The following is a 72,089-nucleotide window of genomic DNA, read 5'->3' as shown; positions in this document are numbered from 1 at the left end:
AAATTCTGACATTGGCTGGGAATCCTGTAATTAGTGAATGAGCAGTACGCTGTTGCATGCAACAGTTTCGAGGAAGTTATTACACCACCCTGTTCAACTTGATAGCGAGCGAACTGTGTGTTTCCACATTTACAAACACGGAAAATAACTAACCTTTTCTCCAGCAACACATTAGGTAAGTTAAGAATAATAATCTTTTTCAGAGGCTAGGGGCACAGAATTGTGCTTTGGTCCAAATCTTAGAAAAATGTAAATCTGGTCCTGACAATTACACACGACACAAGGAAAAAAATCCGCTTTTCATCAGATTAAACTGACGAACGTAATTTTGGCAAATACAGCCATGTAAATAAATATTGCTAAACGCGCGAAGAATATTGAAGATAGTTTGTACCAATTGCATAGTGTTTTCCTGTAAAGCATTTTTATAGCACATCTTAAGTTTTTAGGCATCTTCAGTCTGTACAATTAATTGCAGGGTAGGAACAGAGAAAAGCAGCTGCTGCTTAGTGAACTTTCGCCTATTATATTCTTGAAAAAAGAAATAAAATTAAATTAAATTAAAATGAAATCTTTTAGCTTTAGTTTCGCAGTTATGTCTGCTATGCTGAAGGTGACGGTGATGATGAGAAATGAATGAAATGGCGAAATGAAGAAAGTGGGAGGAAACGTGAAAATCCCGAGAAAACCCACACACAAGGTGTTTGTCCGCCACAAAGCTCACTTGGCGCGAGCTGTGATCGAACTAGGAATCCCGCGTACTAGAGGTGAACGCTCTACAACTGAACCACCACGGCTTATTATACTTTTGTTCATAACCAGACTACAGTTCATTGCATTGTGTTGGAAAGTTGAGGAGGGGCGGTGCGGTCTGAGGTTGTTTCGTATTCTCATGGAGAAAATATGTCAGGTTTATTTACGCTGGAAGATGTTAATTTCATATAAGACATTTTAAAACATTTATTTATTTCATACAACGAATTGTATCTTTGTTTTAAATTAATAGACCCCTTTTGGTATTCATATTTAACGAACGTCAGTCAGGCTTCTGGATGACTTGATCTACATTTGTTCGTTTGTCTGCCGAGCTCCTTCATGGCTATGCGGTTAGTGTATGCGTCTTCAGCGTGGGACCCGGGTTTGCTTCCCGGAGGGAGCTCATGTGGTTCGGATTCCACGTTAATCAGTAGGTCCCGTCTCATATAGCCTCGCTGCTGAAAGGGGCGTTAAACACAAAATCAACTTAACTCGTTTGTCTGCATCTACCACACACACTACAGGGTACAATTTTCGGCCTTTTAAGTTAAAATTGTCAGAGTACACACACGAGACACTCTAAATTTTCTGTATAGATTTTAGCGGCAATCCAACGTAAAATATCAAAATGGCGGTCATTTTTCAAACCAGCGAATATCCACGCTACGAAGGGCAATTTTTAGTCTTTTAAGTTGAATTTTTGACGGTGGAAGCACGAGATATGCTAAACTTGCGGTATAGATTTTCTCGTCGATCGAATGTAAAATTTCAAAATGGCGGCCATTTTTTTCGAAACAGCAGTAAGTAGAAAATTGTTGCAAGTTGTGACAATGACAATCTTGAAATATAAATCACATTTTAACACTTTTACCCCAAAGACATTGAAATATTTCGAAAAAAACGATTAAACCCGAAAATACCCGAAAAAACTTATATGGGCCCAGGTGGGTTGGGCTTTTTCAAAAAAGCCCGGATTTTTTCAAACCCTGGAAATTACACAGTTGTATTTTCAAATTTGCAATTTCAAGTTTATTATTTAATTGACTAATAATATCCCTTTCTTTTCCTTTATTTTTTTAAATCTATATATGTATACAGTATATAGAATTTGCCATTAATAATTGGCGTATGCGTTTCCTATAGATAAGGAAATATCTATTAAAGTTTTAAATGAAAATATTTTCTCTTGCCGGATGTCACTCTTGGCGGATTATTTAAAGTTGAGGGCCATAGTGGCAAAGTGGTAGAGCGTTCACCTCGTGCAAGGTTTTCTCCGGGTTCTCCCGTTTCCTCCCACTTTTTTCATTTCATCCATTTCTCGTCATTACAGTCTCCTTTAGCCTAGCCAGCTTAACGTGGAACCTAAAATTTAAAAGATTTCATTTCATTTATTTTATTTAAAGTTGAAAATACATTGTTATTTCAACGTTTCTTTACGTAATTTTAATACTTTTCTATGGTTAGAAAATCATACTCCATCTACTCTATCTAGAATCATGTCTCATCTATTCGACTATGAATTGCTTTAACGAGAGTTAATAAAGCGTAACATCTTTGAAACCAAATATATATTAAGTGCTTTCTTTCCCTTGTACTGCTACCATTAGCAATACAAAAAGTAATAATGTTAAAGGTCGTATCAAGAAATAAATAGGGTGTTTCAAATTTAAAATCCTTTTTTCTTACCACTACCAAAAGGGCAACCCAAACTTCGTTAGTACAGTTGTTACTGCATGTTACAACATCCCAGGCTTTCTGAACTTATTTCATATCTTGACCCGCTTTTGCCAGTGACCCTATAAGCAATTTACAGCTTTTTGATTGTTGCTGCTTATCGCTTACAATTGTATATATGTGAGGTCTTTATATGGAAATAGGAATAACAGTTTGACAATAAGTATGAGAATAAAAATGTCTTTTAAAATGAGAGATTCAAAATAATCTTTAAAATATGCCATTTTCGTTACTTGGTCCTAATTACATCTAACATTTTCACCTCCCTTCGCAATCCCCAGGCTGAGAAACCGTGTCATATCTTAATCAAAAGTAGGTGGAAATCAAAACGAGTGAAAGATATAAATAAGTTTAGCAGAGAAGAAGGTCTTTAACAATAGAAGGACTTCTGTTTTTCTGATATTTAAATTGTATGGAAATTGACATAGAACAGTGTGGATGGTCGAGTGTTCCTGGAATTAAGAACTTCTTGCTCCAGGTTTCTACTAATGTGGAAAGCCTTGGAAATCTGGAATGTATTTTTGTTCCTGGAAAACCTGAAATTTAGCCAGAAACCTGAATTTTTCACAAAGTTACTATTTTACGTAACTACTTCTGGTAAATTTAAAAGAAATTGCGCAAGAAGAAAATTAATTTTAAGTCAGTAAGAAATATAGAAAATGTTGTAACCTGGATAACTAGGATTGCTTCTTTTAGTTCAATGACTTCTGAATATTTTCAGAGGAACTTTTGTCGCTGACTGTACAGAGTATTTCAGCTCAGAACATTAAACAAGTCTGACATACGAGTTGTGGGCCTATGTCGAGGGATCTTGGCAGAGCCCTTCACCAGTTAAATGGAACAATATCAAAAGTAAAACTGTCGGCGACAGAATATCGTCAAGAAAATATGGAATTACTCTCGATTTCAGTGATATCTTCGTTTACAAACGGTAATATTACAGACAGCTGCGTAACATAAGCAATATTATGAATAATGGGGCTAGTATTTGGTTTCTAACTTTTTTCTTGCTATGAGTATTGTAAATTCGTTTTGAATATTTCTTCTGAGATGACTGAGATTCTAGACTGAGAATCTTGAATTCCTACGTTACTTGCAACTCAGTCTCACTACAGTTCTTAATGGCAATGCGCTTTAACGATTGACGGACCTATCACTGAAATTTTTCTTCCGACCACTGTTCCTCTTCGACGATGTAGTTTGCCATAAGTTTTGTAGGTCGTCATCACTTTGGACATTGTTCTTTGTGACACACATAACAGACTTGCCACTTTTCTCACGCTCGCACCACATAACCGAACGCCAACAATTTGCCTTCTTTGGAAAGCATATCTCATCATCTCATGATATTCAATATTACCATGTACTAAGTTCACTGCATACTGGCATTCTGTTACTTCTCACGTAGTACGGAGTTCCTAATACTACACGTCCAACAGGCCCTCGATGCGGTCGCCGCCTGGCCACTGCCAACCCAAACATTTGAAGTGTTTCCAACTCCAGACATGTAAATTTAATTGATAAGTATCTAGTACCTCTCCTACAAAAATAGACGTAAAGTCACGCTCCGTATGGGACAGACACGAGTGCATATAATAAGCACAATAATGAGAAGTACAGTAGAATCATGGTGTGCCATACAACAGCACGAAATGGACTTCTCTAACTTACAGTACTTTTCCTGGTCCTGTGTTACCATTTCAAATTTTTGATTTGGCAACTTCCAATATTTAAGAGGTGATCCTGTGCACCCCTTCCGAAATTTAAGGGGGATGGGCGAACGTACCTCTACCAAATTTTAGAATGGGCGCTCCTAAATAACGTCATACTATGTGATCAGGACATGTGATGTCCCATAACTAATTACAGCCTAATGCGATGAAGACAGAGGTTACTAGACTATGCTTATACACAATAACACACTGAGCAAGGCTATGTGATAATATGTAAAAAATAGTATCACGTAACAGTTTCAACACAATAACTGTTACGTGATACTATTTTTTACATATTATCACATAGCCTTGCTCAGTGTGTTTTTGTGTATTAGTACAAAATGGAAACAAGGCCTGATAGAATAGTTATAGACTATGCTTCTCTAGCTCAATATTTTTTTAAATTCAACATTCCACGACTATGCTCCAAGGATAAGGAAGGCAGTGATGATGAAATGTATGACAATGGTGGAATGAGAAAAATGGACAGACTTCGAGAAGACTCATGCACACGATGTTTGTCCACCACAAACTCCGCTTCTCGCAAGCTGGCATCAAGTGAGGGACCCCAGGCAGATTAAGAAGTGAAACGTCAGTAATAGAAAAGTTTTTTTTTTTTTTTTTTTTTTTTGTGAATAGTCACTTCGCCTTTCGTGACAATGACGCAAATCTGCTTATATTGGGGCTAAATTTAAATTAAGCTAATTAGGTACTAAATACATTGGCTACAAAATCCTACTATCGATATCGAAGTTTTTTTTTTAAAAAAAAACTTATGTCTATATATAGATATAGATACACAGTTTGAGGAGTACCCCTGTGCACAGTGGAAAAAAGTGTGAAATGAAATACTGTATATTCAAGTGGTGCAGAGAGCATTCTACCAATCTTTTTTTTTTCTTTGTTTCATATTCTAATACTAATATTAAATAATATCTAAACAAAAATGGTTGGTTCATACCTGTTCCCGAGGTCCTGGAATTGGCGAGTACACTGATTTTTAGATGTACCATATCATGTTTTTCTTTTCCAGCTGAAGTTGTATGAAGGATTTTTCCCGTGTTTTCCGTATGTATGGTTACTTCCTAACGGGGCACAGGAAGTAAAATTTTGAATTCACGAGTATGGACACATGAGCTATATAGTAAGGGAGATACTTTTTAAAAAAGATAGAAATTGTGCACCACTTAGTTATCATTGGCAGTAGAGTATACTTTTATTATTTTTTTTTAATATTATTTTATGTGACCATTAACGCTACTCTCTTGCTTCTGATGAACTCATATCAGCTTTATAGCTCCTGCTTTCTATTTTTATCTAATACTCAAATATCAATACTCAGCCCTGTACACAGTAAATAAAATATAAACACTGTATTATATAATTGAGTTCATGTAGTGGCGGCTCTGCAGTATATCCCACTAACAAAATAAAGTAGTAGCCTAGGTGCATGGGTCTACTTAAGTGAATCCTCTTTAGGGGCTCGTCACATACATTTTTGGTCGCAGTAGACGAAGGGTCATTCATACCAGGTGACAGGTTTAGAATTGAAAAACTCACGACAGGCAGCATGCACATCATCATATGAATTCAATTGCCGACCACACAAGAAATGTGAAAGAGCGCGAAACAAACCATAAGCTGAGGGTGCAACATCTGGACTATAGGCAGGATGAAGTAAAAACTTAAACCTGTCAAGTTTAGCCACGGTATTGGTCACACATTTCAAGACCGGTCACTCGGAGCATTATCAGTTTGTAGCAATAACCTCTTCCTCCCCGCTAATGCCGGATATTTCTCATTCAGAATGGTATACACTCGGCATAATTTTTCAGAATACAGTTTACCTGTTATACGACCTTCTGGAACAAACTCAATACGAATTATCACGTCAATATTGCATCAAACACACAGCATGAGCTTTTTCCCAAATCTGTCCTGTTTCACAAGGCTTCCTGTCCTTTTTTCACCCACTATTTACGTGTGTCAGGGTTTTTCAAAAACACCCATTCTCATCTCCTGTCACAATTCGCGGACTCCAGAAACAAGGATCAGCGTTTAAAAAAAAAAAAGGATGGTAAATTGCCACTCTGCGCTGGGCCAGCTACTCTGTTAGCTCATGGGGACTTTGTCGGGGCTGTTTATTGACGTAACCCATGTCATGTAATCGACGTGGATGCCCCAACCACTCTTTTTAACACACGGGTACTTGATTGTGGTTCAACACTCACAGCATCTTGCAGAGGGCCGTTAATGTCCAACGGAAGTGTACCCTTGCGGGGCTTAAATCGCCCGAAGTTTTTTTTTTTTTTTTTTGAGCCGACGGGAAGCTGTCCAACGATCCAGTACTGCTTTGTTCTCTACACGACAAATTCCCTCCGCTGCAGCTTTTGCAGTTAGTACTTCTTTCATAAAAATCGTAGCACAGCTCGAATTGCAATTTGGTCCTCATTCATGTTGCCCTTTTTGACTTTACGGAACATTCGCTACACACGCAATACTTGCTTTCAGTTGATCCCACGAACCTGTCCTCTATGCCTACCAATAGTTTTCAAGGGGACTTGGCAGAAGTCCTAAAAGGCACAAGACCTAAACGGCATTAGACCTAAAATGCACAAGTCCTAAAAATTATTTCGCAGCAGAAGTCCTAAAAGGCACAAGTCCTAAAAATCATATCGCGGCAGAAGTCCTAAAAATCATTTCGCGGCATAAGTCCTAAACGGCAGAAGTCCTAAAAATCTCTTGTGGCGCTACCATCGCGTCCGTAAGAAGAATACTGTCAATCTGTTAGTCAAAGTTTTAGATATACTGTTTCTTATTACAGAACCTTAGTTCTTACAAGTTATTTGTATAAATACATTCTATCGTTCTGAAATAATAAATAAATAAATAAATGAAGCCAATTGTCCTTTCTTGCTCTTTCCATGATACATTTCTATCAGGGACGTCATTTAGGGAGGGGGCAATTGCCCCCCCCCCAAGAGTTTGAGGAGTACATATGCTTTAGTAGATTGTCTACTAATACACTAATACGAAACGTGAGATTCTTATGTCAGTGGTGCTCTTGCCCCTCCCAAGCAAAGTCTGAAATGACGCCCCTGATTTCTATGTTGACAAAATTTTAACTTCCTACCAAATGTGATTCCCAGATCTTTCATAATGTGTGTTTTACTCTATTTCCACACCATTGACCTCATATTAGTAATATAATTTTGTGTTTTAGTTATGTACGTCATAAATTTTGCTTTCCTTGTGTTGTTTTAAGTAAATTATTTTTACACATATATTTCTTGTACAGAAGTCTTTCTGTAGCAAATATTTGTCATACTCGTAATTAACTACTCCTTACTCGTTATCATTGTTAATAATAATTTTAGTGTTCTAACATAGTTGTTACCGTTGGAATTAAATACGTTCATATTGGTATTGTGACAACTACTTACTACTGAAATACTTTATCGAATATTTAAGTCTGTAGTTTGTAGCAGGGTGGCCATAGAAGTTAATGGCTTATAGCCCATAGTGCGTCACTGAAATTTTAGAGGATCTTTGAAAAGCAAATTAATTGAAATTAATGAGAAAGATATATTTAAAATAAACTGATTTAATACAAGAACATTACGTTTAATCAATTCCGCAACCATGGTTGAGGAAGGGATGTATTAAAGTACGAACCATTGAAATAGTGCAGAAGCAATAGCTGAGTTTTTTATAAATAAATATATAAATGAAAGTATACTAGAATGTAACTAACTAGACTAGAAATGAAAGAATGTAACTATATATATATATATATATATATATATATATATATATATATATATATATATATATATATATATATATATAAATGAAAATAACTATATTTGTAACTTAACAATACTTGAACCACCAGACTGATCTCGACAAAAACTTTCAACATAGGTGAGGTTCGGGCCTGAGATGGTTTTATCATTTCACTTTGAAGGTGCAACTTGGAAGAAGGAAGTGCGGATATATATTAAACATTATCGATCTTAGTGTCGAACCCATAGTATTCGGGGTTGCTGAGATGAATACTGACATTTCCGATGAAGCTTAAATTCTAATTCATCTCCGCAACTTAGAGGCGGAGAGATATATAAATGATCGAAAATGACCGATATTAGTGTCGAATCCATAGTTTTTAGAGTCGCTGAAATGAAGAGTAACACTTCCGATGCAGTTTAAATCCAAATACATCCCCGCAACTTGCCTATAATTAGTGATGATGTGGGAGGGAGAAGATGTGGGTAGTGCCTATAATTAGTGTGCAATTAAAACAGTTATCGTGGGATATGAAAAGAACACTAGAAGCTGACTTCCAATACGAGGCCGAAACGTGTAAGTAGCCAGTAATGAAATTTAATGCATAAATGATAGATTCACTCTTAAAACAGTTCTAAGCGATATTGCCCAAGGCTTATCTTATGCCTGGCGTGTTATTTCAAATCATTTTTCTAATATGATAATCTTTGTAAGTCAAACAAAATATATATTATTTTAAACTCTGTTAAACTAACTTTTGTGACACACAGAGTTTGACCCTGGTTTAGCAGATACGCAGTAGTGACCAACAGATTCCCTTTTGTTATATGTATACCTTATGTAAATAAACAATTATCATCATTATATATTTTCTCTCTTATTCCATTTTGCAATTGTTAAATAAGATTAACAAAAGGTTGTAAGAACTAATAGCGTCATATTAACAAAGGTTTACCAAGTAGTTTATAAAATAATTTCGTCCTTATTTGTAATGGAATTGCAGGGGCTTATCGCCCAGCATTGTTAGGAAGAAGATACAGTTTACTGCATTGCAGATAGCATAGCCTACAGGGAAATTAAATTATAGGTCACAGTCTATCACTGTACTACCACACCAAACTAGTAATATTCCAAGACAAGAATCATTGTCTTGTTCTACAAATAACACTAGACTAGTAAGGGTTAACACAATACGTGTACAGAAACCAATACATAGTCATTCAGGGAGTAGCCAGCAAGTTATTCTAGAGGGCCTTGATTTTTACAAACTAAAATCAAATCAAAAGTTTCTTTCAAGATTATGAAAGAATAACACATAGATACATACGTATTTCAGAAGTACATATTACAGTAAACCCTCGTTAACACGAATTCCAAGGGACTGAAAAATCAGGAGTTCGTGTTAAAAGAATTCGTGTTAACCGGGGACCCAGATTTTATTAGTCGAATACATTTTCTCCATACATACGCACTACAGTATACAGACTATACATACCACTACAGTATATTATGTATGTCATAGAAAACACTAGAGATGGTATCGAGACGAGACTGAGTAGTCTCGGTCTCGTCTCGGTTCCAAATTCGAGACGAGACCAAGACTATTCTCTGTCTTGATACCATCCACAGAATTGTATCGAGATGAGACTGAGTGTTTCGGTCTCGTCTCGATTTCGAAAAGCACTCCTCGGTCTCAAATTCGAGTTAAGATCGAGATCGAGACTAGTTTCGGTCTCGGTACCATCCTTTGAAAAGTGAAAACACTACAGTAAGTTTATTATCCTATCTTCGAAGATTAAAAAAAGTTTCCACGCAGAAAATCCAGGTCAAGTTATAAAATTGATAACTCCGCTAACAGGGTGAGTACCGCTAGTAACGGAAAGGTATTTATGATTGCTGTCACCCGTTTGGAGTTACAGGGGAGAGAAGATATTTTGTCTCGAGCTGTCGCCAGCTCGTCTGCCAAGCACCTGCATGTTCGGCGCTTGACGGAGGACAGAATCAACACCTCATAAGAGGAAAGATACCTGTTTCTGGTTTTTCTCTTATTTACAAGGCAATTTTCGTCTGTATAAATACTGTATGACAAAAACTGATCTGGAGTGAAATCTGAAATAAGAAAAATGATCTAAAAAAAACCCTCAAAGGATTGAAAGTTCGTGTTAAATCAAAACATTTACTGACCCAAGGGACTAAAAATTAGTTCGTAATTCGTGCTAACCGAAATTCGTGTTAACCGATAAAACTTCCTATAAGATAGCGTACAGCGATGCCGGGACCGAAATTTTGTTCGTCCTAACCGAGTGTTCGGCTTAAGCGAGTTCGTGTTAACGGGGTTATACTGTATTATTATTATTATTATTATTATTATTATTATTATTATTATTATTATTATTATTATTATTATTATTGTTGTAGTAGTAGTAGTAGTAGTAGTAGTAGTAGAAGTACGTTAATATTTCATATATGCTACATTTCTGAAACCTGAGTCTTGATAGTACGTGAAGTTAAAATCAAAGGTCATGTTACGGACGGCAAATGATGGCTTAACAACAAAAACACATTCCTGGCCGGGACCGGGGATTAGTCAGTTTTATAACGTGTTTAATAATTATAGCAAATGAAGGATGTTTATAATAGAATGTGAAAGAATACAGTTTTAAAAGAATTAAACTACATCAACATGTTAAAATAATTAAAAGAACCTAATTAATCAGCCACTTTGTACTCTCGTTTGCTTAACTGGATGAACCGAGGCCTAAAGGAAAAGAGTTTTCTGCCCATATCTCATAAGCAGTGGGATATTTTAATATTGTAGAAATTGACCCTCCTTCCCCTTAGAAGTGTAATTTTCAAGACGCTGAAACATATAGTATTTTATTACTTTTAGTTAAAAGTTCAAATACCGAGATTCACGCATCTAGCTTAAACAAATCCTTCCTTAATTTATTTACATATTTTCTGAGTTAGTAATGGGGAATTTGAACATTAAAAAAGTGCTCCCTTTGTTCTTTCCCTTTTATGTGTTCAATTTTCAGTTTCTTTTAACAGGAAAGTTTATATGCCAAGTTTCATTTTACTAGCTTCAGAAACTTGCGAGATACACTACCCTTTAAAAAAATCTAGCCCCACCCTTTTTATGATACTTATTTCCAAAAATTATTTCTTATGTCCTGCTTTCATAAGATAATTATATTTTATAATTAAAATTTAATGATTCTACTTGTAGTAGTATGCCCCCAAAAAATCACTCATCTTTACTCTTTTATATAAGAGTACAGAAGATAAATACATTCAAACAAATGGACTTCCATGAACAGTTTCCGATTTCTTATAACTAACTTATTCATACATTTCCCACAAGCTGTGGTTTTAAATTTACGCTCTATCAAGGTCCAGGTTTCAAAAAGGAACTAACTGGAAATATAATAATATTATGTATTTATGTACAGCGGGGGACACTTCTAAATGGTACAGCCATATGGAGATTTACGGCTAAGGTGTACCATTTAGAAGTGTCCCCCGCTGTACATGTGTAATATGTATAAATTTATTGTTATTGAAGCTTTCGTAATCTGGAAATAAACTTTTGATTTGCTTTTAATATATAAAAAGCCTGATACCCTAGAAAAATTTGCAGGCTACACCCCTAAATGACTATGTAGTAATTTCTGCAAAAATGGCACAGGACCTAAACTTTAGGTCTAGTGCCTATATTTTTAGGACTTCTGCCGTTTAGGACTTATGAATATTACCCACTGTATTGCATAATAAATGTTGTTTGTTCAATTTTAAATTTACTGCGTTCTTTATGTATACAGCTGGTATTTAATGTTCACTCGTGAAATGTCTAGTGATCTTTTGTCCTAACTAAGTAAACTTTGGTGAATTTTTGTCCTACTCTTAATAAAATACGCTCCGCACAGTATATATTGCAATTCTGAATGTTTGATTGGTTTCAGAAGTCTGGTAAAATATGCTTTTTAAACATTTTTATTTATTTATTTATTTATTTTTGTTTTAGAAATTTGTCTTGGGATTCTCGTATCTCCATTCGAAAGAAATGAATTTCTTAACTAATTATGTAATTAATTCTTAGAATGAAATAGGTTGTATTATGTAATTCGTGTATAAGTGCAGAACAGGTAGTGATAATAATAATCTTAGTAGTACAAATATAGCTGTTACTGTTGGAATTAGCTACGTTCGTAACATTATTACCAACTAGTTGCTGCATCGTCCCAATTTCGTGTGGTAGTGGCGAATTTCAGAACTAAAGCAAGTGAGTGAAAAAGGCACAAGACCTAAACGGCACAAGTCCTAAACGCCAGAATTCCTAAAAGTAATATCGCGGCACAAATCCTAAACGGCAGAAGTCCTAAAATTTAGGTCTAGTGCCTATATTTTTAGGACTTCTGCCGTTTAGGACATCTGGATGTCACCCGTTTTCAATTTTGGTTCAACCTATTCTCCCAAAGTTTTACCTCATGCAGGTCAGTGTACTGAAGGTGCAGGACTTCTGTTACAACCTGGTACATTCCAGCATTACACCACGTTCCCAACAGCACTACAGGCTTCTCTGTGTATAGTACAGAAGCTAACTTGAGTTCACCTTACATTTGTATATACACATACCAACAAAGATCTGAAAGTTTCAGGGGGGCAGAAGGTGGTTGCAGGGAGAGCTAAGCTGTCGTACCTACTGGCCTGTTGCTAGCAGCAGGGTGAATGTAGCTGTTTCACTACTAGAGGGGGTAATACAATATGGAAGTTTTGAGTACATCTTGGAATTGACGATCTTATCTGTGCATTAGCGTCATGTGTGAGATAAAGAAATAAATGTGCCAAATGTTTTGTGGATAGTAAGTAATCATGTTAAAATTGCAACATTTAAAATATTGTATGTCAGTAACAAGCTCAGATCGATATTTGTTACGTACGATGTTTTTTATATTGCAGATATAAGTTTTACTGTATACTATTTACAAACTAATTTGTAGATAATAATTACAAGGGATTTGTAGATAATAATACCCAAGTGTCCGGCTCCGATTTCATTGAAATTTTGTTTTCTGATAGAGGGCATGTATGCATTGTTTGTGATGACAGAAATTTTTCCCATGGTGCATATTTTCTATTTTTTTAAATAATTTTTAAGAGTTGTGATGTGGTTATTAGAGATTACTGCAGAAGTTCCGTACTACCCTTTGTAAACGGAGTGTTAATGAAAAAAGCGAAGAACAACCATGTGGATACATATATGGCCTAGGGGAAAGTCGTATGGTAGTTACGACCTTGACGGCAGCCATCTTGAATTAAGGTCAAGTTTTTTTTTTTTTTTTTTTTTTACATGGGAATAAGATAATATGATACATAATTTCGGGCTTGAATTTAATCAGGAAAACAACGGTGAAGTTAGTTTTGAGATACGCACATTTGGGGAAAAAATACAGCCGTATTAATTGTTTATACTACCTATGTGCGTAAGTCCCTTACCTCCACTTCTAACCCACGTATTAATGATAATAACCCACGTATTAATGATAATAAGTGGATAAAAACTTCGGTAATACATATTAGGCCTAGAGGGAAGTGGTGCGGTAAGGGTAACCTTGACGATAGCCATCTTGAAATCCATCATTTTGAATTAAAGTGAAGTTTTGAAAAATGAAAACCATAGAATCCTCATTTTAATAGCAAATTTTCCCAAGAAGTCAATGTATACTTATTTTTGTTTATTGAGTGTGGAGTTTACATTGGAATTTACGTGAGGCACTTGATCTATTAATTGCTGGCGTTAATTATTATTATTATTATTATTAATAATAATAATAATAATAATAATAATAATAACAATAATTTTTCGTTTGCGCAACATTGTCCGATATATTATTAATAATTTTGTGTTCATGTCACGAAAATCAATTACATATTCATTTTTTGTTTGTTCATGTGTCTCAAGCCTTCTCATGTTATGTCTCATAAGACTTCTCATGTATTCTAGTTTGAAATAAATAATTACATTGCAAGTCTTCAAAGTTCAGAAAGATTGCTGGATGCTTATCCCAACAATATTCATGAACTGACAAATCGCAATTCTTAAAAAATATAATAAATTTACAAAACATGAGCCATGGCAACAATTGCAAAGTGCCAGTTGGAATCTTAAAATATGCGGCGAAAATTATGAGTGTTGCCAATTTGAAAGATCAAATAATGGACGTTTGGTGCGCATTAGAAGCAGTCTTAAATTCATACTGGTTAACTATAGAACAGAAATAAGCACACCATTGGCTTTTTTAGAAAATTGGCTATTAAAATGAGCTCCTCCGTGGCTAAGCGGTTAGCGTACGCGCCTTTGGCGTGGGAGACCCGGGTTCGATTACCGGCGGGAGCTCATGTGGTTCGGATTCCACGTTAATCAGTAGGTCCACGTCTCATATAGCCTCGCTGCTGAACGGGACGTTAAACTCAAAATCAACTCAACTCAATTGCTATTAAAATAAGTTGGTACATGCTATGCTCTAAAGATTTTATCCTTTTAATTAAGGCGAAAGAAAAAGCGTATAAAAATATATAAAAACTAAATCTGGTGATGATTATATTATTTTTGCACATTATAGAAGAGAAGTCTAATTTAAACTTCGTATGGATAAGAAAATGTATATTTCGGACATTGAATATTCCTTAACGAAAAACCCTTAAAAATTCTGGGGTTTTGTAAGTATAATAATCGCTCTAAATTTTCCTCAGGTATTATGATCGATAATGAATATGCAGATGACTCCAATAAACTTGTCAATGCATGGGCTAAGCTATTTGAGTCTATATATCAAAAACGTTCGTCTTATGACGAAACTGAATTATTATGTAATTCTGGAAATAGTAAATTTTTTCCTAGGTTTACAGTTGATTAGGTTATTAGTATTATTAAAGGACTGAAAGTCAAATCCTCTTGTGGAATTGATGGTATACCAACTTTTATTATTAAAGGTATTGTGTATATTATAACTCCTATTCTTACGTCATTATTTAATTGGAGTATACAAACCTCTACTTATCCTGAAAGTTGGAAAACTGTTCTTGTGTCTCCTATCCCTAAGGTTAATGGGAAAGATTATACGGATTATAGAGCAATTTCTATTATGGGAATATTACTTAAAAATTTTTGATAAGCTTGTGTATAATTATCTTTATAACCATGTTTCTTCAGAAATTATGGATCAACAGTATGGATTTATGAAAAATAGATTTACTTTGTCCAATCTAACATGCTTTGTGTATGGTATTGTTCCTCCTGTAAAAACTCAAGGACAAGTAGATGTAATATATTTTGTTTTACCAAGGCCTTCGATAAACTTCCTCATGGTATATTAATCAAAAAACTTAACTCATGTGACCTATCACCAACCTTCATTAGATGGTTTATTTCATATTTAACTTGTAGATTTGGTGTAAAAAATAAAGGTCATATTTCTGATGTATATATTTTTTCTGGTGTTCCTCAGGGATCTAACTTAGGTCCACTTTCGTTTCTTTTGTTTGTCAGTGACCTTAAAGAAAATATCGATTGTCAGTTTCTCATGTATGCCGATGACTTGAGAATTTACCGTAGTATAAATGATGCTAATGATTGAGCTAAATTACAAGATAACATTAATATCATTGTTAATTGGTCAAAGACTAACGCTTTACCTTCGAAGTTCAACCAAACGTGCATGGTGTCCTTTACCTTAAAAACAAATCCTGTTTATTATAACTATGTGGTCGAAAATGTCTTGGTTAAAAAACCTGTTTCTGTAGAAGATCTGGGTGTTACTTTTGATGCTAAATTGTTATTCAACAAACATTTGGAGAATATAGTTTCCAGAGTGAGAAGGAATCTGGGAATCACAAAACGGATCTCTAGAGACTTCTCTTTAAAAAACATGTTTAATTTTATATTATGCAAATGTTAGAAGTCAACTAGAATATTGCACCAGTGTTTGAAACAAAGGAACTCAGTATTTTCAAAGGGATATAGAAGTAGTACAAAATTGTTTCTTTCATGGCTAAAATGGAAATTTAAATTTCTATCAGGAAAAACTTATGATGAAATTAGGTATCATCTTGGCCTATTAAAATTATCTGAAAGAAGAACTTTATTTGATTTTAAATTGTTTCATAATATTTTATTTGGTAAGTTGCCACTGATTGAAGCCGTTAGTCTTGGTATTCCTAATATGGATAGGAGAAACTTTAAAATTTTCAAGTATAATCCGAAGTTTAGTAATGCGCCTATATATAAATGCCTGTTAAATGCAAACAACTATTCGCATGTCATTGATTTTTTATGCCTGATTTTCTTTCTATCAAAAGAAAGTTTACGACTTATCATTTATCATAATCACAATTTCATTACTGTCTGTGCATGTTGTAACAAAAGCCGCACTGAATCCTGGATTTGGAAGAGAATCATCAGGACGACTTTTATTACAAAAATAGAAGCAAATAAAAATAACTTATACTGTATAACATTGAAAAAGAAAAGAAAAATGTAACTTTTTTTTATTTTTTTGAAAAAATAGTAAAGTTTAAACTTTGACGATTAAAAAGAATTGTAAGAAAAAAGGGGAAAATGTTAATAGTATTTCCAGACGGCAACAGTGTTTTCTTCTTTCCTTGGAGCGAAGCGGACTCCCAGCCGGTGAGTTACGTTCGGCATTGCCACGGTGTGTGGATGTCTGCTTGAGGCTTGTGTGACCATGAGGAAGCGTGGATTCGATGCACGACCACGAGTTTGTTCTTTCGGTGTGTTAGGTACTTCGTTTGACTTTTGCTTAGTGCATTTAAATGAGACCAAGTTTTATAATTATCAGTAACGAATATATCTGGAAAAATTATAAAAAAGTTTGAATCGATATATTCTCTTGAATGTAGGGAAGTGGGGCAGGAAAGTGGAGTCATTAAATATCAAGGGATTTAGTTTAATCCCAGTACGAATATTGGATTCTGGTAAAGAAAATGAAACTATAGAGAGTGAACGATTTTTTGTTTACCACGCCAATTACCAGATCGTTTGTTTGTAGAAAGATCGATGAAAAATCGATCACTCCACTTTGTTTCGTCTTTTCTGGCTACGTTATTATTTCTTTTGAGAGGATATCGTCTTCTGTCTTTCCTATTGTTATTTGTGGTTAATGGAGTGGTTTGAGTAGGAGTTAAATCGAAGGTCAATGTTCCGCCCAAAGGAGGACGACGACGAGATACCGTTTGGTAAGGAAAGGTATTTTACTACCATTGCAAAGTAAGAACCAGTTTAATTTTTGTACTTCCCTGTGACCCTTGTTAATGTTAGGGAAATGTTTTTCTCAGTTGTGTTGATTGTCTCTTAGAGTGCTTTCTTTGATCAGGATATATTTCCGTCGTTCGTTAAATACGAAGTTATCTAGACCGTTTTTAGATTACTCAGTCGTTTTTGACTTAAATCTCAGCTCGATCCTTAAGAACGAAATTTTTGCAGCAGTCGAAGGAAGAGGAGATCATTTTGTTGCCTGGAAATACTATATTATTTATTAGCATGAAAATATTTGAAAATTGAATTTAATGTTGAGACTTTGATGGGATCAATCCTAGTGTTACATCGGTATAAGTACGTGGCGTGATCACTTGTAACTTTTGGTTTATAATTGATACAAATCTAATCTAGTTTAAATTTTTGTAAAAGAGAAAAATTAAAAAGAATATAATTGCATAAAGATTAAGGTTAGGTGGAGGTACCCCCCTATAATTTTTGAATCAGTAACTTTCAAGAGTTGCGTGAATCATTGTGTCCTTAGATAGCTTTGAAACTATAGAAAGTTCGATACATACGAAAATAAAGAAAAAGAAAAGATTTATAATTTGAAATTTTGAAGGTTCACGTCGCATACAAATACGACATTACATTTATATAATGGTTATTCTTTCCAACAGAATATTTCTTGTTATCCACTTTTGGAATTCTATAAAGTTATAAAAGAAGAATCTTGAGTGATTATTTTTCAGATTATATGTATGTATGTATGCATGTGTTATTTCAGCCAATTCAATTGCACGTTATATTCAACTGAAGGTTGGTGGAATCTGACATTGATTGAACCAATAAAAGGTAAGATTGTTGGGGGATTGAGCTCTTCAGATGACCCGCACCCAAAGCGCCCGATTGATGAAGGCTGGTTTAATTTTTTTTTTTTTTTTGACTGACCAGATTCTTTACGGGCGCGTTATGTCTGAGCATTATGTTATAATTTATTGTAATCTTAGTTGTGTTTCATATGATATGTTTGTCGTTTGCCATTGGATGTAATTTTTATTTATTCTATACTATTGTATGTACGATTGTTTCTGTGTTTATGTACCCTATTAGGAATTGCAACGGGACTTTTACTCTGTAATTTCCAATTATGCAATAAAAAATATTATTATTATTATTTTAGTTGTAGCCCATACTAATACACTAACTGTTTACTTATCTGTCTGTAGTTTCTGTACAGATGCTAAATGTTTCATTACTTTTTAAGACCGATAATATCATTGAGTAGTTATTTCATAAATCAGTATCGGGAACGGCAGCAAGAGAAGATATTTTCATTTAATAGATATATGCTTATCTATAGGAAACGCATACGCCAATTATTAATGGCAAACTCTACATACTGTATACATATATAGATTAAAAAAGAATAAAGGGAAAGAAAGGGATAATTATTAGTCAATTAAATAATAAACTTTATGCAAATTTAAAAAATACAACTCTGTAATTTCATTCACAGAAGTGAACGATTCATTACACAGAGATAAATAACAAGCAAGTTTGTTATTTGCAGAATTTATTTTGTAACATTAAATAATATCTTAGGGAAAACTAGAGAGCGACAATGAAGCTAAAACAAAATGAAATGAAATCTCTGAGTTTTACGTCCCACTGTTCTGCCCGTTAGGCTAAAGGAGACGGTGATAACGAGAAATGAATAAAATGGAATGGAGAAAGTGAGAGGGAACGGGAAAACCCCGAGAAAACCCACGAGCATGGTGTTTGTCCACCAGAAAGTCCACATGGTGCGAGCTGGGATCGAATCAGGGACCCCAAGCACCAAAGGTGAACGCTCTACCACTGAGCTACCGCGCTCCCATTAGCTAAAACAGTTTGACATAATTGCTGTGAGGTAAGATTTAGCTATGATTTTTACATTAGATATGTTACAACGTTAAATATCATATACTTCGTAATATATATAGGGTAAATGAGCCAATAGTCGTCACTATTTATGAGGCATAATATTTATTAATGACTACTCGCAACCTGTACGACCGAAATTGACGGAACTAAACCAAATTAAAGTTGGACATTATATCTCTTCTCAGTAAAAATAAGGATTTTAAATGACATATGCAAACTCTTTTATAGTTAAAAATTCTGAAACGTGCAAAATACCAGTGTTCGTCAACAAAAATTTCGTGCTCGTCATAATTGACTACCAGTAGTCGTCAGTTAAAAAAAAAATAAAAACAAAGTGTTTTGAAAAATGAAAAAGTAACCAATTACAGGTTATCAAATATCGTATCAATATCGGAATCACTGTTTTGTACATCAGAAAAAAACATAATACTATAGCCACAAATATAACACAAAAGGATATTAATCATAAAAAATGCTGAGATTTGAAGCACAGCGTAGGTGGCAACATAAATTGTTTAAACAGATTAGAATAGTGCTCTCATCATTTTCTGTCTATTCCCATAGTTATCGATCTCTTTAAAAACTACAGATGTCCTATTCGTTGTCGGTTGTCCGGCTAATGGTTGCTATATATATATTTGTCTTCTTTTATCTTGGATCTGATGTCACATAATTATCTACTCTAACTTTGAAGAAATAAACAAAGCGCAACAAGTAATCACAAAGGATGCTCAATTCTAATTACAAGCACCACATCATGATTTCCAACTGCCTTTGTTCCATGAAACTCAGCTTCATCTCAATACCAAGTTTACTGGCAGACATCGCTCCCAGTTGTGCAAAATATATGTGACAATTAATACAATAAATACTTCAAACTGACACCATGAATATATTCTCCAACAACAAAACAAAACAATGCAAACACCGCAAATAGTGTACGTAATGCAAAGTGTACAAAAGTTAATGCCCTAACCACCTCGAAAATCATTTAAGCCATTTAACATTTATTGTGGAAGATTCATATATTTAACCAACACCCTGGCCACCACATATTAGTTCATATCGAGCTAAATATGTGCTTCAGTGATCCTTCTCTAAAAGAAAACGCGATTCCATCTTGGGAGTAAATTTTTCTGCATGAATCGTTAACAATAATTGGTGACATGTGGTAAGCAACAACCCACTAACAATTAATGACATTCACTGAGATTGCCCTAAACACAGTATACCAATTACATAAAATAACAGCCTGAGTACTGTTACGTTAGGCTGCACAATAAATATTGGTCAAATAAAATTACATTTACTTATGCATACATAAATATGAATTGTTTTTCAATTCTGATCGTAATAAATGAATTGTGTATTAACGTAAAATGTTAATTGTAATTAACACTTAAAAAACAGGAACAATAATGAGTAAAGCACAGAATATATTATTTTTCTTCATACTGGAAAGTTTCTCGTCTTGCATTCTCTAAGTATTTTTCTGACATACGTAACTCACAAATAATGTTCAATATACAACTGATACATCACTCTCAAGCAAATAACATTAATAAACCAAAGCAACAGTTAAACGGATTCGCAATCTTAATAAGAGGTTTATATTGGGCAAATAATTTAGTCAATTTGCCCATATGAGTTTAAATCGTTGATAATATGTAATTGTGTAAGTTATTTTTATACTACCCTATTAAGAATGTGAATCATTATTGTATAGAAATATATGCAATAAATACTTATAATATATAAAATATAACAACAGAGGCATGAAAACGAACATACGAATCATATACAGTACTGGTTAATGGGATACCGAACATACTAGTTTCATATATATTACTTTCATTCCTGTGCACGATAAAACAGTAGATGTCAATGCAATGAATTGGGCAACGACATACTTTATTACTATAAAATTATGTTCTGCAATACATAAGAAAATATTAAATGATACCCTCCAAGACGGATTTATTTAATTATACAGAGATTACGGGACAGATATACACATATTTATTTTTAAAAAATTGAAGTACGCATTTCACGAATTATCCTAGTAATCTCCAATGCATTAACTTTAGTTTTGTCCTTTCACGGTAGCATGTTTCTTTTGGTGGCTGAACTTTCCATATCGTTTTCTCTATTACTCCCAGTTTTTGAAGTCAACTTTAGCTGCATGTAATTAGCCGATGGTAATTAGTTGCATGTAAATTTCATGTCTGAAAAAAGAATCACATAATGTGTTGAATGATAAAAGAACAATATCCCCAATTAGGAGAAAGAAAAAATTACCTATACCATTTATGATACTACACATATTGCAAATAACTTCAACCCTACAGAAACACCGTTTGAAATATTTAATATAAGTGAAATGAAATATTTGAGTTTTACATCCAACGGTTATTCTCTGTAGACTAAAGGAGACGGATGTTAACAACGTTTTAACCTAATTTGAAGCAGCAACAGAATATAGATCCTGAATAGAATTTGCGCAGAAATTAATATATGTGTATTTTAATCAGAAACATGTGTATAACACGTACAAAATTGTAATTGGCCTGCTATTGTGTGTGAACATTGCAATTTTTATATAAGAGTGCACTACTTAATTAAGACACTTGCTTTACTCCTGCCTTTCCTTCTAATTGCAGATGATTACTATGTTGTATGAATAATGTTTTACTTCAGCACACAATTTCCTTGTTGCTGAAACATTTTACCCCTTCTTATCGCTTTCATTCGTTCATTTTTTTTCTTTCTAAGCGTGGGTTTTTAATCTGGCCGTTTTTATTTCTTTTGCTTCTGTCTAACTATTGTGCTAATTCTTTCAGTTTAACTCTGGATGTAACAGGATCGAGCAAGAAGAGTACAAACATCATAAGCTCTTCAGCACTTATTATTTTTAACTCAATACAGAATTTTCATATTATAAAAAATAGCACTTTAAAGACGTTATATTTACATACAATACGATTCACACTGAATACCGTAGTTGTACATTTGTTATACAAAGTCAAAAATGGAAATGATTTCAATATTCATCAAAGCGACCACCTTCAAGCATAGGCCAAGCTGACGTCAATGCGTACATGTTTGAAGTTTCTATCTACTTATCATCAGAGTCACCTAAAAATTTACATTATCAATACGAATTAAAAAAAAATAAAAGAAATAAAAAAATTGATCTGCCTTACACCTCTGTCTACCGATGTTATACGTAATTTCTAAATTACATTGCAGCGCGTGTATTCACCAAGTTGCTTTAAACCTTGGAATTCTGCGAGCTACCAAAAGCTATCCAATTCTGCAAAATTCTGCTTCAATAACTGCACTGTTCCAAATACCTGTAGAAAAACAGAAAATACAAATCTCATTTAGCTGAAAAGCAACATGAAACAACAATTAATGAATAATTTTCTTTTTTAAAAAATAAATATCCAAATAACCATTCTTCCATTAATAATTCTTCTATCAAATTATTATCAAAATTTGTGTCAATACTTGTGCTCAACATATGAAAAATATATAAATGATATCCTTACGGGAGGGATTTCGCAAAACTATATTAGATCAAAAACTTTTAGATCACATTTATGATACAAACATTTTTAGGTCACGAACTAGCCAGCAAAAGAAGAATCTATGTATGAAGTTTTGTCGATGTTTAAAAATCATTCGGTGGAATAACTAGAATCGCTTTATATCACGAATTTCATATACAGAGGATGTCACAGCTGATGACCGAAAATATTAACATATTGAAAAGAGCAGAATTTGAGTAAAACCATTTAAGACTTCTCAGCATCAATATTGTTATACGGTAAAATCGCTTATAGTTAGTTACATGTATAAGGTTTAGCCTATTTTTAAATGTGATGTACCTTCTGATAAAATCGAAATGCATTCGAAATAAATCAAACAAGTACTTGCTCGCAGTATTATTGTTATACGTATAGGTTCGAAAACTCCACAAAATGCAATGAATCTCAACTGCATAGGAACCTGAAACGTCCGAACTGTACGTGTGGTAAACTTGAAAATTTATAAATGGAAATGGGTAAGTGTAAAGCAAGGACTTGAATGAAGGGCAATGGTCGGAAAAAGGCGAAACAAGAAAGGTAAAAATGCGTTATTAAACATGGTTTCAGGAATAGTATACGGGACATTAAGACTACTAAGAGCGGGCATAGATTCGGACCACAATCTCTTAGTGGCGAAAGTGCAAAGCTGGTTAAAGTCAATCAAGAAAAACGGGAGGAGAAATCGACAATTGTATGTAACAGTAATGCGAAAGAAGATAGGAAAAAAAAAAATCTGGCAGCAGACAATACGACAGGCTGCGTAGAACAAACTAAGGAAAAGTTAAACAGACTCTACTAGATAAACACAAGAACAACACTGGCAAGATGAAAAGAGCACCTAGAAAAACGTGGATAACTGAAGAAATGCTTAAGATGATGGAATGCAAAAGGGCGAAAAACACAGACACCAAAGAATACAAAAGGTTGAATAATGAATTGAGAAAAGAAACTGACAGGGCCAAAGAGAAGTATTTGGAAGCGATGTAAAGAAATAACACAACTTCAACGACGTGGCAAATATGATCTGATGTGTCAGGAAGCATAAAATTGGGTGGGAAAAGTAACAAAATTATACACACATTTGGAATCGAATATCAAGAAGATGGCCAGCAAGAAATCCTTAGAATCAAGGAGGAATGTACAAAGGATCTATATGACGAGAAGAACCGCTCAGGAAATATCGTTATCGAAGCAAAAGAAGAAATCAACGAAGACAACGAACCAAAAATTCTGAAAGCTGAAGTAATACAGGTCATCAAAGACATGAGAAGGAAGAAGGATACTGGAGACGATGACATACCAGCGACTTGGTGAAAGAATTAGGAGACAATGCAATGAAGACATTGACTTCACCAATTAACAAGGACACCTGAATAGATAATGGCCGAAGGATTTTCTAGATGTTACAATGGTTGTATTGTTTAAGAAAAAGCAAGCAAAGAAATGCACTGATCACATAATCTTAATAAGCATTATTTCCCATACTGGAAATGTTATTAAGCACACACTAAATACATGGCTGGCAAGTAAGACAAGAGATTTGGAGTAAGATCAATTTCGGAATTCCGGATTAAGGATCCGGAAAGGAAAAGGAACCAGATATACTATTGGGTTGATAAGAATTACAACAGATCGAGTCCTTGAGGTAAAGGAAGAGTAGAATTTGTGCTTCATCGACTGGAAAAAGCTTTGACGGGTAAACTGGACGAAAGTTTTAAAAAGTCGAGGTAAACTGGAGGGATAGTCCATTTATTCGCAACCTATACACAGGACGAAGAGTGAAGTTGTGCCTGAACCAACGAGAAATCAACAGTATAGAGATTGAGAGAAGAGTCGGCGACAGCGATGTTGTACGTCATCCCAATTACGTGAACGCTGAATGAAGGCAGGATTAATGGAAGTTGGAGATTTCAAGAATGGGGGAAGATCATTAACAAGGTGAGATAAACGGATAACACAGTTATTATAGATAGACCCGAAGAAGAATACAGATAATAGATAGAATAGCTGACACTGAGAAGCAATATGGAATCAATATCGAAGAGTCGGTAAAAAAAATAAAATAAAAAAAAATTCCATAGAAACACGACCTTACTGAGCAGAGTAGAAAAGACCACTTCAAATGTCTGAGAAGTACTTGGAGAGAAGTTCACAGCACTGAAAAGATCAGGTCAAGAATTGCAGTGGCTAAAGAGGCATTCGACAAGAAAAGGTTATTCCTAACTAGCAGGCTTAACATTAAACTGAAGAAGTCGTTCAAATATTATATATGGAATAGTATGGTTCGGAGAGTTCGACATTATGTAAGTTAGAGAAGATATACTTACAGAGCTTCGAAACGTGGTGTTGGAGAAAGATCGAGAGATAAAACGGAAACTAACAAACGAAAATATTTTAACACGAGCTAGAAAGAATAGGACGATTTTTGTGAAGAAATTGCTTTCTTGATATAGCTCAAGAAGGGAAGAAGAAGAACAATACAACTTATCGATGATTTGAAAAATAATAGGAAATATCAATAAACGTGGAAACATTTCTAGACGTTAAACTAAAGGAGGAGGGGGGACTGCCTGTTATATTTCATTCACTTTTAGTTCTTCATGGGGGTTCACCTTATGAAGAATTAAATCGAGAAGTAATTCACATGTTGAGTAACTTCCTCACTAATATGCCACTGGGTGTACGTCTAAAATTACACTCCAGAATTCGTACAAACTTCGATAATCAGTTATAACAAACGAAACGTGACATTATCAAAGAAGCGAATTGTATATCATTCACAGAATCGTTGGTAACTGACCAACTCTCGTTGCCATGGCAACAACAGAAATAATACATTTCAGTGTTGGCTGGGTTAAACCAGCTGTTTAAAAAAAAAATCGTAAAACTGTAAGTGTTCGTAAAACCTTGAACACACATTTGTGGGCTATCACCTGTCACTCCCGTATATTATTCGTATTATATTCAGACCTGAATTCCCCATTCATTACTCGAAGAGATTATGCTTCTTTTGTGATTTGTTTATAGTTTGTTGTTTTTGTTATGCAATTGCAATTTAAAAAAAAATTCTAAATACTGTTTCGTTTTGGTAGTGTTTACTTTTGATAAAATACATCGAAATACAGTACTTTTTTGGAGAGGGGGGGGGTCATACTAACCTCACGAGAAGCATTTACTGAAATCAGAAGTATCTTTGCTATCTATTTAAGTACAAATGGGTCAAAGTGGGCTCAATTCTTATCTTTATTTACTTTTCTTACTGATATACATATTAAGTAGTTGTATTTCTTTAACTTGGACTAATAAAAGTCGTAGTGAACTAACTTGGACTTAATTAGTTCTTCTGTACTCTGCACTGTTTTGAAGTTGTCCATATGTAATTCTGTATAATGGTTTTACTTGTGCAACTGTTTATCTTTTTGTCCTCAAATGACTTAACAGTTACAGTATGTAAAGTATGTAAAGATCAGTACAACATATTTTATCAGGAGTCCTTCGTGAGTGATTTGGCAGACATATCGCATTTGTGGCCAATTAGTCTCGGTTTCGAGTTCAAATGGAGGACCATTTGTTTCGGATTTAAGTCGAGAAACGGTTTGGACTAGGCTTTATGCTTATGTGGCCCCTTCCAACATAACCCGGTTGTTGCATAATAACACCAAGGTAAAACGAACTTACTTCTGTCCATATGTAATATAAATACATAGAGCAAATTATTTAAACCAAAAAACCGGGTTTAAACGAAAAAAGAACGGGTTTTTTGGTTTTTCAACAAAAACCATGGTTTTTGCCAACCCTGATACATTTAAAGTTAACTGAACTTTAAATGCAGGCAAATAAGTGCGACGACTGGTCAGGGTTGGAAAAAACCATGGTTTTTATTAAAAAAACCAAAAAAACCGTTTTTTTTTGTTTAAACCAGGTTTTTTTGGTTTAAATGATTTGCTCTATATATTCATATCATATATGGACAGAAATAAGTTTATTTCGCCTTGATGTTATTATGCAACAACCAGGCTATGCTGGAAGGGGTCACATAAGCTTAAAGCGGAATAAAAGCCGCTTCTAGAGCTACATGCGAGAGAAATTGTCCTCCATTTGAACTCAGATCCAAGACTAATTGGTCACAAATGCGATACGTCTGCCGACTCACTCACGAAGGAATCCTGATTTAAAAAAAAAAAAACGTTATACAGATCTTTACATGCTTCTTAATATAACTGTCAAGAGTCATTTCAGAAGGACAAAAAGATAAACAGTTGCACAAGTGAAACCATTACACAGAATTACATATGAACAATTTCAAAGTACTACGGAGTACAGAAGAACTAATTAGTTCAAGTTACTTAACAACGATTTTTATTGGTCCAAATTAAAGCAATACACCGACTTAATCTGCATATCAATAAGAAAAGTGAATAAAGATATGAATTATTTGAGTCCACTTTGGCTCAAACTCATTTATACATAAATAGGTACCAAAGATACTTATTTCACTAAATGCCTCTCGTTGGGTCTGTATGACCCGCCCCCCACACACACACAAAAAGTACGGCATTTTCGATGTATTTTATCAATAGTAAACGTTGAAACGAAACAATATTTAGAATTTTTCTTCGATTGCAATTACATAACAATAATAACAACTACAAAAAAATCACAAAATAAACTTGTAAAAAGAAGTTGATTTTTTAGTATAATCTTTTTGAGTAATGAATGGGGAATTTAAATATGAATATAATACGAATAATATACGGAGTGAAACGTGATAACCCACAAATGTGTGTTTATCAAGATTTTACAAACACTTACACTTTTACGAACATTTTTTGTTTTTTGGTTTACACCAGTTGGTTTTTTTGAAAAAACCAGCTGGTTTAAACCTTGGTTTAAACCAGCCAACCCTGCGACTGGTGTATGAATATTTTTCATCCTGAATATACTGTGAAAATGATCAAATCTAATTTGATAATGTCACTTTTTAAGAATAGCTTCTCTTTGCTGTAATTCACCAGAGTCTACAAGTTAAATCTCACACAGTATGTATTGAAAAGGGGGGGGGATTACAATGTATGATGGACTTTGCTTCATATACGATGAAAAAAAAAAACTTTATTTGTAAAATCCAGCTCGGGCAAAGCTTTTCATCTTCCGCCGCCACTGATGTGAAGTACTTCTCGATTTAACTGTTCAAAAATTCTCATAGTCATAACAAGAAAAAGGTAATTTGGTTTGTCATGATATTTTCACCTTACCATTCTCCAGTGTACACACAAAAGGCCACGATCATACTTGGGAAGTGAAAAGATGGGGTTGTAGCGATTCTGTTGAGATGAACTACGGAAAATGCACAGTTTTACCTCTGTAAGAGGTTATAAAATGTAAATGCAAAACTTACCATTATAAATTATTACAAATATTTATCAATTTCTATCATACAGAAAGAGACTGAAGTAGAGCACTAATATAAGGTCGCATCTAAAATTACCGATTTTAATATAAGAACACTGGACGTTGCATTCGTTATTTTTGAGCAATAAAATAGGAAAACCGTGGGTTTACTTACACAATTGGGGGTGAGTATTGATTACAAACCAGTATAATTACGCAAAGTGAGATATAAAATATTTTAGGCAATATAATATAAACATTATATATGTAATATGTTCTGTAGAAATAATATGCAGATACTATTATCTGTATCAAAGGCATTCAAATATAAGACCCTATTGTGTATATCTGCAGTAAATGCTGAAGACAATATAATAATAGGAGCATGGAAGGAAAGGGGAACCGATTTCGTGCAGAAAATTTCATATTTGTAGCTACAATATACTAGTCAGAATATCATGAATTTGCACGCAACCGATATTAATAAGAAAATTGCACGCGCAAAAGACTCATTCCAAGTAAAATCAACAAGATTACAACCAAAGTGAATTTAATGTTAAAATTTAATTACTATTCCAAGTCTACAAATATTGCCGTCAAATGACCTAATATGAAGGCTGTACGGCAGGGAGAACCATCAACTTGACTTAACATAACCTCACAAACTGAAGTACAAGCTTCGGTCATAATGCAAAGTATTATATGACTTGAGGAGCTTACATTTAGTTACTATATTTGTTGATGTGTGTGTCTATAGTATCAAATATATGCTGTTTGGTTAAATATATAGATGGAAAAATGTTGTTTCTGTGAAAACACAAATAAAGTTCTTTCTCCGTCTGAAATGTTACTCAATTTTACAGTAACGTTCAGTTCGGTTTACAGCTGTGCTTGTATGCAGGGGTTCATGTCATTCTCAGTGCCTAAGACTGGATACTTGGGGTGGCGGCAATATAGTACTTTCGTACTGCCTAAAGCAGGGTTTCTCAACCTGGGGGTCGCGAAATTAAGCAAAAGAGATAAATATAATTAGAAGCTAATACCGGAAAATATTTTTAAATATTACTTTGAATTTTGTTCTGATAGGCATATTTTAATTTTTATACATACTGTTAAGAACAACAAAAAATAGATTTACTAAACATTTTCAACAGGTGCAGAGTTGTTTAAAAATAAATTTGAATGAAAGAGGTGTGATATAAAACTAATGAAAACTACATATCGAAATACCAGAAAAATTCAAACGCAATAAAACCTCAATTAAAATTGAAAGCTAATGAAATACCTGAGCATGATTGATTTCACTAGTGCGGCAATGCCTGGTTCAATCTTCGTGACGTACATTATCAAATAATTAAAAATACCCAGTAACGTTTTTTAACTATCCGAGTTTTTTTAAAACCAAAATTAGAAATCACTTTATTTTCTTTATCATATGACCCAAAATCAAGGGAGTCACGAATTTTCCAAAAGGCCTCGATTTCGAATCAGTATGACGGATCGGATTCGATATTAGTTATATGATTGAACTGACCAAATTTGGTTTTAATGCATTCGCTTTTAGCGAAGTTATGTATCCACTATGTACACGAAATTGATTCTACTATTATAGAAATAGATGGATATCGTAATATCTCTACAATAGGTATATTAAAAATCCCACACAAGCTTGTTACAAACCAGAAATTATAAGGAAGCCGCTGGCAAGAGGATGTGATAAAATGGAGATCGTGATAGGAGTTAGGGTGAGAACCACTGGTTTACAACGATGTCAGGAAGTAAATTTGAACAGTGCAGTGTAGGAAGGGAAACTAAAAGTGAATGTCAGGGGTGATAAAATTACACTGTATTTCTACTCTATGTGCATCCGAAAAGAAGTGTTATCTTTCAGGAATTGAATCACTTCTGATTTGTTAACAAGTGTATGTAAACATCACAAGGCATATTTACTTGCAAATTTATGACCATTATCACAAGTTGTTTATGACCCATTTACATGTCAAAAAAAAGCCAATCACTAAAGCTTTGAGAAACACTAGGTGTTGATTTTGGAAAAACATTGACTTCGTAAAGGATATTTGCAGTCAAAATGTCTGATACGTGCAGAAACCAACTCGGCAAATTTTCTCATGTAAAATGTGAACAAAGTTGGCAACAGTGAACACGATATATCTATTTTGAAGTATCTGAAGAAAGAAAGAAAAAAAAAGTGAAGAGCATCTCAATGTTTCACTTACAGAATGAGGGTACTCACGTTTAAAATTCCATGCCATTCCGTTATACAGTGAGCACGCATATGATAAGAGGAAGACTAAAGTTCTCTGAAAACTAAACCAAGCAAAGTTTTGGGAACATAGTTTACCCCTGAAAAAGATTTTCGTAGAATTCCAAAAGACTCGTGATATGGATAAACTTCTGATTTAATAACGGCCAAACTCCACAGTCAAATCATTCGAAGAAAGAGAGAAAAAATACAGCTGCTAACTTTCATGCCCTTGTCGTGGGGAAGGAAAGATATTATCGAGAATTAAATGTAAGTGAATATTATTTCAGATTCTTAGATCATACCTCCAGCTACAAGGGCTATCCAAGAAAGCGGCAGGATAACTATTCTCTGCCTTATAGTGATAACGCACATGTCCTAAAATGAGAACTGTATACAAAAAGTTAACTATTTTGAGGTGCAAGGGTGCATTTTACACTCCTAATGTACGGTAACCTTGATGATATATCTTTTTTTTTACCAGATCTACAGACTTTCATGGATTTAAGATAAAATCTTAAAGTGACACACTGCTTACATACTGGGGTATGATTTTCTGTATTATGCTCTATGCAATATTAGAAGCTCTCGAGAACGATCCGGAAATCTGCAATTCTGCTACTTTGATCCTCTTTCTCCACAAACTATTAGAACAACGGAAGGAAGATTTCAGAGGTCTTCAAACCGAAATAGTGTTAACAAGTAAACGAAGTTTCATTAAAATATGACTGTGGGTGACATTTCTGATTTTCTTTCTGCGTGATTTGACGTGTAATGAGCCAAAATGAACTAGAGTTAACTTCAAATATTTTTTCTCGGGCTATCAGCGAATAGAAAATATTAACTTCTGATGTTTGGAATGCAGACATTGCATTCACCTTCAAGGATCGTTATGAAGACATCGGAGATGTGAATGTGATCTCTATATGTGTCTTCATAACAGAAGCACTTCACACATCTTATAGAATTAGTTATGCATGATTACCGAACCTTTTTCAATTGTATTCTATTGTCATGATGTCTTGATAAATACATATTTTAAGCCAATTCTGAAACTAGGCGCGTTCTAAGAAAATGATCGAACGAAGTAATTATAACCACATTAAGGTTATTATTTCAATCTATGCTTTAAAATATATTTTTGGAGAATTTTTTTTAACCTATTGCAATAAAACCCACTGTGGATTTTGTGGCTGGGGAGAATTCCAACAATACTGCCCTTCGGGTCTCGTCGTTATCCTATTTCAAGCAGGGTTTGCCCAAGTGGGCCCAGCCCGAAAAAAAAACGGTGGGGTTATTCGGGTTGGACCCACCTGAAAAAACACACACCTGGGTTTCTGAGCTTTTTCTTAGTATATTGTTGGTAAAACTAAGGTGATCGCATTGAAAGTGATTTTTATCAGATTTTGGTCTTTCCTTGGACGAATTAGATGCTTTCGCATTAAGGTATACACCACCCTTCAACATAAGACATTTATAAAATTCTAATTGAATAAGAAACCTTATCTTAGCTTGAGATAATTGTAAAACAAATTAATATATGGATTATGCTTATAGCCTGTTTGAAGTAAAATATACAATTTTATATTTTAGAAAATACTTTCCGTGAATAGTGAGCTCACCGACTCGGCGACGCCGAGGGATGTTATCCCTCATACATTTGACGGGTTTAAGGCCATAGGTGCCGATACTAGCAATAAATATGTAGTTTATTAGTAAAACTATTAGTATTAGTGTTCAAATTGTCAAGAAATTATAGTACACAATTTTTTAAAGGTAACTGGAATAGAATATTTTTATTGTCGTTGAACAACATTTGTTGCAATAGACAACGTCAAGAGAGTATACAAAATATATATACATTGAATACATAGAGGAAAAACAAATGAATTCATGGTAACGAAGACAGAAAACGTGCCCTGCGGGGCTCTCACCCGCCTTAACTCACTAACGCTCGTTTGGTAATACTGACCTAATTAAAATTATGAAACCCTAAAACGACCGAATCGGAATAGAATATCGCAACAAAGTAGGCGAAAAATTGGCCCCCCAAAGCTAGCCCGGATATAGTATACATGAAGCTGCATCAGTTCCCGAAAGAGCAGGACGCTCATACTTTTAGGGATTATTCATTGAGTATGTACGATCTTACGACGGAGGTAACAAAGAGACTTTTATTTACTTATCGACTGATACGAAAATAAAAAAGAACGCACCTGTACTTTATATCTGCATGTGTAGTGCCCTTGTACTTTATCTATGACTATGTGTGTGTGTGGGGGGGGATTTAACGCATATCGCATGTCTTGTGCATATTGATACTTCTTACCAGGGTTGGCAAAAACCATGGTTTTTATTAAAAAAACAAAAAAAAACTGTTTTTTTTTGTTTAAACCAGGTTTTTATGGTTTAAATAATTTGCTCTATATATTCATATCATATATGGACAGAAATAAGTTTGTTTCGCCTTGATGTTATTATGCAACAACAGGGTTATGCTGGAAGGGGTCACATAAGCTTAAAGCGGAATAAAAACCGCTTCTCGAGTTACATACGAGAGAAATTGTCCTCCATTTGAACTCGGAACCAGGACTAATTGGCCACAAATGCGATATGTATGCCGACTCACTCACGAAGGAATCCTGATAAAAAAAATACGTTGTACTGATCTTTACATGCTTCTTAATATAACTGTCAAGACTAATTTCAGAAGAACAAAAAGATAAACAGTTGCACAAGTGAAACCATTATACAGAATTACATATGAACAATTTGAAAGTACTACGGAGTACAGAAGAACTAATTTAGTTCAAGTTAGTTAACAACGACTTTTATTGATCCAAATTAAAGAAATAGGCCCTACAACGACTTAATCTGCATATCAATAAGAAAAGTGAATAAAGATACGAATTATTTGAGTCCACTTTGGCTCAGACTCATTTATACATAAATAGATACCAAAAATACATATTTCACTAAATGCCTCTCGTAGGGTATGTATGACCCCCCCCCCCACACACACTCACAAAGTACGTCATTTTCGATGTATTTTATCAATAGTAAACATTGAAACAAAACAATATTTAGAATTTTTCTTCGATTGCAATTACATTTCAATTCACAAAATAAACATTTATAAAACTTATGGCATATATTCCGAAGTTGGGCGTCCGCTTTCGTAAAGTTTTTTCACTGTTATCTCCTTTCCACACTTTCTGCAATTTGTTATTAGGTTCATTAATCAGTGCTCTTCACAAACTTACAAAAGATTTTGCTCGTTATCAATGTATTCCTTCACAAATGTTAAAACTGCTAGTTCATTGCCCTTGTACATTCGCCATGTTGATAACATAAATGCTAGTTTCTTTCCCACAATGCAACTGTTCGGTTACCTTGCGCCAAGTAGGTCCCTCCGCTCGCCATATAGTCCCATGTTTATAACCACTTATATATAACAAATAAACAGAGTTTTCGAGACTCTTATATATTATCAAGCACACAAACGATCAAATTATCCATATATTTCCTGTAAATTTTAAAAATTTCGCTGGAAACGGACGCCCAACTTTGGAATTTAACCCAAACTTATTTTTAAAAAAGTTGCTTTTGTAGTATAATCTTTTTGAGTAATGAATGGGAAATTTAAGTCTGAATATAATACGAATAATATACGGGAGTGAAACGTGATAACCCACAAATGTGTGTTCATCAAGATTTTACAAACACTTACACTTTTACGAACATTTTTTTGTATTTTGGTTTAAACCAGCCAACCCTGCTTCTTACTATTGCACAACGTAGAAAATTTATGGTATTTTATGTAGAAGTGGTAATAGAACACAGAAGAAACTCAGATCAGGGTGTTCTCATGTATACTATTACCGTTTTCATTTAACGACTTTTTTTAAACGATGTCTGTCCTTTTTAGCCTAAAGGACATATCACATGAGATATTAAACTAAAACCAATATTACTTTCACATTGTATCTACTTTCATAGATGACTTACATGTTCCACACCTTCATAATCAAGTTCTTTAAATACTATCCTTCCCTTCTGAAGTAACATATTTTACCTGCTGATTTTAATACAATGCTCCCATATTCGTAAGTTGCACTACCGAAGTTCAATCAAATATCAGCACTAAATTAACTTATTTCGCCGCCGGGAATGTTATACTTGAACTACATTTTTAAAAAATCACTCAAGATTATAACTTATCTATAAAACCAAGGTGCCAAAGTGGAAGTGTATTAAAGAGGTGTTTAAAATTACTTACAATTATCCTTTCATCCCGTAATGCTCCCCGCAGTCCGGACTGAATTCATAACGCGTCTGCTATAATTTTCAACCAATTATAAGGCTTGTTACAGTTTGGTTTATGACGTAACAGTAATGACGCTTTCAAAGAATTGTACATGCACATTTACGACGAGGGAAGCAATTTGTGTGTGCTGCGCATGCGCAGTACTCAAGTGTATTGTTATTTTCACACTAGATTCGTACCAGGGGTGTGTCTCCAAGAGCGACCTTTTTAATTTTTTTATTTCCTAGAAGATGAGAAAACGGAATTTTTTTTTGCCATAACAAATAAATAAAAAGGAAACACATAGTATTCTAGCTTTCAGGTACAGTTGTACTAACGCTATAGGGGAAAATTTTAATAATAATTGCTTCACGCTGTAGTTTTAGTTTTAAGAGCATAAGAAATTAGGAAGTGGCTGGATCCACACCCAAAGAGAAGAAAGAGACAAGAAACTATCAAGATGTGGATAGTATTTCGTATATGACGTCATTATAACTTAAGCCAATGAAATTTGTTGTATGATAGAGATAAGTTTCGGCATGGTTTCAGCGGAAAATTTATAATTGAACGCCATTGTTTATTGTTTGTATTGGGTGTGAATTTAATTTTCAGTTCTTTTTTCGAAAAATTATTTGTCGAGACTGAGTGAAGCATGTTGCAAACCACGGTGCATATTTATGTTCAGGTGTAGTCCTAATTTTGGTAGTTATAATTTTTTTCTAAACATTTTTTGAAATTATTTATGTAACTGGATCTACCAAGAAATGTGACTAGGGCTTTTAGAAACTTACTATTGTGTAGTGTGTAAAAGTTAATATGCATGTTTTAGGAAAGTAGTTATTTATTAACATGAATTGCCTGTTATTCTTATAAGAATAAAATCGTTTAAGAATCAAACATTCGGTATATTTTTGGAGCTGGGGGATCTTTCCTGTATTATTTTATGGTTTGGGTAGGTTAGTTTAGCTCAGGTTAGAATAGGATATTAGGGGCATTACTCGAGCAGACGGTTCTACCAAATTTTCACACGTTTATTGCGGCCACGAACCAACTAAAAAGCACGAATGCTATCTAACCGAGTCTAACCTCAAACCCCGAGCAGAGCGAGGGTGTTTGTCCGTAGGGAGGAGGCGCGTCAGCGACGGGTAGGGTTCATACTCTTAAACGAGGATAGTGGAGAAATATCCGCAATAATTTTTACGTGGTGATTTTATCAGAATTCCTACTTTCTTCCTATATATTCTGTGTTTTTGATGGTTTAGGCTAGGTTCGGTTAGGTTATGTTAGTAATTACACTTACGTAACATCAACTCATTTCTCCTGTAAACATGCTGATTTTACCCGATTTTGGCCCCTTAGTTCCAAAATTATCCCAAACATTCGTGTCTAGGACACGCGCACAGGTTTATAGAGAGCATTAGAAAGAATTGTTGAAAATCTAAAGAAAAATATTTAAACTATTCTCTACTCTTACAAAACGTTGTGCATGGTAACATGATATGCAATCGGCATTGCTTGAGCAGACTGTTCTGTCAATTTACATTTTAAGGTTAGCTGAGATTAGGACGAAAAATGTTTCGGCATTTGTGCTGTAACGCGAGACCATATAACATTCGAAAAAAGAGCAGGCCTTTGTTTAGCACAAGGGATCCAGCACTTTTTTCTAAAAAATGTTACAATTTTGGTAATTTCATTTCATTTGCAGTAGGTTAGGTTAGTTTATGTTACGTTAGTGTAGGAGTCCAGCATAATTTTCCAAAAAATGAGAGAATTTTGCTGATTTCCACTAATATTAAGTTAGTTCAGGTTACCTTACATTAGTTTAGGTTAGATTTGGTTACGTTATATTACGTGTAAGTACTTGTATCATTCATTTCTCCTGTGTTTTGTACGTGCTTCTGAACCCCTTCTGCTAAACATACTCCAAAATAAATACCAAAATGTACTACATTTGGTTCCGTTGGTTAGATTATATTACATTACGTTACATTAGCCTAGGTTAGGTTCAATTACCTTCTAAAATAGATGCGTGGAAAAGTTTACGATTTGTAATAGAAAATTACTATTTGCAAATAAATACGGGGCCTTTGTTTAGCGATGGGAGGGGCTACTTTTTTCGGCCCGGTAGGGCCTTTTCACCTACTTTTTTGCGATGCTCTACTCAGATTCGGTCGTTTTATGGTTCCATACGATAAATTAGGTTAAGTTGCCAATATTTAATTCACATAGTATTGCCGAGCGAGCGTTAGTGAGTCAAGGCGTGTTAGAGCCCCACAGGCACGCTGTTTTCTGTCTCTGTTACGAAGAGTTCACTTTCTTTTCCCACATAAGTCACTATAAAGTTCAAGTTCGGTAAACTAGAAGTAAATTAGTTAGAATTTTCATAACACTTTACTCAAACATGGATTGCGAGTTTTTGCCCCCATCTCTAAACTGTTACCAAATACGGCGTTCGGATGTATGACAAAAAATAAGGTGCATGACACAAACCATCTTGTGCTAGATAACCACTAAAGAGCACGAATGCTAGCTAACCGAGCAGTCAGTCCAGGGTGAAGCTGGTGGTCCCGCACGGGAGTGCGTCCGAATAGAGTAGGCGCATTAACGATGGTGGTTATGCGCGTGAGCGAGGGTAGTGAAAATAGATGTTTTTTGCAATAATATTTGTTATGGTTTATACAATGTGAGTTTTTAATTATTGGAACTGATTAAGAATAGTCCGTCGTGAAAATTACGGTAGTTGTATGGATAAAATGAATGAGTATATATGACAAAGGATTGTATAGGATATTAAATTCCACTATCGGAGGAAGTTTTCAGAATGTAGGAAACCAGTATTTCATGTTTACAAGTGTGGAACAATTACAATTGGGATTAAAATGATTGCGTGCATATCAAAGACGACTGTGTAATAAACTAATACCATCTGCGAAGTATTTCTGTAACGATGTAGGAAACTCAGAGCTCCCTCGTGACTAAGCGGTTAGCGTACGCGCCTTTGGTGTGGGAGACCCGAATTCGATTTCCGCGCGAGCTCGTGTGGTTCGGATTACACGTTAAATTGCAGGTCCACGTCTCATATAGCCTCGCTGCTCAAAGGAACGCTAAACTAAAATCGATTCGAATCGATGTAGGAAACTTGTAGTTTTTTTTACAACAGTAGATTTACTAGTGTGAAACTAGTACAGGTACTCTAGCTTATGAGATTCTAGGCGATATCAAGTGTTTTTTTGCGCTGTCTTTGATTATGTGCATTTCCAGTCGTTGGCGTGCCTGCTTCCTGCAGATGCACTTTTTCGTTACCCCGCAGGCCACCTAGCACAAGTTAGCGTGTACGGTTTCCGTGATCGCTTTTGTCGCATACTTTCGAACGCGTGTTTATGCCCATAAGGGAAAATTATCGTAAAGTGAATCTTCGCCCATGAATGCAAATTCTACCTAAGAAACAGTTTTAAGATACTATAGTGAAATAATTGAATATAGTAAGTTATTAGGTACTAGGATAGCGCATAGTCATTTCTAGGGCACATTAGTTTGTACACATATTGTGTTTGGTGTTTATACACGGAAATGAACGTTTTAATTTTACGTCGCATGTTTATGCCCTTTGGACTAAAGGAGACGTTAATTAGAAAACGGTGTATGGAATGGCAATATGGGAGTAACCGAAATAACCCGGAGGAAACCCACGGACACGGTGCTGTCCACCACATTGAAACAGATTTGGCGCACCAGAGCTATACCGCCAATCCACCATGGCTTCCTCTTTATGTACTAAGTATTAAATATTACCTATGAGTTTTACAAATTCTGCTATTCTTAAACTTAGTTCCCGCCGATATAGTTATCATATATAGTATTTTACCATATGTTTCTTGCAGCTACATTTACTGTTCCTTGCAAAAGTGTGAAAGGACGCTAGATTTGGTGTGCCCTCATTCTAAATAGTTAACACTTTTGTATGTTTAGCATAATACCATGTTTTAAATTTTTGTGTTCCACTTCTTGCAAACCAAGTTCATGAACAATATGGTCTATTGTAAGTGCGAATCACGACGGAGGTTTGAAATCAGTGCACTAGGTGGGTACGCAGACCATCATGCAGGATAAATCCTTACAATATAGGCCATTTCTACCAACTTTTTCAGCTCGAGGAGAGTGGAACTACTGGACCATACCACCAGTTTTGGCTATTTTGCTTTTATTTAAAACTGTTCTATGTATTGATACTCTTCATTGATTTGTTTTAAAGTGTACCGCCCACGATAATAATCTGAGGCTAAGGAAGACGCTAATCATGATCACAAACGAAATAGTGCTATGATGAAAGTAGGAGAAACCCGACAAAACCTACCCACACGGTGTTCGACTACCACTAAGCCCTCTTGACGCGAGCTGGGTTCAAACCAAGCATCCACGCACGAGAAGTGAGCACTCTGATATACATTGATTAACTTGCTCTGGTTCGTTTGCATGTGCAAGGATATATAATCACTTACGAAATAGTAACGACAGTCCATAATCACAACTCTTTTTACGAATTCAGTAATCTGTTTCAGATGTAGTTCAACTATGAACGGTCTTATCTTGTATCCCGAATGTTTCGAGACTTTCTATGTTTGAGTTGTTTGCTATATATCGTAAAGCATCGATCAACAATTATTTCATTCTACTTTACTTCCTAAGTATTTGCATATATTCTACTTTGTACGCTCGGTCGTTCCAAAGGAACTCTTATTATGTACGTGTTACTAAACAATTCATCCGTATCTCACGGAATAGGTAGCTCCCTACACGAAGCTAAATTGAGTCAATACCTATAGGTGAATTGTAGGTAATCTGTATAAATCCTTGCACGGAAACTTAAGTTTTGCTATAATTTAGCTCCATCTCCAGCCTAATTTATGAGTGGAGAATCTATCCTGGAAATTCCATCCACCAACGAATGACAAAATGCTTTGCTCTTGTTTCATTATTCTTGTGTTCTTATAATAGATATATTTCTATATATATAAATGACCTTCATACATGTAGATTCAGTTCCGTGGGGAATGGTTGATTATTTGGTTAAATTAAAATCTAGCACATGGAGACCTCAAGACTTTACATGATGTAAGAGAAGAATTTTATACCCGTAAGTAGATTAGACATATTTTTCGATAATGTAAAATTTTATTTTCACTATGTGAGTTTATGCGAGTCAGATGTTCGTAATGCACGATCATACACATTCATCTCGTATATTTGGAAAACTTAATCAGACTAGGTTAGTTTAATTCTTTTTTAATAATTTTCTGCTTTAAATTTTGAAGTATAAAAGTGGGTAGTTGCTCTTCCCGCTGGTGTAGCGGCTAGCGCGCGCCTTTGCTTACACTGGGGTTAATCTTTAAAATCGCGTACCATTGACTTCTGTTTGTGTTGCTTCTCATCTGGAAAGAGGTGTAATCTCATTAACTAACTGAAGCGGAGTGGGGGGGGGGTGCATGGTGGCTCAGTGTTAGAGCGGTTAACTCTGGTACGTAGGGTCCCTGTATTCCTGTCTCAAGTAAGTTTGTGGTAGACATGTCCGTGGGTTTTCTCGGGTACTCCAGTTTCCTCGCAAAATCCCATTTCACCAATTTTTTCATTCATTATTCACTTGCGTTAATCGTCCGTCTCCTTTAGCTTCAAGAGCATAATCGTGGAAAGTTAAACTGAAAGACTTTCGTGAACCGAACTCAATAACCAGCTGATTCAGACCACAGCAGGTGATTCCAATAGACAATTGGATTATTATTATTATAATTTTTACTGAAAACGTTACTTGCTGGTACCTTGGAAAAGTGAAGAAAATAACCCGTCGACATTTTTAACGCAACTTATAGTAATGTCGCTCGTATATCTATAATTTGACTTTTTTCTCATTCTGAGCAAATTTACCGTTTAAATTCAATAAATGTACCAAAAACTATGGATTCAGTCAATTATAGATCCCCTTTGAGTATTGATAAAACACTCGTGCAGGGTTCCTACTGGTCAAGAAAGTCAGGGAAATTATATAAAATATATTTTTCTAACATTACTTTTACATCAGTTTCAACTTAGCCAACAATTAATGATCACGGTATGGAACATTGCTCACATTTTTATGGGTGCTAAATGAAGTGTACTTATGAGCAATTGAATACTATTTGTCTTTATAGAATATATAAATATTCACCGTTATTTATTCCTTATTTATATATCAACTTCATCCGACACCTGTCATGGAAGTCAGTAATTTGCTGCCGAAGATCAGGTAAATAGATTTCTCCAGATCAGTAGGAACCCTGTAATAGGTTGTAAAGATTAATTCGTGTATTGTTTGGTGCATTCTGGAGTATATGAGACGAAATGCAAATACAAGAATGCGTACATAATAATTTCAAAAAGGAATATTCTAACCAGAGTGACCATAAGATGAAGTTCATATGAATACTTGTAAAACAAATTTTAAGTTATGCTCAAACCATATAACAAGTCTGGTAATAGCTGTTATGAGTGAAAAACACTTTCTTTCCTGGTTCATTTTTGAGCCTTTGCTTGACCTCTTGGCACCTGTAAAAAATTGTGTACCAAAGTTCTGTTTTTCTTCACTGAGTTGAATAATAATATAACCTCCACTACTTCTAGAAATAAATAAATATGTATCAGATATATCATAAAGACTAGCAGTTCGTACAAGAGGTATATCATATGAATTAAAAGATATATTCAGGAAGTAGTAAAGATTTTGAAACTTATAGGGAGGATCGTTCGGAAAAAAAAGTTGTAGATAAACTATATTCCTACATCCACATATACATATGATAATTAAAAGAACTATCAGTACTATCTCCTAATTGTCAATTTGAAGTGATAGCAAATAGTCAGCTTCATTTGACCAAATTTCAAGCAACACCTAATAATGATTTATAATTTAACTATAAAATCTTACCTTGTGCAACTACTTCCATTCGTGTTTAAGTCTTTATCCTCACAATATTTCGCTCTTTTCTGGAATCATTCCTGAAGCTCAGGCGTAATGTTAGCAGGATTCTACTTTTTGATAACATTGTTATATCCCTTCAAAAGCTGTAAATAGAAAAATCTGCACAAAGTGTTATACAGTACACTTCTGTAAATTATATTCACCACTCCTGAGCTTCATGCCGACTTTTTCCTTCACAGGTTTTGAAGTGATGTAGTAATGTACTCAGAAAGTATATTCAGGCTAGCAACACCCCTGCATTTTGAGGATGGTTCCAGAGAGGATCGAAATGTTGTGAGAATAATGAATTAAATATGAATAAAAGTTATGGATATGAAGTTATGGAATATGAATAAAAGTAAGATGTTGAGTTTTAAACCATGTACTTAAGTGCACAGTTTAGTAACTATAACTACTTTAAGTATTAAAATTTCAAAAGATTTCAGTGCCATGCCTAATTTTGGGAAGTAGGTAAATAATACGTCTTACTCATTGTCGGAAACAGTGAAAAAATTCAAACTCGAGACTACATTTTTCATAAATGTAGATAATTTACGTGTGATTTGTAATATTACAAATATGTAGTGCTGATAACTATAAATCATACTTTACTTTCTTCCTGGTGTAGTAGCAGCACGCGTGTTTTTGGCAAGCGAGGTATCGAGTCGTGGGAGAGCATCGAACGCACTGCAATGGTTCCAGATGCTACTTTAAATTGTAGGTCTCGTCTATATAATCTAGCTGCTGATAAAAGGCATAAATACAAATTAAGTAACCAATCAATTTAGATTGTTTGTATTCTTCCGGAGATAGAAACAACACACAATAGTACTGTTAGAAAAAAAGTACAAAATTAAGTGCTTATAGTTATAAAATTACTTTGAATTTTAATGTGGTCTTCCCCTTCATGGTGATGTATGGGAATGAGTTTTCTTTTCTTTCTTTCTGTTCTTAACTAATGTTTTCTAAAATATCTAGCTTCGTTGCAACCTAAATGAGTTTTATATTTTAGTTTAAATGTCTCTTTGTTATGTGAGTTAACTGGGCTATTTATAGCTAAGCTAAAAATTGATGTAACAAAGAAGTGAAACATATATATTACAATACGATCCACACTACTACTTAGATTTGTGTTCAAAACTTTACTATACTGATTTTTAATGTGTATCCTGACGCTATATCCTAGAAGTGTTATTGTGTTCCAGATGGAACATATTTCTGTGTAATGCGTGTAAAGCGTACGGATTTCGAATGCAGTAACTTCTGTTTTTCTCCATCATAGCTCTCTGTGTTTTAATGCAATTTGTTTCTTTTTGTTCCCTGGTGTAGGTCAACGCTGAGAATTGCGCCTTTATCGGGGACAGAACCTGGGTATTCAAATTATGTGGGTACCTGAAGGATTAATATAGCATATCGGGTTTAGACAAGTACTTATCTCGTTTCCCCCTTCATGTAATGGAGATAATATTTTATTTTCCAGTGATTTCTGTCTCTGCGCTCTGACCTTCATCTAGAAAAGATCCGTTAGGTTGAAACTTCTATAAAGTAACAATTTAAAAAAAGAATCTGTACATAGTATTGTTTTATTTCAGAGTAGATAATTTTTGCATTTGTTACTAAGTAAAACTAATAATTTATGTTTTTTACAGGTGTAAGGAGAGAAACGTATTTACGAAGGAGCTAGCAAATCATCTTGTGCATGAATAACTGCTTCAAAGAATCTCAATACATGGTACTTTATGAATATTAATTTTGAATACTAATTTTGAGTACTCAGTGATTTTAGTGATAAAGGCTCTTTGGCTTCAAGAGCAGGCGATGTTCCCTCTTCCATTTAAAATTCATCTTTTTATGTGGATCATATCGACATTATCGGAGAATGAAAGCGTCTAGGATCCATAAAATGTATCTTGATTAATAAAATGTGTTCCTTGACGTCATCTCAAAAATATATATTTTGTGTTTTATCTGATCGTTGTTGACTAACCTGTTTGTCAAAACACAAATTATTTTCTATATAGTAGTTCTATTGATCATTGAGTGTTAACTAGGGATGGCCAAAATATCCGGATAACGGATATCCGGATAAGAAATTATCCGGTATCCGTTTTTGAGGAAACGGATAATCCGGATAACGGATAATATCCGGATGACGGATAATATCCGGATAACGGATAATATCCGGATGACGGATAACAGATAATATCCGGATGACGGATAACGGATAATATCCGGATGACGGATAATATCCGGATAACGGATAACGGATAATATCCGGATGACGGATAATATCCGGATAACGGATAATATCCGGATGACGGATAACGGATAATATCCGGATGACGGATAATATCCGGATAACGGATAATATCCGGATGACGGATAATATCCGGATAACGGATAATATCCGGATGACGGATAATATCCGGATAACGGATAATATCCGGATGACGGATAATATCCGGATAACGGATAATATCCGGATGACGGTTAATATCCGGATTACGGATAATATTCGGATAACGGATAACGGATAATATCCGGATGACGGATAATATCCGGATGAAAGATAACGGATAATATCCGGATAACAGATAATATCCGAATTACGGATAATATTCGGATGACAGATAATATTCGGATAATGGATAAAAAATAATATCCGGATAAAGGATAATGTCCAGATGATATATAATATTCGGATAACGGATAATATTCGGATGTCAAATAACGAATTATGTCTTGATAATGAATTATATCTAACTTACGGATAACGGAGAATATTTGCGTGAAGAATATCAAGACAATTATTGAGTATCTGGAAATTAATTATTGCTGACTATAAAATAATTGTGAGATTGCCTTGTTCGGGTTTTTACAATTGGTTTTAAATACAATTTGTTTATTACAAAAAATATAGGTTAATAAGTTTCAGAATATTATATATATATTGTGCGTGTTTGCATTTTAAACGCTTAAAATAGGGATGGGCACGAGTCGAGCTAAAGGTAATTTTCTCGAGTCGAGTTCCGAGCCGAGTCGCTGTTTTGAGATCGAGTTGAGTTTGATAAATGGCCCGCTGGTTCAGCTCGTTTTAGCTCGTTTAGAAATCATTACCTCATTAGACTAGGAAGCAAAGCCATGAGATTTGTAAGCAGTAATGTGGAATATTTTTAGTGCTGCTCACGAGATGGGACACTGCTCGTATCTCGTCTCGTCTCGAGATGACAATAGATATATATAACGAGACAGCTTCAAATATGGTAAGCATCAATATAAGTATATACTGTACTTCTCACCATCAAGGCTCAGACCTGCACGGTCTAAGTTTTAAGACCAAGCAGAAGCCCACTCCGGGAAGTGATGTTAACCGGCTCAACTCGGTTCAACTGAGTGAACAGCTCGAGCCGGCTCGTTGGGATAAGACATCGGCTCGGCTCAACTTAACGGACGGCTTGAGCTGGTTCGTTGCGATGAGCCATCGACTTGACTCAAGTAAGCAGGTAGCTGAAGCCGGCTCGGTTGAGATGAGCCATTGACTCTGTTTGACTCTGCTCAGGTGAGCCTTCGGTTCGTTGGTTGAAATGAGTCCATCAGCTCAGCTCGACTCAGTTCAACTAAGCCAATGGCTCCAGTGGGCTCGGTTAGGGTAAGCCATCAACTTGGTTCGGTTCCGCTCTGGTGAGCCACCGGCTCAAGCCGACTCGATTGGGATGAGCCATCGGCTCGAGCCGGCTTAATTCGGATGAGCTGTTGTCTCGGCTCAGTTGTCGGTAGGGATGCGCACGAGACGAGTCGAGATTTAAAACTCTTTCGACTCGTCTCGAGAAAACGCTGTTCAAGGTTTTATATTATTTATATATATATATATATATATATATATATATATATATATATATATATATATATATATATATATTTAAAACCTTTACATGCCGTACATATAAGCGTTTTTTAAAGAATTTACATATTACGTAGCAAATTGCGATACAAATTTCAATTTTTACGCAAATTTGTAAATTTTGTAGGGCATTTTATGCACTATAATGAGTAATTATATATTCATAAAGGAAGTCCAATAAATACGAAAGTACTTGACAATTGCATTCATTATGAAGGAAATTGTGAATTACTTTCGTATTTATTGGATTTCTTCTATGAATTTATTATTATTATTATTATTATTATTATTATTATTATTATTATTATTATTATTATTATTATTTTCTCGACTACGAAGATACAAAGAAGAATAATTCAGTCACTAGTAACCTAGAAGCGAAAATGACTTCTAATTGGAAATAATAATCTAGATCTATGCATTTAATTTCGGGCAGATGCTACAGGGTACATTAGAATTTACTGCTTTTATTATATTTATATTTTATTATATTATTGGTCAAGTTTAGCGAAATAAGAGTTTTACCACAGAGCCAAATTAAACAATTAGGGTCAGAAAAACAACGCATTGACTGTTCTTTCTTTAAACATACACACACAAAGAGAAAGTCCATTTGGTCAGGATGTTTTTTCAGTTAGCTTTGTGGCGTCTCGCAAGGAGAAATCTTGCAAGTATAGTATTCATGTACAAAGGTAATATGACGCTGTGTCACAAAGATAATAAAATAAATTAATAAATAGCACTATATATATATATATATATATATATATATATATATATATATATATATATAACGAACTGAGGAATTATTCCCTGGAGAATTCCTTTCTCACAAAACCTGCCTTATTAGCAGCCTAAATTAACAATTGATTTTTTTAAAAAATATCCTGTTTAGTATTCACAGAGAATATTTTTTTCAAAATTTAAATTTGATGGGTGCAACAGTAGACTTTTAATACATTCACAATATATCCACTGAATTGCAAAATAGTCTACCTCCAGACGCACTTAATTTCTTAACCATCTCCAGGTTAATCGAAGAGTTTGATACATTTGAATGTGACTTAAATTTATATTCGTAACTATTTTTATTAACAGTGGCGTAACTAAAGGCTTGGGGGCCTCCCAGCAAACAGCGTGGAGTGGGGCCCCTTCTCTACGTCCCACTTCATGATTTGGGGTCCCTGATGGCTTGAGCCCCCCGCAATGTGGGGTCTGCGGGGCCCTTATTTACGCCCCTGCTTATTAAACACGGAGATTATGAAGGAACGGATGTACTGTACAAAATAGAATAAAAGTATCTAATTCGGATTTATATAATCCCACAGTCCAACCCAAGAGTGAACCACAAGAGATTGACTTTCTGATTTTAAACAAGATAATGTGCCTAGCTGAGACTTTACATTGTGAAGATTATATTAGAGAAAATTATGCAAATGCAATTTTACAATTTAATAGATATTACTAAATATTGAGCCTCCCCGTGGCTATGTGGTTAGCGTACGCTTCTTCGGCGTGGGAGTCCGCGGTTTGATTCACGGTAGGGGCTCATATGGTTCAAATTCCACGTTAAGCTGTAGGTTCACGTCTCATACAACGTTGCTCCTGAAAGGGACACTAAACTATAATCTTATTTAATATTACTATTGTTTTAATGGCTTACCGAGATGACATGAATTTGACTGCCATCAAATCCGTTTTATATTTTCACCTAATCCAGTGGATATTAATATAACAATTATAACACACGAATGTATATAAATATTCAGAAACAAGTGTATACACACACACGCACGCATACCAAATATCAACACTTCAAGACTACTTTACAAGTGGTAGACTGCGCTGCATCAAGCAGTGTTATCTTCAAACAAAACTTCTTCGTTTTTCCATTAATGTCGCATATAGTCTCGCTGCTGAACGGGACGTTAAACTCAAAATCAACTCAACTTATTTTCCCATTTAATGAGCTGAGCTGATTTTGAGTTTAACATCCTGTTCAGCAGCGAGATTATATGAGACATGGACCTACTTATTAACTTGAAATCCGAACCATATGATCTCCCGCCGGGAATCGAATCCGGGTCTCCTACACCAAAGGCGGGTACGCTAACCGCTTAACCACGAAGGAGCTTAATCATCTTCCCATTTGTCTGCATTATTTGATTCACCCATAGATTTGTCATATATATTTGCACTTGTCATTGGTTTTAGCATTTTCGTGGAGGGTTCAAACTTGTCACAATCTGTAAGCTAAAAATACTCAGAAACTAAAAGAATTACGTTCATTGTGTACGATAAAGAACTTCGTGCTTGAAACGATTGTTTCATTTTTCTCTGAACATCTTTCTTCAGCAAAAGAGTCGGTTCTCTGTATTGGAAAGAGGGAAGGGCAAATTTATATTTTATGAATGGATAACATTTTAAGAAGTACAGTATATACAAAACATGCCGCTTTCGACATAGCCCTGAAGCATTTCTTTAACTGGCTGTCCCCTGACGTTCATACCCCCTACCTTCTCAAGTTGTAAATTGAAAAGGGACAGAAACATTCCAGATAACCACATACTCAGATTTCAGTTGACACTAATAAAACTATGGGTAGGTAGTAAACAGTCTTTTGTAGAATCACGTTTTGCTTATTTTTGAACATTTCTCTGAATTCGACAATACAACAGCGTAAATACTGACTGGTTTTATTACTCCTACTATCGATTCAACTAAAAAGGATAATTCCCAGCGGTCGTTGAACTATTTAATTTTTTTTCTGTTCTCCAGAAGTGAGAATCAAGATGCTAGATGCTAAATGCGTGTAAATTATGCAGGGTGGAAAAAATCATTTTGTTATTTTTTTTATTTAAATCGTTTTTTTCATTTAAACCAAATCTTTCTCCTCTCATACTACAAATCGCGAACTGAAGAAAAAAACATTAGGAATTAGTATTAAATATTAATTATACAATTTAAGTGAAAGTACCGGATTTGAATTTTCAACTAATCCCCAATCGTTAACCTATTTCAATCCCAAACAAAGTTTCTTAAGCATTACGAAAAAAGCACAACAACGTTTATCAACATTGCATTTTTTCCCAAACGTTATTGATATTTGGTAGGGCATATTTAAAAAAAATCAGAACTAGCTTGCGGCACGAAATACATATAAAATCTATAAATTTCGCCTAAAGTTATAAAATCTAAAATAAATAAATAAATAAATAAAATAAAATAAAATCTGGAAACAAACAGACATGCACATAAAAGAATTTTCTTCTTAAATTCGAATGGTGATTTCCTCGTTGGAATAGTTTATGATTTACAAACCCTATGTTACGAAGAGAAGAAAGCAGGATTGCCTTGTTACCCGTTCAAAATGGGATTTTCCCTATTCATTCTCTGCATAACACTCATTTTCATACTGTGCTGTACATACATTTGAGTCTCATCGTATTATGATTATTATCCTCCATAATTGAAATAACAGAACAGAAAAGGGATTTTACTTATTTTCAATTCAAATTAATTTATTTCGGAATTTGATTTTAATAATCACTTGATTGTTTAAAAAATCAAATGATTTAAATCTTGATTTAAATCATAATGATTTATCAGAATTAATCCAATGCTCCAGATATAGCATTTGACTAAATTTTTACTAAATCCAATAAATTATTATAGACTACCAATTGCTCACTTAGACAATTTACGAAGTTCACTTCAGCGCAACAGTTTTATACACATTAGATATCTGGATAGTTACTTAAGTGTTGTTAGCATATTTAAAGTCTATCAGATATCATGACATATAATTATTAGTTTTAATTAACTAAAATGAGAAGAAAATTAAAGCCCGCTGGCGAAAGGTTAACTATTAACTTTAAAAATTCCTGTACCTTTTCGAAGTAATAAATGCTGGTATGGTATTGGTTTCAAGGAAAATACCTGTTTCTGTGTGATTAGTTACTTCGAAATAATTTTAAAAATAAGCAAAGATTTTCGAGACATTCGAGTCGAATCAAGATTTTTACGAGTAGTCTCGACTCGACTCGTGTCTCGACTGAGAAATTCGAGTCGAGAAAGAAGTTTGTCTCGACTCGAGTTCGAGTCGAAATTCGAGACTCGTGCGCATCCCTACTTCTCGGTTCGGCTCCATAGCGAATGAGCTATGAGCCTAGCCGTTCGAGCCGTTGAAAAACCCGGGCCGAGTAGTTTTGAACATGTTTGGCCGGCGCCCTATAACTTTTAACAAATTTTGGCTCGAGCCCGAATACTTGCTCCCCCGGGATTCAAATTCCAACCTCATGAACAACGTTCTTGCCTCCTAGACTTCACGACTACCTAGGTTACAGTCAACTAGTTCTTCGTATTCAGATACAAACCGCCTATCTTTCATGTTTATACACGGTGTTCTAATAATAATAATAATAATAATAATAATAATAATAATAATAATAATAATTGTAGTAGAAGTAGTAACATTGATAATAATTATATTGTATATATGGAATAATTCAAGAGAGTATTTGAAACTACATACAGGATTTGGCTCGATTTGGCTCGACTCGACTCGAAACTCGAGCAAAATTCGAGTCGAGTTGAAGGAAATTTTTCGAGCCGAGTTCTCGAGTCGAGGTAAAAGATGTCTGTTTCGAGTCGAGTCGAGTTTCAAAGAAAACTCGCTCGAACTCGCTCGTGCCCATCCCTAGCTTAAAAGTTGTAGGAAAAAAGGAAACAAAACATGTATTTAATCAATTGTAAGTGAAAAATGAAATATATCTGTTTACAACTCACTGTTATGCCGTGTAGCCTGTACCGTAAAACATTATTAATGAAAGTGAATGATTATGAAGTGACTTAGTGGAATAGATTTTCAAATTTGAGACGAGTCGTAAATTTTCTGTAGTTTCGTGGGCTATAATAGTTCGTCCAAGTTTTAGGTCTCAAACAATGTTCATTGTTACATGATTCGTAATATAGAAACTATAAGTTTATGAGGTGATTATACGAACAAAATGAAGAGCATTAATAAATGTTTGAAGATATGCAAGTCAGTATACAATATACTGTAATAATAAACATATTTAAATGTTGTTACATTTTACTCTTGAGGAGTTCTTGCGCAGCGAAAGGCTATTGATCAATTCTTTATTAAATTAAGAAACCAACAGAGCATACATTTTCTACATAAATTACAAAACGAGACAAGAAAAATCGAGACCAGACGAGAAAAAATTCCGAAAATCGAGACTAGACAACAGTTCTATAATGGGTCTCGAGACGAGAAGAGAAGACGAGAAAATATTTTCTGTCTCGTCTCATTTATGAGCACCATCAATTAACAAACATATTGTCTATTCGTAAATATGTCATCTAATAATACAAATAGCGTTGATACCAAGCGCACGTGACCTCAACCTCACGAACTGATCGTGAGTTTCTTGATCGTGATGCCAAGATCATGATGTAAGTATAAATTCGTGTGAGTAATGTCGAAAGGATGTTCTAAGTGTGAGGTCGAATGTGATAGATGTTAATGTTGTGAGTATGAAGTTAAGTGATCGTGTGGTCGAAAAGGTGTTGTAAGCGTTATGTCGATTGCCGAATTGATGTGAGTGTAAGGATGAGTAAGTGTAAAGTCGCTCGAAAGGGTGTTGTGAGTGTGATTTTCTAGTTATATTGTAATCATGACGCTAAGTAAGCGTAATGTCGAAATGATATTATGACAATGCGTGTAAGGTCGAGTAAGTGTAATGGCGGATTAATTAGGTAAGTATAAAATTAGTAGTATTGGCACGATTTTCTCGTCTTGTCTGGTGAAAGTGTCGTATTGTCTCGACTCTCAAACATTTTTTCTCATCTAGTCTCGATGCAAGATAAACTTTTCTCTTTCTCGTAAACTTATACATAAACTTTATCAAGCTCATTCGTGACTAACGGTTAGCGTACGCACCTTTCGCGTGGGAAATCAGGGTTAGATTCCCGGCGGGAGTTCATGTGGTTCGGATTCCATGTTAATATGTAGGTTCCATCTCGTATACCCTCGCTGTAAAAGCGACCTTAAACTCAAACTCAACTAAATTTTATGGCCTGATTTTGTTTCTTAATCTCATCTAGAAGTTAGCAGAATTTTTCCTTGTTAGAGAGGTTCACGTTCAGGAAGAGTACATGTATGTACGTAACAACATTTAAGCCATATTTATTATTAAAGTATATTATATAAGACTTATGAATGTTTATGTACAGCAAATTATGAATACGTTAAAATATTAAATAATACTTTTTGCTAAAGTGGATACTTTCAAATATCTAGGATCAATATTAACAGACAAAAATGATATTCACGAAGAAATTAAATGTCGACTAAAAGCATCAGGGAATTCGTGTTACTATTCAGTTCAAAATCTCTTGTCGTCGCGAATTCTGTCTAGGAATTTGAAGGTTAAAATATATAAAACGATAATCGTGCCCGCTGTTCTGTATGGTTGCGAAACATGGTCGCTTACTCTGAGGGAAAAACATAGACTGAAAGTATTTGAGAACAAGATCCTGAGACGAATATTCGGACCCAAGAGGAACGGGAATGGGGAATGGCGAAAACTTCATAGCGAGGAACTACATAATTTATACGGTTTACCCAGCATTGTTAGGGTCATCAAGTCTAGGAGGCTTAGGTGGGCAGGTTATGTAGCTAGAATGGAAGAAAGTAGAAACGCTTTCAAAGTCTTGTCTCAAAGACCAATCGGAAAACGACCATTAGGAAGACCTAGGCGCAGATGGGAGGACAATATTAAGATGGATTTCGCAGAGACAGGAATACAAAGTAGAAATCGGATCCAATTGGCTAAGGATAAAAGTCAGTGGAGAGCTTTTGTGAATGCGGTTTTGAACCTCCGGGTTCCATAGGTCATAGAGTTAGTTAGTTAATCGTCGAAACAAGCTAGGTTATCACTACTGTTCTATGGCCTACATCTGGCCCACCCAGAGAAATAGTGGAGCGCTGTCCCTGATTGCAGACATGTGTCCCACTTCATCTAACCTGAAATAATCTCAATACTATCCTTTTCTTATAGTTAGTTAGTTATATAAGACTTGTGCATCTTTAAACATTGATAAATGATCTTCATGGTGTTCGTGCAATCACTTTACCAATTTTTAGTTTTATGCTATGAATCATGTAACAATAAAGTTGTGTTTGAGATGTAGGACGTGGGTGAATTCGAGTTCCCCTCGAGATTAATTATGTTTCTCATTTCGTCTCGAACTTAAAAAATAGGTATCAATCTTCTCGAGACGAGAATCGAAACAAAACATTTCTCGCACTTTGTTGTAAATTGTGAGCGTGATGTTAGCATTGAACGTGATGGCAAATATTTAATATCCATCTGAACAGAACAGCCTGTAGAGTTTGACTTTTATGTGTCTGTATTTAGGCTATAGAGGGTGTTTTATCCTATTGGATGGATATTCAGAGCAAATTTTTAAACACATTTTTAAGTAAATATAGATAATATTTCTTGTCTGAGTATGTTGCTCCAGTGGCGGATCTATCCCGGGGCCGGGAGCCTAGCCCCAGTTTTTGAAAAAATAATCAAGCAAAAATTATCAAGCTATTGTTTATTGTTTATATATTTTTGAAAGTTTATAATAAGCTCATGATATACATGTCATAAGCTGGGTTCTCGCTGCCTCCCCTCCCCAGTTTTTGCCTTTTAGATCCGCCTCTAGGTTGCTCTGAGGTGGGCTCTCTTAAAGTCGTTTGGTGGAGTCACTATCACCGTAGATGAGAGATTGTTGCTAGTTGAACTTTAGCGTGTCTTTTCAGTACCGTGTACAGAGATTATACAGTATTAGCTACATTTGGACCTAAAATTTCAGATACGATATGAACCACCGTAATTTGCGTTCCAGTTATTTTTTCACAGGAAGTTTTATTCTTCATACGAGGCACACTTTCTAACGACTAGGAAAGAGGGAAGGGCCACAGAGCGTTGATATAGTGGTCAGTTCTTTTCCCACATGTATCTAAAAACTAAAACTAAAAGCAAAAAAACACGTGAAGTACAAATATTCACTTCGAGTTTAACGTTCCACCTTCATGCTCCTATGCAAAGAAAAGGCAGATGGGAATGATAACAAAAGAAATACTGGAATGCAGGAAGTAGGAGCAAACATAATTCATAGACAGTCCACGCACATAGTGCCTGTCGAACACAAAGCTCATTTGATGAGATCTGGGATCGAGTCAGAGACCCCACGCAACACAGGTGAGCTCTCTACCATTGAGCCAACGCGGCCTCCAATAGGTGTTGGATAGATTGGAAATTAGAATTAGGAATACAGGTATATAGTAAAACCAAATTATTATTATTATTATTATTATTATTATTATTATTATTATTATTATTAGTAGTAGTAGTAGTAGTAGTAGTAGTAGTAGTAGTAGTAGTAGTAGTAATATTAATAGTAGTAGTAGTATTAGATCCTATTAGTTTATTACGTGCATTCCGAATTACATGAGTCCCTACCGGGAATTGAACTGAGCTCTGTTGCGACGAACCGTGTTCGTTCTCCATACATCCGCTGTTGCTACATCCGAAGAAACATTTGAAACCTGTTTGACCTTATGAATCATTTCCAGCTCTATGAGGGGTTGTAAAACTACAAATGCAGAACAAGAGTTTATGTGACTGATCATACCGCCCGGTCCCTTCATCCACTATAGCGAGAGCGAGGGGAGAGCGAGTAATTCCAGCGGGTGGTGGATTTGTGTCATCTTATCGCCAAACAAAATCTTCGCAAATGAAAGATATGGGTGGTGCTTAGTTCACAGCTTTTGTATTGAATTGGGACACTTTGATGTCATCTGGTAGTTGGATGGAAGTCGTAGATTTTATCTGGAGTAAATTCCTTTCGTTCGTAAACTTTCTTTTCATAAGTGAGCATATTTATGACTATGGAACACTTTTGCAGAGAAAATGGGATCCCGAGTTGCTAGTTTAGTGCGTGATGGTTCACATAGTCTTGGGTTCGATTCCAGATTGGAAAGCATATGTAAAATTTTAACTGTCTTCGACATTCGTGTATTCGTGTCCCTTTCGCGTGAAATTAGGTACAATAGAGGTAATTACAGAAATAAAGTTACTGAGGAATGTTCGATTAATCAGTTAACTTTTAGAAAGTGATAAAATCCTAATCTTTGGTGCAGTGGTCCGAGGTTCGATTCCAGTGGAGACACTCGATCGAAAAGACGTAACAACTTTTCCCGGCCAGCCATCCTGAGTGGGGTTTTCCTCATTCACACCAGGCAAATACCGGGATGATACCTAACGTACAGGTCCCAGGTCGCTTCCCTCCTTTCCCTGATACTATGCTCGCCGAAAGATGTGATCTCTAATATGTTACGGGTTTATAGCCATAGATACCAGTAATGCCCAGAAATATGTATAGATAGAATAAAATAAAATCTTTGGTGCATGAGGACTCTGGTTTGATCCCATCTCGCGCCAAATAGGCTTTATGGTGGACAAACATAGTGTTCTTGAGTGTTCCCTGGGTTGTCCCGTTCTCTCCCACTTTCTTCATTCCACCATTGTATTCATTCTCATCATCATCATATATATTATACACGGTATATGAATGGGACGTAAAACTGAAAAGATTTATTTCAGTTTCTTGAGGTAGAAATGACCTAATTAAAGTCGGAACAAAGTTATTTAGTTTTGTATCCGCCTTTAACAAAAAATCCTAACCTAATCCTAACTATAAACAAAACTACATGAACTGACATAAAATAGAGGGGTACTTCCAGTTGACGTGGAAAGTTGAAATTTTTCATGATTGTAGCTTTTCGGGACTAACTCACAGGAAAATTGCCAAAAACGAATATTTTTAAATTTTAGGGGGTCTAAAAGGGAATGAAGAAATCCCCCATGTTATGTAAATGAGCCCTTTTTGGGATCTATAATCTCATGTTTTAGATACTTGGAATAGATACTTGAAAATCGATGTGCTTGTACATTTTCCTTAGCGTTAACTAAGTAAAGCGTCAAAAATACAAATTTCCAACTCTAGAGTTGTTTTATGGGGAACTAAAAAATATTCTCAATGTTATTTCTATGGGACATCTTCTACACCCCAAAATATTTAGACACTTCCAGCAGGATTACAATGATGAAATTTGGCATGATTGTAGCCTTCCAAGACTAACCCACAGCAAAATGCCAAAATTAAATATTTTTAGTTTCTTCGGATACAAAATCTTATCTTTTAAATAGTTAAAATATGAAAAGAAATTTGAATTTGATAGAATTGTGGGTTTAACAGGTGCGAGGCTGTAGGCCGAGTCAGTGGGCGAAATCCTCAGGTGAATCAAATTCAGGAAATGTAATTAAAGAGCAAATGCACGAAATTCACTCTTGATGCAAAGGCTGATACACAAGAAATTCGAGGCCGTAGGCCGAGCAAACGTGGAGTCTGGGCTCTGGGGGCGGAGCCGCCAGCTAACCAAAGGCTAGTATGAAACTAAAGCTACAGACACCAGAATCCATCTAGACTTTTGTTCTCGGTTTACTCATACAGCTAAAGTTCAGTGAGAATGGATGGTATGTGCTGTATAATGATTCCAGTGAGTCACGTTCTCAGGGTTTGATCAAGGAGAGGAGTTAATACACTCAAACTCATTTCCTTTCAGGTCAAGCGAGATTTTTGTTCATTTATCTCACCTCTGGTGCTAGGTCCCGGGTTCGATCCCAGCCCCTGCCAAGTGAACTTCGTGGTGGACAAACACCGTGTGTGTGGGTTTTCTCGGGGTCCTCCCGTTTCCTCTCTCTTTCTTCATTCCACCATTCCATTCATTACTCATCATCACCGTCTCCTTGTGCCTAACCGGCATAACTGTGGGATGTAAAACTCAAAGATTTCGTTTCATTTTTTTCGAATTAGAGTAATGAGTCATGAAACTATTTACAACTTATTATATCTAGAAGTTATATGATTATCTACATTTTATTGCAAATGTCTGATCATATTAGATTTAATACCAGACGATTTACGTCTGTACCAGATTATTAAATGTAGCACCGTTTTGCTTATTAAAAAATTATGCAATAATTGTAGCAAAGGCTCTCCTTATTTAAATCTTACTGATCCGTCTCTACCTTTTAGGTGCATATTGTTCAAGAAACTCAATTAAAAATCCTTTACTTACAATCATTTTCTCCTTGAACACAAATCCTCATGCATTGTAGTCCGATGATGAGACTCCAAGTCGTTTTCTGAGTGGTGTTGTTCTGCTGTAAGATCTCTCAGTGGTAGCCGAGCCGTTGATATAGGTACAGTTAATATTTTCACACATACGCTTTCAAATACATCGTAACCTAGAGCTGAACTTCTTAATAGATTACTGTTTCTATACAACATGCATTTGTAGGTTTAGAAACAAATTAGTTTCCTCGGCTTTATCGGAAACTACGCATGAGGATTTACACTCACCCATATCATTTTGTTCCGTTTAATGAGATCTGTCGATTAGTAGACTTCTCATCTTTCGACATTTTTTTTTTTTTTTTCGTTAAACGCTAATAATGTAAATTCCTGCATTACATCTTACTCAAGAGGAATTAAACCTCGAACCTTCCTTGCGTGCGCCATTGATTCCAGCTAAATCTTTATTATGGGATCCGATTCAAAGTACTCGATAGATCGGAGTTTGGATCTTGTTCTAATGAGAGTCTAATCTCAGACTATATTGCAAAAATAAATGTTATAGCTATTAGTCCATAGAAATCGTAAACTTGCGAGAAGCCTGTGTTATAAAGTTTTAATTAAGTTAGTATTCTTTCTCTCAATCTTTTCGACGTTTCTCTTAAGTTTTCTCTATAAAGTATGTCCCGGAATCCTCCCACCAGAAGTAATTCTTAATCATGTCCATTCATTTCATTCTTAGTGTCTCTTTACCTCTCTTTCTATCCACTTCCATTGCCATCGCTCCTCTAACTACATAGTCGTTTGTTCTTTTCATTAGTTAGCCATTCTAATGCAATCTATTTTCCTGGGTCTTCTTAGATATGTATATAAATTTGGTTGCTCCTCTTACTCTATCATTCATCAGTCTGTCTCTTCTTATTCCATCACATGTTCACCACAACATTTTTATTTCGGTAACATTCTATTTGTTTTCCTGTGCCTTCTTTCTTAATCAAGTTTTTGCTCCTTATATCATTGCTGACATAACCACTGTTTTATAAACCATTACTTTGTTCTTTAATGTGATTCTGCAGTCACACGAAATGATTTCGACATCCCTTTTGCATCCTGTGCGTTATTGCCAAATCTCAGTCAAAATTCTTGGAAACAGCTGAACCTAATTAAAAAAATAACTTCATTAAATTGTTCTTGTAATATTTACTTCCAAATTTCCTTCTCCGTTTAAGGAGAATTCTGTTTTCTTTCTACTAATTTGAGGCTTCTATCTTAAAAAAGACTTCTTCCTATTCACTTCCCTTTCAACAGTAAGACTTGCAAATCTAAAATTGAGACAAGTTAGTTTATTAGGGTGGTTGGATTTGAGTTTAAAGCTCGTTTCAGCATCAAGGCTATATGAAATGAAATGAAATCTTTGTTTTACGTCCCACGATTATGCCGGCTAGGCTAAAGGAGACGGTGATGATGAAAATTAAGTAAATAGTAGAATGAAGAAAGTGGGAGGAAACGGGAGAATCCCGAGAAAACCCACGCACACGGTGTTTGTCCACCATAAAGTTCACTTGGGGCGAGCGGGAATCGAACCAAGGACCCCATGCACCAGGGGTAAATACCACTGAGCCAACGCGGACTCCCAAGGCTATATGAGACATGGACTTAAATTTTAAGGTGGAATCCGAACCGTCATAATGCTTCCAATTTCAACACTTTCCACCTGATATTGAACCCCAGATTCCGTGTATCAAAAGTGTGCTATCTCAAACTCACATGCCGTGAAAACACGGAGCTTTCTAGCAAGTGTGAACATCCTATCAGTATATTATATTCCTAATGAGGGGATCTTCTCAAAAATTAAATGTAGTGTTGTTTTCTGACCAAAATCAGTAGTATGCAGGAAAATTTGCATATACTCTAATGTATGCAAAACACATTAAAGTGGCGAAAACAAAATCTTACAGTTATAAAAATTGTCATAAAGATAATTGCTTATTTCTACAGATCTATAATAGAGACATAGGTATAGCTCCCGGCAAAGAGGATCAAATATACAGTTGCCCCTTCCTCCCGGGAATTTCGAAGGGTGTTAGTTCTTGTAAATACATGTCAAATAATACTAATTTTTCTCGCATACTATATAATATTTAATATATTTTATATTTAATACTACTGTATTATAGTTTGTTTACTGTAGTTAATGAGGATAATGCTTAATAAATGTTATGTTGTATAATGTATTATGTGAACGCATATACGTGTGCATTCGTGAATGCAGTAAGTGTGTGCATTCGTGACTGTGCTTGGGTGTCAGTCTTTGCCCCTTCCCTTGGAATCGCTCCTTTGCCACCCCTTGGAAGAAAGCCCTGCAGGCGTTCCTGCGTATAAAAGTAGCAATCTTAAGATTTAGAAATTAAAATTGAGAATGAAAGTATGAAACAAATAAGTTCTATAAAGGATGGCATACACAAGATGTGTAGTTGATCATTCAAGGGAATTTCAACCTTATGCATTAAATTTAAAATACTTTCAGTACACCAGTGAAAACGAAAAATAAGTCTATCTACATAGCTAAATAAGCATTTTTTTTTTAAATAACGCTAAGACTTTATAAACTTTTTTCACCACATAGACCTTCATATTACCAACCACCGGAGCGAGAAGCAGAAAATGGACAAAAAGTGGCTTATTATATTCTGCCATCTTCATATCTTATGTCTATATACAAAGCTGAATATTTGTTTGTTTATTTATATATTTTTCCGCTATAGAAATTCATATCACTGGCTGAGGATAATCCTAGGCAGTGCTTTCATTGACGCAATGAAAGGTGCCGGTAATCATCATAAAAATGTAGTTCTCATTCTGATTGATTGCGAGGATAAAATTTAAACAAGTGGGAGGAATTATGGATACTGTCATTTACTGATCATATTACGTATTTGAATGTTTATAATATATTCTTGTTTCCATCTTCAAATCAATTCAATTTTTTTGAAAAAAAAAAATATATAGGTTAGGTAAATACAAAATAAAGAAGGTACTGACGCTCCGCATTGTACAAGCGAGCGGATTTTTGACATTTTCATTGTCTTACCTTTCATCAATCGCGTATTGCATTATTTAGCTTCAATATCTCATCCAGTGTCCAGTCATGACATATAAATGATAAGATTTTAGGGTAAATAGGGATCCCTCTTTTTCCTAATCCTTTTTACACTTAAAACGGCAGACAATAAATGCCTGCGGAAATGCGAAAGCACAGAAAAAGAAACCCCTGCTATATAAAGAAAATATAATTTTTATATTATTGATATTGGTATCACATTGTCCTCCCTAGTGAATATATTTTACTTTGATTATTTTAATTTTATGGAAAATTTAACCTTTATCACGTATATTAAAAAAAGTGATGAACCAGATAGGATTTTTTAAAATGTTAGCTGGTTTGTTGATTGAGGTTACCATCCTACTTTTGCACCGATTCTCTATGAGACGAAAATGCAAGATCTACCAGCTGCGAATCCAACAAACACCAGTAATTCTTTACCTTCCAAATAATAATAATAATAATAATAATAATAATAATAATAATAATAATAATAATAATAATAATAATAATAATAATAATAGTAATAATAATAATAATAATAATAATAATAATAATAATAATATTATTATTATTATTATTATTATTATTATTATTATTATTATTATTATTATTTGTAGTAGTAGTATTGATGTGAATTACTATGAATTTATTGTTGGAGTGACTTTGTACCCTTTCCCTTGAGTGATATCAACCATGAGCAGTAAATCTCATTGAGAAGCGTGAAGGAAATAATATGCGATATTTCCTGAAAACCGGGTATTTTTTAAGAAACGTTGTCGTTAAAATGCTTTCATAAAACTGGATGAATTGATTCTCTTCTCCGGGCTGCGGCTTTCAGTATTAGAGCTTTGTTCTGTAATGCGTAGTGTCCAGTTAAAAAAAAAAAAAAAAAAAAAAAAAAAAGTTAACGAAGCCTAAAGGGCATAATTGTGGAACGGTAAACTGAAATATTTCATTCCATTTCTTCTTTTTATATTACTTAAATAAAGAAAAACGAAATTGGGGAAATTAACTCTCTCTCTACTCGTTAATCCTTCTCTTATTTCAATCGCAACCCAATAATTATGTGAGTACTAGGTTAAGTATAAGTATCCTTGAAATGAAGTCAGCGTGATGTCGGATTTTTATGAGGTGAAGTTGAGCAAGTATGATGTCGGACTGAGATAGCAATTGTCGACTTAAAGGCGAGTGAGCATTATGTGAATTTTCGAAGTGATGCTGTGAATGTGAGGTCCAGTAAGCATTAGAACAGATTGGCATGTAAACGTGAGGTTGAGTGAGGGTGATGCCGAAAGGAAGATGTGAGTGTGAGGTTGAATCAGTGTGAATCCGATTGATGGCATGAGTTTAAGGATGAGTGAAGTTAAGTCAAAGTGGGAACATTTGATCATAGTTACTGAATTTAAAGAGGCTTGGGTGTTGGGTGAACTTCAGAGCCGCATTTTGATGAGGTTAGACTAAATCCTTTTATAATGGACCATTCGTGTTAATAAGCATTAAATCATTAAGCTGCCTCTTTCCAGTTATGACCTCAAACTGTTTTTTGTTATTACCCCGTAAAAAATAAAAAAAAAAAACTACTGGCAGGTAAAATTAGAAATAGAAATGTTAAATAGAAGATTTCCACTATACTCGCATTTCTACTTAGCCTGCTGTTCGGGAAGTTTCGAGCCCTGAATAGAGAAGTTACCAACTTCTACTATTTTATATAATAATACATAGGTATAGATCGCGGGAAGAAGAAGTACTCTATTATTCTTCACTGATTTTTACAAAAACATTCATTCAGGATGAACTTAAAGCCCCAGAAACATAATCCATAGTCCATCAAAATCAAATATTTTACGAAAGTTCTCGTGGAACATGTTTAAGTATAAGATATCCTGTTATTCGTTATTAACTTTATCTTCATGCAATGGAAATCATTAAACAACCTTTGAGACCCTGCGTATTGCATACAATACGTTTTTCGAACACCTGTCATGACTACGAATATTTAAGAACATGCCCGAATCTCGGTTATTGTATTCGGGAAGTGTCGAAATTACTGCAGAAAAGGTAGCTGTTTTTTGTTTTTACCTACAGGTGGCTCTATTGTCTGCTGAAGGCAAAAAGAAGACAATTGGGATTATGGACGCATCTGATCCAGATGCATTGATTGAATAATTTCTCAGAAAATAAAACATGGTGAAGTAAATTTCAAGTTTAATGATTTATGCTTATATTACGAAGGGAAATATAAAATTTTCCTTGTGTATTGTAAGCAATACATAGCAATTTGAGATCCAAAGTACTGCATACAATTCGACCCATTAGGAGGGCTCGCGACAGTCGCAGCCCCAAAAACACAAATAGGAAGAAAAACACAAGCCAGAAGAACACTCAACATGGAAGGCAAGAGCAAAAGCTCGAAACTTAGAAAACTAAAACCCGCCAAGACCAACGACAACGACGACCCATTACCGATCAATAGGAAAGCAGTATGATAAAATTGTTTTTAAAGATGTACTATTGGGTCTATTGATACCTAATACACAAAATTTCATCAAAAGTTCTTGACAAATAAATGGTCAGGTCTCAGGAGGTTAAAAGAAATAGTAGCGCCTATATGTTCCATATTTCTTCAAACTGAAATTGTATTCTTTTTTAAATGAAAATTATCGTGAAACATATTTTAATTTTAATTTGGGAGTTTACTCTTATATTTTTGAGAGACTTTAACCTCAAATAGTGGGATGACTGATAAGCATTAAAGAAAATATGCGGCATGCTGCATCAGAACAGAATCCTTTATCATTTGTCATAATTAGAAGAATTTGGTGAGAATTATTAGAAATTTTTATCATATAATTTAAATGAGGAAGCTCCCAAATTTGAGGGAATATTACCTACTTTGGACCTTTTTTGTCTTTGCAATAAACTGATGGGAATTATGTTGACGCCCTAAAATACGTGATACAATGTTTTATCAAAAATCAAAATCGAATAATTTTTACATATTTTATTCTAGAGTGGAATTGACTTTACTGATATTAAAATTCTTATGACTGGGAAATGTAGACCCAAAAATGGGGTTGTTACGGAAAGTTGAAGAAAGATTCGAAATTTCGTAACACTTGGATAAGGTTTCCGGGGTTAAACGGCCACACACAAATGTTGATTGAGTTGGAAGTTTTAAAAGTTTACTTAAAATAAAACTATATATAGTTTACTCGTGAGGAACATACCAGATGCGGGATACTTTCCCATCTTCTTTGTCAAAATCTCAGAACAACATAAGAAAAAAAAATAAAATCTTTGAGTTTAACGTCGCACAATTATGCTCGTTAGGCTAAGGGAGATGATTAGAGCAAGTGAATGATAATAGAAGAACTCGTGGAATGAAAAGTGGGACAAAACGGGAGTACCCTGAGAAAACCCACGGACACGATCTTATCCACCACAAACTTAATTGGCCGGGGATCGAAACAATGAGGACCTCACGCACCAGAGGAAGCGCTCTACCACTGACCCACCGTGCCACACAACAACAACATATGAAAATTAGAAGTTACTAGGAAACATTTTAAGAAGCAATGCCTTTCAAAGGTAAAACTCACTGCCCGAAGCTTATAATACCTCCATGAGCAGAATAAACTGATATGTCCCTCTCCCATATCATCTTTTTAAAACCATATTCGTTATCCGGATATTATCCTTTATCCTTCATCCGTATATTATCCGCTATCCGAATGTTCTACTACCCGGATATTATCCGTTATTTGAATTTTATCCATCATCCGGATAAATCCATTATCCGGATATATTGATATCCGGATATTATCCGTCATCCGGATATATCGATATCCGGATATTATCCGTCATCCGGATATTATCCGTCATCCGGATATATCCGTTATCCGGATATTATCCGTCATCCGTTATCCGGATATTATCCGTCATCCGTTATCCGGATATTATCCGTTATCCGGATATTATCCGTCATCCGTTATCCGGATATTATCCGTTATCCGGATATCCGTCATCCGTTATCCGGATATTATCCGTCATCCGCTATCCGGATATTATCCGTTATCCGTTATCCGTTTTGTTATCCGTCATCCGGATATTGCAAATCCGGATAAGTTTCTATCCGATATCCGAATAAAAAATTATCCGGATATGGCCATCCCTAGTGTTAACTATTTGTTTGTTTACCTCTCCGTGAGTACGTTACTAATTTTTTCTTTCCACATTTTAACTTTTTCATATACCACTATTTTCTGAATAGATTGTGGATTGTTTTAACTGTTTGCAAACTAAGTTTTGTGGGCGAATCTTAGGGCAAAAATCGTCACGTTCTTAACGCGTTGTAAGGAGCAGAAAATGGAGAACGTTTCAGCTGTTATTGGAAGAAGTGCTTTTGTACAAGTAAATGGGAAATAAAAAAAAAAAAAAACTATATAATAAACTAAATTTTTAAACAAGGCATAAAGATTATAAGTTTAAATTAGTTAAGATATATGATGGACGGAGACCCGTTAAACTATTTTTTTAATGATAAGTATGTCGGTGTCAGGATTAGAAATTCTACGTCGAGAAGTTTCCATCTGATCCTAGCATTTGCACTAACTGGTATCGAATTTCTCAATATCACGCAATAACTAGGCTATTTGGTCAAATAGAAATCAAGAGACTTCTTTTGACTATAAACTTCAACCTGGCAGAAGATATTGCAGTACCAGCTCTTCCTTGTGTAAGAGCTTCCTTAGAATAAGTAATAAAAAATATTGCTCACTTGATGTCATCTATCGTTTATTGCATTTTGTTTATGTGTCGGCAAATAACTAAACAAGCAGCTTCCATTGTATGTGATTTTTAAAATTTAAAAAAAAAATTAATAGAGTATATTCTGAGTTTAGAACTAAGAAATCAGTCATACTGAGAGTATACATCTTGAAATGACGTAAGTACTACTCTATGATGCAAAATATATCAAACTTCATGTGGTTGGCTAAATGGAAAACCATGAATTTGGTAAATGTACTAGTTAAAAGTGTATTACTCTTAAAAAATAAAGTGCTTTTCCTGGCTAGTGTTTGTGAACTCATTTTATTTCTTCATTTATTTATTTTTGTCCATATATTACGTTTTTATCTGATTCTTTTAAGAAATTGTGTTTGGAAAGAGTTTCAGACGTCACAGTACTCTTGAGAAACCGATGAATCATGCTTACCGAGAAGATATCTCTCTCAAAATTCCGTGTGTGTGTATGTATGTTAGAATAACTGGAATTGTTAGAAATGTATGTATGATTTGCACACGCTTCACAGAGAAAATGGAGCCAGTTGGATATCATTTTGTGGTGCTTGCGATCAGATTCTAGCATCCATTTTGATATCTTGCTGCGGTCTATTAATATCGTCGAACTTTTCCAAGCTGATTTGGAAGTTTGTTAAACAATTCATCTATTTTTCTTGTTAATTCATTGACTTATATGTAAATGAATATTACAATCAATGAATATGTATTTACATCTTTTGCATTGTAACACTATGATGCATGTATAGAGTCTACAAAGGTCTGATGTATTGGAAAGAAATATATAATAGTGTTATCTTTAACGAAATGGCAAACAGGTGTCTATAAATTTTCTCAGAGACTCAATGATCAGCCAAAAAGAAAGATAAGATAGTAAGCATTTGATATGAAAGTTATCTAAGAGTATTATCAAAATTATTTTTCCCATTTTGATACTGAAATGGCTATTTTGTTCGAGGTAAAGAAGGTAAAATTATAGTTGTCTAATATTTCTTAGCCTGGATGCACATCAGTAAAAAGTGTAGTGAAAATACAAAATCACCTAACTTGTCTTATATACATTCAGCTGAAATTATGAAATGTAAATGTAATTGAAATACAGTAAATTGTACATTAAAGTAAATTATTTGTATTGTTAGGTGAATAACAAGTAAATCTAATAGACTATGATAGAAGAGCAATAGAAATAAATGTGGAGGTTTTAATAAATGCTTGCAGGAACATGGATTTAAAAGTAAATGCAGAGAAAACTAAATAAGTGAAAATTCGCCGGGATCGTAATACTACTAATGATGGATACGTCAATATATCAAATAATACTGTAGACAAAGTGATACTTTCAAATATCTAGGATTGATATTAACAGACCGATCGACCAGACCATATCTACGAAGAGATTAAAATGTCGACTGTAAGCAGAGTATTCGTATTTTATTCAGTTCAAAATCTTTTGTCGATGATTTTTAAGCTTAAAATATATAAAACGACATTCACACCTGTTGTCCTGTATAGTTGCAAAACATGGTCGCTAACTCTGGAAGAACGCAAACTGAAAGTACTTGAGTACAAAATACTGAGGCAAATATTCGGACGCAAGGGGACGGAAATGCGGACACTTTAGAACGAGGAACTGCGTAATCTACCCCGTTTGCCAAACGTTGTTAGTCAAGTTTAGAAGGCTCACGTGATGTAGCAAGAATGAAATTAGGAACTATCTCAAAACTTTAACAGCAGTTTTTTGTACTATAAAGTGAAAAGAGTGTACTGATCATGTATTGGATTTTTTTTTCATCCACGTACTTTTGTTAAGTGCATTTATATAATGTAATTTCTACTTATGTCAAAATAAAATTTAAAAAAGAAAGTTCAAAATGCTCCAAGAGCATTGCCAGATATAACTTAAAAAGAATAGAGAGATGAAGCGGAAAAGATAATTATGATTGTTCCTACATGTAAAAGTAAATCTTTTATCCGCGCTTTCTTCTTTCTCTCGCAAAAATTCGCAAAACATAATCTCTCTATGACTTACGGTTCCCGAGAAATGGCTTCTTAAATTTCCGAAATTCGAACTTTTTTGGCCAATATTTCGGGGACGGTAACCAGTTGACCAGTGGCCACCTGTTACTATTTGGTACCAAAATATTCACCATCCTCATAGATATTGATCAACACCAATATGATCTTTCTATGACTTACGGTGCCCGATATATGGCACCTTAAATCTCCCAAAATCGGAACTATTTTTTGGCCAATATCTCGGCAACGGGAAGACATAAAGAGATGATAATTGTGTTAATCAAAACATAAGAGGGTGATAAACATTTTTGTACCGATGTTAACTGGTGGACAATGGCCACCGGTTACTATTTGGTACTCACCATCTCTTAGGTATTGATCATCACCAATATCATCTTTCTCTAACCCATCGTTCCCGAGATATAGCTCCTTAAATCTCCGGAAACGGCAACTTTTTGGCCAGTATGTCGAGAACAGTAAGATTGACGCGAGAAATTCCATCACTTCCTCAGTTTCTGATACTCGATCGATTGGAGAGCTCAAAATTGAAAAAAAAAAATCACAAATAACAGACACACCCACACAAACACAGGGAATTCAGTAACGAACTTTTCAAGTTCGTTGAAAAATATAATAATTAGCTCATTCTCTGAGGTTATTGACAAAGGAACATTTAACTCGTACCCATTTTTGGCTGGTAGCTGTCAGTATTACAGTGTTTTGTATTACGACTTCAATATTTGTGTTATTTAGTTGCATTGCTTAATTGAAGTACAGATTCGTGAGAAACAAGCAAAATACTGTAATGGTTTTAGATTTCTTCATCCCATCCTATGTTTTGAGTCACGGCATAGGAAATATACTTCTCAGTTAAGTCCATACAGCCTTGCAGCACGGCCTCTGATTGCAACATTTTCTACACTGATCGAATTTTTTCCCTCTGTGAGTTAACCCTACAGTGGTCGGGTGGAAAAAAGTCTCATAAATGGTCGGGCTGGGTCTGAGACCCAAGAAAATAAAATTGCATATTTAATTGTAACCGAAATTTTTAAAAATAAAAACATACTTTTATGTAATTACAAGTATTTTTAAAACAGAAAAAACATTTCAGATCAAAACTGGTGTTTTGCTTATTTTTAAAAAAGGTTTTTGTTTACGTATTTTTGCTAGTAAATTATATGAGCTTTTCTAGAAAATTATAAAAAATAAATATTTGCTTAAATGATGATATAGATAAGTAATATTCTAAAGGACACTTACAAGTTTATTTAACATAACCTAATGCGCCACCTATGTTAAAATGTACTGAATACAAGGGGGTAAAGTGTTTTTTTTTTTAATTTTTCATTATTGGCAAGATAATTATCTAATGTTGGAGTGGGTGGAGTTTTCTCAGCAGATAACAATTCTTCACTCTTATCTTCTTCTTCACCAAGCTCACTGTTACTATCATGGTCAGTAAATAATTAAAAATCAGGATCTGCATCGGAATCATCCAGTTCAGTTTCTTCATCATATAAAATTCTATGAATTTCTCTCACAGAAAGTGTTTCACGTTCTACTACGTTCTAAAATTGCTCAAAATACCAACTGAAATGTTCTTCGTATATACACACTCAAAAGATGTCGAATATGTCATCACAATAAAAAAGTAAACTTACTACAAAAATCCCACTGTGATTAATTCCAGTTTCAGGTTTATTGAAACGTGGACTCCTTCCGATTTGGTTGTTCGAACTTCTTAATAACTAGCTAAAATACTGTTTTTCGCACTGGGGTAGGGGGGATAAGGTATATACAATGTATCATTTTTGATGGCAAACAAATGAATGAAATAAATTAGGAACAGTTGCCCCTGCTGATATGAATTTCACACACACACATATATATATATATATATATATATATATATATATATATATATATATATATATATATATATAATTCATATCGAGAGGGACAGCTTTTCCTTATTTCCTTAAAAAATGAAATACATATATATATATATATATATATATATATATATATATATATATATATATATATATATATATATAGATAGATAGATAGATAGATAGATAGATATACAATAATTGTACGAAGAGCAATGCATATGCTGTTGCCCTTGTCAGTTCTCGAACAAGTTACTATGTCAGGGTGTCTACTTAAATCCCAAAATGAAATTTCGTGACTTTTTCGTGACCTTTTCTTTACCAAATCATAAAATTTCCTAATATTTTCAAGAGCGAATTTGGGTGGGGATTGCGCCGAATTTTCATCCATACGATAGAAACGTACTTTGCTTGCGATTTGGTAGCGTCTAAAGCTGATCATAGACATTTTTGGTGGTGAACTTTGACGTTTTATAGAATAAAATTTTCCAATCTGTACTTACATTTGAACAGTTAAAAAAAATCGTGACCCAAAAGCTAAATTTCGTGACTTTCATGACCATTTTTTGATTTTGTGACTCGTGACCGATAGACACCCTGTATGTCCCTTTTTGCCTAAACTTGAGTTCAAATGTCGTAAGGACTGTTGTCAATCAGCTTATCACTCCCAAAAACTATGGATTCGACACAAATACTGGTCATTTTGGACGTGATTTTTCAGGTTCCCAACCCTCTATGATTGATGAGTGCTGAAGTTGGACTTGAATGGCGTCGGGAGTGTTACTATTGATCTCAGTGACCCCAGAAAGTACGAATTTGACAATAATATTCGGTATCCTAGTCATTTATAATCTTTTGTGTATATTCCCCAGTGGTGAAATTTAATAAAAGGAGCTTCGTAGGTGATTAGATCTGGTGAAGGGATGTCTGTGTACAAAAATGTTGTGCTCCAAGTCACTCCTTTCTATGCGAAAACTGAGATCACACACTATTTCAAAGATAGAAATGAATACCGATTCATACTACCAACCTTCAACAAATGATCAGTTTCTATCTGTAATAAGATTCCAGAGAGGTTAGTCGATTGGCACGTGAACAGAAAATTTCTGTCAATCATTATGTAGTTTCACAGTATTCCAAAAGTTCACGGCGTGATTTATTTATTCCATGTGTTCAAGGCAAGAGCAATACTACATAAGTCATACAACTTTTGGCTCTTTTGTTTGAATAGCAAACTTACTTTAGTAAGGCTTAAATGCTATATTTTTGTAATTAAGAATTACATATTTGGTCTAGGAATTAATTCGTGCGGGTGGACAAGAGATGGCGCAACGAACGGAGCGTCCCACAGTTCCGTGTATCCACACATGTGTTGCAAACCCCTGTCATCGCGTATCGTTCGTAGTATAGGGCAGTGGATTAAAGCGTCAACAACACCAGTTTGTAGTTAAGTGAACATGGCGCAATTTGTGCCTGATAAAGTGTTTTTGCGGGGTGTCCTGCTGCATTACTTTAACATGCAGAAAAGTGCGACTGAAAATCATCGTATTTTGGTGGAAGTGTATGGTGACCATGCTCTAGCTGAGCGAACGTGTCAGAAGTGGTTTGCACGGTTTAGAAGTGGTGATTTCGGCTTGGCAGACCAAGAGCGAGCTGGACAGCCAAAAAAATTTCAAGACGAAGAATTGACAGCGTTGCTCGAGCAGGATTCGTGTCAAACGCAGGAACAACTTGCAGCAGCATTAGGCGTTGATCAAACAACAGTCTCCAAACGCTTGAAAGCCATGGGAATGATTCAAAAGATGTCACATTGGGTTCCACATGAATTGAAAGACAGAGACGTTGAAAGACGAAAAACCATTTGCGAATTGCTGCTTCAACGACAGAGCAGAAATGGGTTTCTGCATCGAATTATTACGGGTGATGAGAAGTGGATCCATTACGAGAACCCTAAACGAAAAAAGGCCTGGGTGAAACCAGGTGAACCAGGTCCATCACAACCAAAACGAGATATTCACTGTGCAAAGGTTATGCTGTGCATATGGTGGGATATGAAAGGTGTGGTGTACTATGAGCTGCTGCAACCGGGTGAAACTATGAATGGAGAACGTTATCAACGACAATTAATGCGTTTGAAGCAAGCTCTGGCCAGAACACGACCAGAATGGGAGAACAGACATGATAAACTTATTGTTCAACATGATAACGCTCGCCCACATGTCGCAAAACCGGTCAAAACCTATTTAGAAAATGTCGGATGGGAAGTTTTACCCCACCCGCCGTATTCACCAGACGTTGCTCCTTCGGACTACTACTTGTTCGATTACATGAACAACGATTTGATTGGACAGCGGTTTACTTCTTCAGAAGATATCGAAACATGGGTCTCTGACTGGATCGCTTCCAAGGATGAGGACTTCTTTCGCCACGGAATCCGTACATTGCCTGACAGATGGGCGAAAGTGGTGGCTAGCGATGGACAATATTTTTCTTAAGGTATTTATGTATTTTGTGTTTGTACTACAGCTTCAATGTGTGCGTACCAACCGCACGAATTAATTCCTAGACCAAATATATTTAAGTACAATATGTGACAAAAGTAAACAGAATATTTTAAGTACTTAGTAATTCTTTGTCAACACATTGTTTAATTTAGGGATTATGGAAGTAAGGATATTATGACAATATAGCCTTGTGTCCATCTTGAATATGGAAAAACACAGCTTTTTCTTTACAAGGCTGGCTAGAATATTTATTATAAAAAAAAATTAAACTAGAAATGTAACGGTTTCGGAAGTATAGCACTTCCTTCCTCAGACTACACTCTACAAGTGAAATCAGAAATAAAATTATATACAATAAAGGAAGGAGATCATTGTTCTTTCCACTAATAAGGAATCACTACTAATTAAAAGTTCACTTTTCTTTTTATAGCACTACCTCCCCTTGGGGAGGGAGGCGAGCGTAAGTGCCTTTCACCTGTAAAATTTGATGAGTCCCAACATAACAAACAACTATGAACTGATAATAGCCGGAAACAGCTTTCTAACAATAAAATTCGTGAAAACAAGACCTTGGAAACACCTGCTTGAAATAAAGAGCTAAACAAAATAAAAATTATAAAGCTTGTGACCTTTTAAAAGCATTAACATTATGCATAAAACCATAAGTAAATAATGAAACCCTAAAAATAAGTAAATAACTAACTAACTAAATAAAGATATATATAAAAGAATACATAAAGCAAATTAAACATTATAGTGTCCTTATATTTTACCTTCAATAAGCACGTCAGTGAAACCGGCCATGAAGTGAACTGGGAAGGAGCAACGGTAGTGGAATATGAATGGAGACAACTGGTTAGGAAGTGGAAAGAAGCTAAGAGGATAAAAGAGGTAGCCGATAAAGCTATGAACTGGAATAGTGGTTATAGTATTAATGAAGAG

General features: G+C 34.9%; 1 long non-coding RNA gene across 1 annotated transcript; it reads right to left on the bottom strand.

The window, feature by feature from the left end:
• Positions 1-21,199: 21,199 nt before the first annotated feature.
• On the bottom strand, positions 21,200-34,848 carry LOC145674577 (uncharacterized). Its single transcript, XR_014128983.1, has 3 exons — positions 34,715-34,848; positions 22,395-22,544; positions 21,200-21,416 (listed from the first exon to the last, which is right to left on the bottom strand). It is a non-coding gene; the product is annotated as an uncharacterized LOC145674577 (long non-coding RNA).
• Between the last annotated feature and the right edge of the window lie 37,241 nt (positions 34,849-72,089).

The sequence above is a fragment of the Thermobia domestica genome, chromosome 17 (genome assembly GCF_964235325.1).
Source record: "Thermobia domestica chromosome 17, izTheDome1.hap1.1, whole genome shotgun sequence".
NCBI classification, from domain to species: Eukaryota; Metazoa; Arthropoda; class Insecta; order Zygentoma; family Lepismatidae; genus Thermobia; species Thermobia domestica.
The sequence above is the reverse complement of the archived record's forward strand: the minus strand, read 5'-3'. Positions and strand labels throughout refer to the sequence as shown.